This window comes from Carettochelys insculpta, chromosome 2 (genome assembly GCF_033958435.1).
Source record: "Carettochelys insculpta isolate YL-2023 chromosome 2, ASM3395843v1, whole genome shotgun sequence".
Classification (NCBI taxonomy): domain Eukaryota; kingdom Metazoa; phylum Chordata; order Testudines; family Carettochelyidae; genus Carettochelys; species Carettochelys insculpta.
The window spans coordinates 278,679,679-278,751,767 of record NC_134138.1 but is presented as its reverse complement, the minus strand read 5'-3'; the positions used below and the strand labels follow the sequence as shown (position 1 = coordinate 278,751,767).

The following is a 72,089-nucleotide window of genomic DNA, read 5'->3' as shown; positions in this document are numbered from 1 at the left end:
TTTCAGGCTTGTATTTGCCACATTTACAGCATGGTGCAATACGTACTGTGACAAAAGTAATGAAAACAGCTTCCGGCACTCAATACCACAAAGTAGCACAATTTGCCACATTAGAGTAAAGCGAAGGGTGAAGAGGAGGAAATAAAAGGGAAGGGTGGAAAAAGAGGGAAGTTTTATGGTTTCATTTCTGGTTTCGGAGCTGATTGGACAACCAGTCCAGTCCTTCATAGAGCCCATCCCCACTAGTGGCGCAGGTTGCCTGGATATACCAGTTCCTGTGACGAAGAGAATGGAGTCCAAGTTTGTCTGTAATTTCTGCTGCATTCATCGCATTAGGGAGGTCCTAATTGATGGGGAAAAAAGGAAGTCATTGGCTAGTTAGAAAAATCCTTTACATATTTCAGTTAAGATGCTCACATCTGACAAGATAAGAAAGCAGGGGTAATTACAGATTGAACCGGCCTAGCACACTACCCTCGGGCCATGAACAGTGCCAGATGAGAATTTGCCGGATCCCAGGTGGTCGATATTGTCTAGCACATAACCAACACTTCTACTGCTTACTGGGCTCTTAGACATTCGGGGTAAATTACAGCTAAACAGCACAGAACACAGAGCCAGGAATGGGGGGCTGGAAACAAGTTTATGGGACCATGAGAAACTTGGCCACACACATAAGTGGTCACCCGGCTAAGGTCATGCCAGATCAGGGATGTTGCCAGATGAGAGGAGTGGATTAGACAAGTTCAACCTGCACGTACTTAAAAGTAAATACCAGTAGTAATTGCATAACACCCTATGGTAGTTGTTATCTACTGCCTAATTTTTTTGGAAAAAATTTAACCTGACAGTGAAAAGCATTTATTTCATTTTATAAATGAAGTTGGTCCCCTGCCCCACTTAAAAAAAGGAAGCTAAAGATACAGGACTACAATGCAGAACTCATTTTATTAAATGGAAAAGCAAGGATTTCTGAAGTTTCACTTTTTTTGATACATTAGCAGTTAAATTTTAGTTTAGCCATTTTAAAGAATTTAAATTAAACCTTTAAAATCTCTGCTCAGAGTAAGATTCTACTCTCTCAGGTGCTGCGTCAAAGTAACAGATTTCTGTTTAATCTTTTAATTTTGGTAATATATAATTTTTTAAAAAGGGAATCTTACGTCCAGAGATCAAATTAGAAAAAGCAGTAGAACATTTCAAGCTGTCTACACTTCCATAGTTGCTGGATGCTTCTGCTAAGAGACAAGCCGCAGTTTCGTCAACCTGACCAAAGCATTTGACTCAGTCAGCTGTAGCATCCTGTGGACCCTCCTCTCAAAGGTTGGCTGCCTCAAAAGATTCATTAGCATCTTAAGGCCGCTTCATGACTGACAGTACTGAGCAACAATGGATCCAAAAGCCACCCTTTTGAGGTCAAACGGGAGTCAAGCAAGCTGTGTCATTGCCCCATCACTGTTCTGCATCTTCATTGCCATGACCCTTTACCTCATTGATGATTAACTTCCAGATGGCAAGAAGACTGAAAAGCTTCCCATTCATTCTGTAGACAATCTCGGGAGACTGAAGGCTAAAAGCAACACTTCCACCACCTTGATCACGGAATTCCAGTATGTGGATGCCAATATGGCTGTTGCTCTCTCTCCCACAGGCCTTCAGACCATCAAGTGGCTTTGCTGAAGTATACAAGAATTTCGGCCTCATACCGATCATCAATAAGATCAAGGTGTTCCACCAACAGGACAATCTCATGTACCTTCTACTGAAGTCAGAGAACTGATGGAAAACGTGGAGCACATTCCATACCTTGGAAGTCATCTTGCCACTAAAGTTGATGCTGATGCGGAAACCCAGCATTGTCTGAGCCGTGAAAGCTCTGATTTTGCCCACTTGAGACAAGAGTCTTTGAGAACTGGGACGTCTATCCCAAGACAAAGCTCCTCGTGTACCAAGCAGTGGTGGTTTCAATGCTACTGTGCGCGTGTGAAACCTGGACAACATACAAGTGTCATTTGAAGGCACCTGAACAATATCATGAACGCTGCCTCAGGAGAATCCTAAATAATATCCCTTGTGAGGATAGGTGCACAAAAACACTAGCGTCCTGGAAAAGTTGAACATGACCAGCATTGAAGTCATTCATCAAAAACTTTGTTGGACTGGTCACATGGTTCTGATGTTGGATCAGTGCTTCCCAAAACAGATTCAGTTTTCTGAATTGGAGGAAGGACAGGGGAGCACTGGGGGCCAGGGGAAGCGATAAAGGCATGCTGAAGGCACACATGAAAAAGTGCAACATCGGTGCTGACACTTGGAAGAATTTTGCCCAAGACCATCCCCAGTGGAGAACAGTAACCCATGAGGAGGTCCCACTGCAGTGCAGACGAGGAAAGGCAGAGAAGAGTGTCAAACACTGCCCTGGGCCCCACCAACAGTTACCAACACCTGCCCTTTCTGTCATAAGATCTGCAGCTCCAGAATTTGGCTGATCAGACACCAACAGACTCACTAACAGGAGGGTGACATGAAGATGCACTACTTGTCATTGAATGATGGCCAAAAATGAAGTTAATGTTGACGTTTAGACTCCTTACAATACAGAATGAAAAAAGCAATAAGACATTTCACACTTCAGATCTATTGTTTCAGACTAGTGGGGAGAGGACACAATGTCTGCTTCCATTTATTCAGGAGGGTCTCTTCACAGCTGAGGAAATGGGATTTTTCTGGAAAGCTTGAAATTCAGTTCTGAAGTGCAGGTACATAAATAGCACTACTAATAGCTCTGCTCCTTGCCCGCCTACCTTCAGTTTTGCCCGATTACTTTAACAATGACTTACTGCCTTTCACAGCTGTACTCAAAGTAGAGTCGGCTGAATTCTGTTCTTATACACAGAATAGTTAATTAGGTGCATAAGTTCAGATCTGCATTACATTTACATGTCTGTTAGTGAGCAGCTAAACTGGACCAAACTGGTGGTGATGCATGGTGCGGAAAATTAAGAGTCTCTGAACCTATGAGCAATCAGTCAAGCTTGCTATTCTTTTTAAAGGAATGCCAGAAAGACAAGCAACTGACCATTTTTGTACCTATTACTTGGGGACACCAACATTTACCATAATTGGATTAGACAAATTCTCTTCAGTTTACTGTATGAACTGGCAGGACTTTTTTCGTAATTTGTTTCCTGGCAATAGCAGAAATTATTTTTAAATTACCTTCAATTCAAGTTGGCAGCATTCTTTACTAGACAGCTGAGAATTTCTGACGGAAATTAGTGTGACAAAAATATGAAGATTTATAAGGCCACTTCTATGGATTCGCTTTTCATAAAAGCGGCACAAACTTTACATTTTGCCGACGCTAATGGATCTACAAAGCAATATGACATTCTACTAAGTACCTTTTCAGGCTCACTTACAAATCACATTAAACTTAAGAAATATTGAAAACTGCCATATCACTGGAAACAAAACATTTTTGCACAATGGTTTGGTTAAATCAAGGCCTTTAAGATCATTTTCTAATACATACCTGTTTGTTAGCAAACACTAGTAAGACTGCATCTCTAAGTTCATCTTCTGCCAGCATTCTCATGAGCTCTTCTCTGGCCTCATTTACTCGTTCTCTGTCATTACTGTCAACCACAAAAATCAAGCCTACAAACGAAAAAAAACCCCAGTCATTACAAAAAAGATACACACCAGAAATTCTCCCTTAAAAAAGCCTCTAATAGGTGGGATTGGGGGGGGGGGGGGGCGTGAGGGAGAGAAAAAGGACAAACTAAGTACTTCAAAGTTTTAATAGAAGACAAAGCAACAACTTAACATGCATCATTCCATGTGTGACTGACTACCGTAATATCTTTTGTTTGAGATAACAAATCACAAATGCTGACTATGCATGTACTTCCTCCCAATCTTGGGCCAAGAGGACATTTCAGCTTGCACATACACTAAGAACTAAAACTAAAAATGTTTTCAGGTACGTGCTCTTTAAAAAGAATCGTTACAGGGCATAAGAGTTGCTACAGGACTTACATTAAGTGTTTTAACATCAATTCCTCTACTTCATGTCCTTAACTCATGCTTCTAGGTTAGCTCCATTGGAGATAAGGAGTATATTTTCTTAAGTTCTCTCCAGCAGTTTTTGTCTGGAAGAGTTGAAAAATTCTCAACTCTAAATTTAACAGTTTAAGCAGCAAAAGCTGCTTTTAAGCATTTTTAAAGGAGCAGCTGTTCTTTTTTACATTTACATTAATTTAATTCAGGAACTCCAACAAAACCAAAAGTTTTGGATTGGTAGCAGCTAATCAAACCCACAATAGTTTGATGGTTTAGCTTAATACTTTCATGTAGTAAGCAATTCAGGAAAGTAGTTTAACATCACTCAAGCTTCTTTAATATCGTTAAGGACCCACCTTGCGTATTCTGGAAGTAGTGGCGCCAAAGAGGTCTGATTTTATCCTGACCGCCTACATCCCACACTGTGAAGCTAATGTTCTTGTATTCTACTGTTTCTACATTGAAACCTAAAATAGAAATGGTGACAAACATGTTGATCAAGCAGCAAAATACACACCATTGTCTCCAGTGCACACTCAGACATTAAATCAGGAAAAGAAAAGATGAATGAGTATGCGAAATCCCACTTCGATGCTGCAATTTCACATTTACTCAAGACCTCACTACAGTTAAGAGCAGACTCTTACCTTCTGAAGTCCCCTAAAAGAGAGAGCAATGAGTGCCCATGAATGGCTCCTGAACTGGGACTTCTGTAGCTGGAACCGACTATTCCTTAGTACCTTACACCTCAGATTTGCTTGATCTGATTAAGTATCCCATCACCCCAGAAAAGCCACTCTGCTTCCACTCCCCCCCCCCGCCACACTTCATATTCCTGGTGCTCTTCAGAGAGCAGTGAATAAATAATGAATATATATGGAGATCCAGCTCGGAGAGGTGTAATGCACCTTCAGAGGTCACTGAGTCCAGTGTCCTTGCCCTCCTGGCAGGACCAAGCACCATCTCTCTCTTTTTCCTGCAGATCCCGAAATGGCCCCCTCCAAGATAAACTCAGGGTTGCGAGTTCAAGCAGGCCAATGCTAAAACCACTGAGTTATCCCTCCTTTTAGCCTATCCTCCTCCAGTCTATCCAAAGTTGCTTGACACATGGGTCAGATGGAAAGAATGGAATTAAAAAAAAACAAAACAAACAGTCATGTTTTCTTTTTCTCCCAGGACTAAAGAACGAATTGTATTGGTTCCACCCCAACATATGAGACGCAAACTATCACTAGAGCAAAGTCAGGTTGCAGCACTGTAGCTAAGCCATGAGACCAGCAAAGCATGTGACTAAAGAATGCATCAGAGACCAGAATCTTTGGAAATTTATAAAGCAATATTTAAATAGCTTACCTATAGTAGGGATGGTAGTTACTATTTCACCAAGTTTAAGTTTGTACAAAATAGTAGTTTTTCCTGCAGCATCCAGACCAACCATAAGAATACGCATTTCTTTTTTGCCAAAAAGGCCTTTGAAGAGGTTAGCAAAAATATTTCCCATGCTTCAAATAGGAGGTTTCCTCACTGGCCAATGAAATCTAGAGTGAAGAAATTCAAGGCAATTAAAACAAGAACATAAGAATGGATACTGTGGGTCAGACAAATGGTCCATTTTGCTCAATATCTGGGCTTTGACAGTGGCAGGTGCCAGATACTTCAGGGGGAATAAACAGAACAGGGCAGTAATTTAGCAATCCATCTCCAGCTTCTGGCAGCCAGAAGCTGAGGGACACCCAGAGCGTGGACTTCTCTTTGACAATCTTAGCTAACCACCATCGATAGACCAATCCTCTGTGAGCTTAATCAATGCTTTCTGGAGCCCAGTCATACTTTTGGTCCTCACAACATCCCCTGGCAACAAGTTCCACAGGTCGACTTTGCACTGTGTTAAGAACTACTGCATTATGGTAGTTTTAAACCTGCTGCATACTAGTATCACTGGATGACACAATTGTGTTCTGTAATGGGATACACAGTATTTTCTAATTCACTTTCTCCACACCATTCATGACTGTATAAGCCTCTATCATAACCCCTTAGTTATCTCTAAGCTGAACAGCCCCAGTCTTAAAATCACTCCACACACAGAAGCCAGTTGTTTTTGTGGTCCTCTTCTGTACTTTTCACAATTTTGACTTTCTTCTAGAATGGTGTGATTGGAACTGCAATGTTCAAGGTGGGGGCATATCAGGTCCTTAGGTAGTGGCATAATATTTTCTGTCTTATCACTGGTCCTCCTAATGGTTCTGAACACTGTTAGCTTTTTTGACTCACTCTGCACATGGAGCAGATGTGTTCAGAGAACTAGCCAAGATCTTTCCGAGTACTCACAGTAATTTAAAAACACCATCATTTTACTATACAGAATATATACATGTGTAGTTGAGATTTTCCAAGTGTATTACTGGATTTATCAACAATTTCACCTGGCATTTTGTCGTCCGTACACCCAGTTTTGAAAGATCCTTCTGCAAATTCCCCATCAGCTTTTTACTAAACACAACTCATTTTGTACCATCTGATCTTTGCCACCTCACTATTTATACCTCTTTCCGTATCATTTCTATGTTAAGCAGCACTGGTTACTATACAGATCCTTGAACTCTGCTCTTCACCTCTATCCACTGTGAACACCAACCACGTATTCCTCCCTCTTTCCTATTTTCAGACAGTTACGGATCCATGACAGGACCTTCCCTCTCACCCTATGACAGTTTACCATTCTTAAGTCTTGGAGAGGGACTTTCCTATAAGTCCCTGTACATTATATTCACTGGCTCACTCCAGACCAGGGGTCAGCAACCCACAGCGTGCAACCTGACCTTCACTGGCACGCGAGGTGGGAGCTCAGCCTTACCCCTCCTCTCCTATGTGGCCAGGAGCTTGCTCAAAGCCACGCTGCCCATGAGTTAACAAAAAACAGCTAACGCTACCAACCACCACTTAACCTGTAAAGCTCTGCATCTTTATTTATGAATGAAGCTGTTGTAAGTAGGCCTATTAGGGACCTTAAAAAGCATCACCAGCACTCAGACCATACAAAGAGGTCAAAGGATGAAATTTTGGCACTGTGCTTCGCAGTTTGCTGATCTCTGCTCTAGACCACTGACATCCTCAAAGAATTCAAACAGATTGAGAAAGTTTCCTTTTATATAAGCCACACTGAGGGGAAGTGGGTCTATCTTGGTGTGGCTGATTATTTTGTTCTTTATATTTTACCCATATGCCTGGTACTGAAGTTAACATCACTGATTTGTAATTTCCAGGATTATCTCTGCAGCCTCTCAAAAATTGGCGTTATATTGGCTAACCTCCAGTCACCTGGTACAGAGGCTGACTTAAGCAACAGATTACATACATACAACTAGTTGCTCTCCTGTTGCATGTTTGAGTTCCTACAGAACTCTTGGGGTAACCAGAATATGATCTTACCAACAAGTTATGGCCTGTGGAATGACCAGCAACATTTTGCACAGTAACACCAGCTCCCTAAGAACAGCTATTGACTACTAGCAGAACACAAATTCTAACAAAAGCTGTGAAGAACTCTTAAATCCACTATACATAGATTAGTGGGTTTTTAAAAAAAAAGTTTTGCTTCACTATGGAAAATTCAAGGACTGACACATGGGATAACAGTCCTAATTACAAGTACCATAAGTACTTCTGACTCTTTTGTTAGCATGCTTATGCAATGTCTTTCAGTTACTGACATTCTCAGCCTCACCATCCTTTTCCACCACTGAAAAAATTTTACTCAGTGAACAAAAACACTAAATTGCACATAATTTGTCAATATAAATTATACACTTTACTTTGAGCATCTTGTGCTAACCCTTATAGCACACTATTACCTCAAAATGTTATTATTCCCTCTAAGTTGATTAGAAATCTTTTTAGAAAACTAACATTAAACAAAAATCCAAGAAAGGAGAATACCCAGGACAGCTCTTTAATGCTTGTTTCCATCCTTGCTAATGGAGATTTATCTACAGGAGGAAAATAATTTAAGTTGGCTAAGTCTCTGCTGAGCACCAAACCAGCATCTTTGAAGCAATTGTCTCAAAACTCCATCAATTGGTTTTATTGAAACTTTCTATGAGATATCGCTGAATGTTTAACAGTGGTGATACAAAAGTACCAGACAAGAAAAATATGATGGTAGTGGTAAGTCATTCTCCTCTGATTCTCTATCTAGGACCGACACTGGGATGTCACAGGAAAGCCAGAAAAGACCCAGAATAAGATTTTTCAGGATTTAAGGAAACCAGTGCACTGAAACTTAAAATAAGATTTTTTAAAAAAATATACACACTTTTCTACTTCTAAGTCTGGCTCAGGAAGTTACATTTTCAGCAAGACCTTTGCAGTTCACCTTTGTCACAGACACACCTCTCTATTTCCAAAAAAGGTACATTATGTTGCTATCAGCAAATTCAGCATTACATTCATGTTGTTGTGTGGCTCCCAGAATATAAGCGAGACAAAGCTGGCCCAATAAGAGGTATTACTTGACCCATCCCATTTATTTTGCCAGACAGACAATGGTCCAATAAAATAAACTACCTTGTCATTCAAGGGATACAAATTATTGAAGTTTACTGCAATAACAAATTCTTCTTTTCTAAATAATTATCACTATGTTCACATTCAATTGAAAGCTCACTCAAGACAAATTTTACTAGAGAAAAGGGATAAGAACTTGAAGGTATTCAAAAAAAGCTTAACTAGGTTTCTTAACTAAGTAGATGGTGACACTGCATTACAGTTAACTCAAAACAATTCTTTGCTGCAATTTGCCTGAAAACAGACATCTCAAATGTACGCTGACATGCAGAGATGAGCATCCCTAACAGAAAAGTTCAAAAAGGCATAAATTTTAAAAACAAAGAGATGGAAGGAATATGCACTCAAAGGATTTTTGTTTACTTACTATATACTCATCTTACCATGAACCAATCTGAAAAAGTTTATTGCACATGTGCAGCAGGCAGGCAAGACCTAAAACTGCCCCCACAATTTAAGAATCTTTAGTCCATGCCACAGAACTCGCTTTTGATGACCAAAATTACTACATTCCCACACCCCAGAATACTTAGTAACAGAGAGGAAGCCGTGCTAGTCTACACACTATCAAAACAAAAAGCAGTCAAGTAGCACTTTAAGGACGAGCAAGATAGTTTATTAGGTGAGCTTTCGTGGGACAGGCCCACTTCTTCAGACCATAGCCAGAACAGACTCAATATTTAAGGCACAGAGAACCAAAAACAGTAAGCAAGGAGGACAAATCAGAAAAAGATAATCAAGGTGAGCAAATCAGAGTGGAGGGGTGGGGGGAGATCAAGAATTAGACTGAGCCAAGTATGCAGACGAGCCCCTATTTCATATATATATATATATATATATATAGTCACTATAGGGGCTCGTCTGCATACTTGGCTCAGTCTAATTCTTGATCTCCCCCCACCCCTCCACTCTGATTATTATATATATATATATATAGTCACTATAGGGGCTCGTCTGCATACTTGGCTCAGTCTAATTCTTGATCTCCCCCCACCCCTCCACTCTGATTATTATATATATATATATATAGTCACTATAGGGGCTCGTCTGCATACTTGGCTCAGTCTAATTCTTGATCTCCCCCCACCCCTCCACTCTGATTTGCTCACCTTATCTTTTTCTGATTTGTCCTCCTTGCTTACTGTTTTTGGTTCTCTGTGCCTTAAATATTGAGTCTGTTCTGGCTATGGTCTGAAGAAGTGGGCCTGTCCCACGAAAGCTCACCTAATAAACTATCTTGCTCGTCTTTAAAGTGCTACTTGACTGCTTTTTCCCAGAATACTTAGCATAAGTAATGCAGAGATCAGAATCCACTTTGAGTTGTTTAGCAATGTGTTAAGAGTATAGTTTCACTGCAAAACTCACTGAAGGTTCTCAGCCATTTTGTTTCTTAAGAATGGTTAAAAATGTATAGACCAAAACAAAGTGTTATATTGTGGAAATAATGGCTTATTTAAAAAAAAAAAAAATCAATCAACACAAACCTACCTAAAGTTAGACTAAATAAAACTATGTAGGGCCCACAGACTCCACATCCCAATGCCCTCTGTCAATGAGATCCTGTCTCTCACACAGGTATAGGCAAGAGTTGGGATTGACACAGTGGGTGGATAATGAATGATTCTGTTGCACTGCAGCCCACGTTTTGATTATTCCATGAACAGATTTCAGCTGAGTGCTAAAATTCTGGAATCTTTCACCAACATTTAATTCCCTTAAGTTTAATAAGGGGTAGTGTGGAAACTGTGCCTGTAGAGCTGGGTTTACTTCCAGTTAAAATGTGCTTTACTGTCATGATTAAAAAGATTCCCTCTTAAGAGCACTTAAAACTGCTTTCATATTTTTAGAGAGCCAAAATATTGAGCTACTGGAGAGAACTGCACTTCAACTTATGAATACTGCATCTAAGATTGCAGCATGACTCATTTGCAAAGGAATGCATTTCCTTCTTTCTAGAGCTCCTATTTCCTCAAAATTCTGAAACTAGTCTTACAGACAAAAAACAGTAGATGTCTCATTTTGCAGCAGTCAATGCCTCTCCTTATTTGGCGAGAGGGGAGTGAGCGACAGGAAGTGTTCCAATGGGCATGCTGCCTCCACAGCCGCTTGCTACAGTGAATTAAAAAGTGAGATTTGGACTTTGCAATACAGGCATTCTGTACAAGCTCTGTTAAAAGTTCAGAGTAAAGGTATTTTGCATGTTTAAAGGTGTGTAATTCAATTTATGTTTGGACATATCTTGACCGCAGACATTTAAGAAACTGATAATCTCAATCACACATTAACTGAGTTTAACATCTTCCCATGCTTCAAAAGAAAGATAAAATCTATGCTTGTCTTACAGTAAGAAGTTCTTATATTTACAGGGAAATTCTGTTGCTATTTCCCCTTCACAAACTATGAGACAGGAGGATTTTCCTTGAATCTGCTTGATGCCAGATAGTTTTAGACTTAAATGGGGAGTATAAACTTACCACCTCTCTCAACAGTTATAGCATCAATCTTTTCTCCACTTGCCATTACGACTCCACTTTCGATCTCATTCTAGCAATACTAACCTAGCTCTCTGCCCATTAGGTACAATGCATCCTTTACTACATCCACTTCTGCACCTTGTCTACAATATTTGAGGAGATAGCCTTAGCTCTTTTAATGACAAAAGTACCTACCAATCCAGTTTCCATTCTTATGAGAGAGAGAACTTGAAACATTTAGTAGGTACTTGCCAGGCAGTGACATGGACTTGCCAGTAGCGAGCTCAAAGAGCAATGACCTGATGAGAAAGCCAGTTGCAAACTTGAATCATGCAATTCCTGGTGCTGTTCCTGGACCCTGCTTGGGAACACTTCTGTATTTGTCACTAGTTAGAAAGTGTCAGATAAACTTACCTCCTACCACAGCTGCTGGAAGGAGAGAAACCTCTACTCAACCCTCTGCCAGTCTCCAATCCCCCCTTGTCTCCTTCCACTAATTCACTTTTGCTTAAATCAATAAGGGTAACTTGTATTCTCATTACTCCACAAATCACTCCATTTTCAAAGGAAGGCTTTAGTGCTGTTCTTACACATTATTATTGTTAATGCAAGATTCAATCACTCCTTCCATATCTCCATGTGTCTGTAGAGAGCACAGTATATTAGGGACCTTAAGGTGACTTTGGTACCTTTGCTCTACATGCTGAAAATCCAAGATTCTTTCATCCAGCAAAATCTGTGGTCTGGCAGGACTCATGGATCTTCCAGGACCAGAGCGCACCAGGGCAGCCACAGCCAGCTGGAAGAAAGTGGGGGCCAGCAGCAGCTAGGGAGCCTGGCACAGGAGCAATAGCCAGGGCTGGGAAGCCAGCAGCCCCTGTCAGGGAGGTTCATGGCTGGGCCGAAAGCCATGACCCAGGAGCCAGGAATGGCAGCTGAGCTGCAGCTGGGGAGCCCAGGAGCAAGGCTGGAGGCAAATGGTGTGGGGGGGCATGGACCCTCCCCCACTCTAACAAAATCCCTGCTCTGGGACTGCTCAGGTCCTGAGGGTGCCAAAACAGGAAGGTTCAACCTATATTGTGATAAAAGTATCTCCTTCTTTCTAATAGCTTAGCACATCTGTTTGTGAAGCTCACCAGCTTAACTCAAACACCGAGCTTCTGAATAGTTAGTTATTCTCCACCCCATACTGCAAAACCCTTATTTTTCATGGTCTTTTTGAGCAGGTTTACATCAGAATTAAATACTCATGGCTGGCCCCCGTTAGCTGACAAGGGCTCATGTAGCTATTTCACTGCAGTGTAGATGACTGGGCTGGAGCCTGGATGTATGTGCTTTAAACAAACTGCCCTGCCATCAGAACTCCAGCCACGCATACGTAATCAGGGCAGATGTACCCTTTGTATCCATAGTGAGAGTTTTAACTACTCAATATACGGTCTATTCCTAATCAAATAGTCTTCCTCCATGCCTGTCTGCTTTTTCTCTAACTCAAGTTAGCTGAGACCCCAAATATTACCACTGTTAATTATTCAACAGTCAATGTGAAGCAAGCCTGCTGATCTCAGTCTGGTTCCTGGTGCAGAGGTATAACCAGTTTGAGCTTGTCTACACTTTGCTCTAACATGTTTTATCTTTGCTTCCTTATGCAACCAAACTGTGTTCAGTTACCCTTTTCTATACAGGCAAGTCCACAGGTGACATCCTCAGAAAAGATAACAGAACAAACAAACGAACAGATTCTGTTGGCCTATCATATGTAGGACGGGGCTCTCCAGGTGCAGGTTGATTGGGCAGACTAGTGCTGCTGGTAAGTGGGCCAACAGTGTTCTGCAAACACGATTTCAGCCTTCATGGATGTCAATCCAGCACCCTTCACCAACTCTGAATATTCCAAAACAATCTGCTGCTCTTATCCCTGTTTTTGTTGCCCCTCCTTAGGTTAAGCTACACTAGGCTTACACTACACCAGTGGTTCCCAAACTTTTTCTGTTCATGGAACACTGGGGCATCACTGTGTTCTCTATAAAATACTTTTACATCATACTAACCGTGAGGAACATTAATTGGTTTACTTTTCCTGTTTTAAACATTTAAATTAGTTTTATTTTTTAAAAAACAAATTGTTTCATAAGCATTTTCACGTTGCTGCAGCCCGCGAGGACTTCCAGATAGTAAAGATAGTTTAAATTGGTCCTGTAGCAAAAAAGTTATTCACCACTGAACTAAGGCTTCTAAGCTATTAACAGACACAAAAGAGGACTTAAAGTGCTTGTTGCCTGTTAACAAGTAGCAATGTTAAGAAAAATTGGTTACTATACATAGTCATTTCAAGTGTTTTTAAAAAAATGAAAATTCCATTTCAAAATTGATTTTTTCTTCCTGAGAATGGGGAAGAAATCACCATTACTCAGATGCAATGGTCAAACACTTTGCCATAGCATGCAGAACACAGGTTAATGGCATAATCCAGTGGTTCCCAAAGTATGTCGGCATAAGTACCTCTCTCGGGGGAGTGGAAAATCCACAACCCTGAGTGACAGTCACCTGGCATAGATAGCATTGTATCAATGACAGGGCTTCTCCAATCAGCATAGCTGCTGCTTCTCTGGGAGGAGACCAAACTTGCTCTTCTGTCGGCACAGGCAGAGTCGACAAATGCTCCATTGTATTGCTGTAACTGGACAAAAGGCCGGCCACCACAGAGCAGGCTGCAACATCAGGGTAAGGCTTTCTACAGCACCTTTCACAATGTTTGCACAGTGTTACAAACCTGAACAACAGGTTTCTGTCATTGTTCCTTTTGCTGCTTACCAAACACTCATTTGTAGCTAAGACTCTGCAAATTTATAGCATGAAGTACGATGTAGGGCAAATGACAAGTAAATTTTAGCATTTGATGTATCTTAGGTAAAATCATAGTAAAATTAAAATTGAGTGAATAAATTGAATAGTAATGCTTTTCCTATGCAGGGTTTAAGACATTTGCTCAAGTGCTATAGCAGCACAAACAGTTTAACCTTTAAGTGTTACATAATCTAAGATAAAAAATGACTAAAATTTACATATTTAGTAGTGTTCTATACTTTAGTATCCAAACCAGTTTTAATAGCATTGTCACTTGCATGCTTTTAGAAATCCTGGGTAATCCTTTTGCTGCTCACAGGCTGTCCAACTGGGTTACATCTAGACTGCATTTCTGTCTCAATAATTTACACAATTTGTGCAATGCAAATTGTGTCAACTATTTTGAGATACCTTAGTTTGAGCTTGGTGCCATCCGAACAGCACTCAAGTTCAGAATAAGGGCCTATTTCGAAGGTTCAATTTCCACTCATGACATGGAACCAGAAGATAGTGCTTGAAATAGCAGCATTATTTTGATCTCAGAAAAAAAAAAAAAAGACTGCAGCATTGCTATTTTGGGATATGTTTGTACCCTGAAATAACACATTCTAAACACAGCCTTGGTGAATAGAGTCAGTATACTAGTGTTAATTCAAGTTTTAAATCTGGCAAGGTGCACATCTGTGCTGCTGGTTTAGCTATGAAAACATCTGGAAACCGGAATGTGATCTGTTTTCCACAGCACAGTTCCCTTTGGCCACATACAACCGATTTAACTCTACTGACCAGATAAAAAGCAATTGATGTATGCCACCATTCTGTAAAGATATTGTAGAATGCTTTAAAGTAGTAGAATGGTGAAAAACCCATTCATCCCATATTTTTCTGCTACTTTCATGTGAGTAGAACACTGGATAGATTTAAAAAATATTTACATTTGTGCTCCTCTATTAGAGCACATATGGTGCATCAGTAGCAATTAAACTGTGAACCAGAGAACATGTGAAACCACTGCAAGGAAAAGGTACTGGGCATAAGCATGTTTCTCACAAACCATCTTCCACTACTGATAACATTCAACACAAGATGGAAAGATACTGCCAGAAAATAAGCGACTGCAAAAAAAGCTTACTTTCCCTATGTCAGAGTAGGAGCATGCCATGTCTGTTAAGAAAAAGTATTCTGAACACTTGCTAAACCCGTAGTCAGAACTAGCAGTTTCAGCTGTTTTTCCTTTCAATAGCTAACTGCTAAAGAGCTTACATTAAGTGCATATATATTCTTGTATACTACAACATATTTACAATAAAACTAGTAAAAATGCCCTTTATAAAAAGTTGACCATATTGAAACCATAGCTTTACCAGCTTGAAATGTAATACTAAACTTGTGATTTCAGATATGCATTTAAAATATTTTACTATGGCAATCCTGTCTTTCGTCTCCAATTGCTGTTAACTTATCAACATAACCAAAATGTAATTACAGAAAGTGCTTCTACATCCAATTATTTTGCAAAATAATTAAAGGCTTAATTAGTATGAACAACATGTTTATGAACCAGTCTTCCCTAAACATTTCAATGGCACAGTTTTTCACTGAAGACAAAGCAAAATTCATATTGACATGGACTTATACAAAGTGCTAACAAAATGCAAAAGGAGAAAAAAACAAATCAGAGAAAAATAGTTTTATGCAACTTCTTTAGATAGTTTTTCCTTGGTGTGGCTGATAAGTTTTAGTGCCAACATAATCTAGTAATATAGTATTTCACACAAATGGATATAGCCCGTTACACACTTGCATGCTTTTGTACTTGAAGAATGTTTTCCTGCATCTTAAAGTGTTCTACTGCAGGTAGCTTTTCCTGTAATCTGAGCACCTGAGATTCAGATGCCGACCAGCTGTTTAGCAGAGTGCCCACACTGGACATGTGTTTCTATTGGTGGTGCACATAAATTTTATTCCACCCATGTATGGAAAATTAGAAGGAACCCTGATTGCAGCCAATTTTAAAAATAGCTTGATCAGAGTACTGTCAAGTATGTAATTAGACTGCCTCAGTAGATGACTCTTCAAGAACAGTTATACCCACCTACTTGCAGAAGTTACTGATTTGTTTTTCCACCCATGAGGCAAAAAATGAAATATGTCTAAAGTAGAAAGCAGTTGTAGCCAACGCAAAAGACTTCTGGAATTCTAGTGCTGCAGTTATAATTTTTTCCCTACTGAAATAAAAAAAGACTATTTTCAAGACACTAATTTATGAAACTAAAGGTATGCCTAAGTTTTAGATGCAGAACTTGTCAGTTTTCAGAATTTTTAGTCTAAGCATTATCAGACATCTATCTTTTTTATGAAATCACTGAATTAAAGATGAATCATATACTGAGTACTTGAAGTCAAGCTGGTGCATTAAGACTAATTCTACACTCCTCCTCTGCCATTCTATCAGAGAGTTGTTACATATATTAAGCCCCAGATCTCTTTCTTGGAAGTATTTGGCAAGATATGATCTGCATCTTAAATAGTTGATACTACAATCAGAGCTGCAACTTTCCCTATCTCCAGATGATGGAAGTTGGAATAGATGGTGAGTTTGAAAAAGTAAGGAAAAACACAAAGAAGTTACAGTACAGTAGTCCCTTGAGTAACGCAAGGGTTGCGCTCCCATGCACCATCGCAAAACTCCAATTTTGCGTAAGTTGAGGGTGGCTTTTTTCCCTGGCGGAATGCACATTTGTAGCTGGGGAAGCAGCAGGAGCACCTGGAGCTCCTTTGGAAAGGAGTCCTGTGGTGAGGAGTTAACCCTCAATGGGTTGGGGGCCATGGGACGGACAGACAGAGTGCGTGTGAGAGAGAGAGAGAGAGCCTGGAGCAGGTTAGGGCTGCAGGGGATGAGCTGGGACTGCGCAGTAGCAGGATTTTTGAGTTACGCTTAACTGGCGTTAATGAGAGTTAAGCACGACTTGAAATCGCACATTCAGGGATTACTGTACATTAGTTATTTACAACGCAAGTACTTCAGAGACCACTATAAGGAAAGCAGGGAACTGACATTCCTGATATTTCTAATGTAAAAAACACATTTATTCTGAAAAGAGCCAGTTGAAAGCTGGCTATAACGATATAGTGCAGTCTTTGCTTCACAGCTCATTTAAGAGCTTTCTTCTGTGCCCATTTCAAGTGATTATTCTTCATGGTACCACAAAAGTCATCAAAAAGTATTCTTTTCTTGCTGAGCCTAACTGAAGACTAAATATGACGTTCATGTTCTCTAAGACCCGATGAACAGGAAACTATGAATGAAACAAGCTGAAAAGTCATCCAGAGCAGATAATGGCTATTCCCAGAGGGCTAGATAAAAAACCCTCAGGTATAAAACAAGTTGTTTTCATCCTAGAATCACATTTAAGCTTTTAGAAAAGAATGCTGAGGGCCACAGCTGTTCTCAAAATGATTCTCCAAATGAACTACACTTTTCTGCCAAAGTATCACACAGGAATGGCTAAATATCAGGACAAAATAAATACAACTGCTTCAGGTGGTGAAGGCAGCTTGGAACCTCTACAAATCAAGATATTCTTCATTGGCAGTAGATGTTACTTGCAATTTTAGCCACAGCTTCTCAATTGCTTCTGAACAAGAATGAAACACTACTCCTAAAGAAAGCGAGTTCACAAATGTCATTGCATGTCTTCCGTCAGTTTGTTACAGTTTAACTATGCATAGGTGAACATTCATACGGTGTTTGTAAAGTACTTTGTATAAGGGGGCCCTTGGGCACTACAGTAACAAAAACAGGTGGAACAAACGCATGAACAGTTTTCCCTAATGCACTCCAGATTTAGTCATTCCTGCAGTAATGGGAACAAAAGTAGATTGCACAACATTCTAGAACCCACAGAGACAAAAACCAAATTATTTAACATTTTAGTGAAAAGCCAGTCTAAGTTCTTGTTTTCAAGCTCACACTGATGCACTAGACAATGATGCACTTTCAAGTTTCAAAAATAAAACCCTTAACAGCTGGTGCACCCCAAGGCAAAGAGCAGGGGTAACCCAATACTGCTTATCTAAAAACCAGGTGAATGATTTAACACACTGCAAAATAATGCAGTGGGTTATGAATTATTTTGTCCTTTGCCTCTGAATTTATGCAGCTCACAGTTTTGCAATGACAAATTAAGTTCAGAGAGACTCATTTGAATTATAACTTGTGTTCCTTTAAGAAGAGGCTGGCAAAACTTTAAAGGAATTTGCCCTTCTACAATGAGATTTCTGGACAGAAAGGCTGTTTCTACACATGTGGTATGCTAATGAGGCACATGTAAATTTCCATCACCTCATTAGCATAAGGTCACATGGTCTGGAATCCAGAAGACCATCTTCTGGCCTCTAAGTCACATGACATCATGCTAATGAGGTGATGTGAATTTACATTACCTCATTAGCATATTTCAAGCTGTTTATTAGCATGCCACTTTCAGAGAAAGTGGCATGTGTAGAAACAGCCAAACAGAAGGCTATTCTATTTCCCCGCATTTCTGGCTGCCCCAATTACTACTACTACACCACCCTTGCCTCCGCATGGAGCATGTGTCACCTCCAAGTCTCCTCCACTTCACTCTGTCTTGCCCCAATTACCTGAGAAAACTGTCAGAGTTATGTAGACTACCACCCAGTAAAGGCACATTTAAAATGGATTTTATTACTGCTTCATCTGCTATTAAAGATGGTGAAACCTAGGAACAGTGGTTCTGCCTTACAAGCAGAAAGTGTTAACTTCCACTTAAACAGAATGTGGCTCAGGCATACAAGAGCAAAATACTTAAGGGGCTTTAAAACTGGTCAAGTTTTAAAATATGTCTGACACACTACTAACTCCTCATTCACTATATAAATTCAACACTAAAGACTAGATTCACCCTAGATAATGTGAATAAATTCAAGTTAAAAAGGACTGGTTGGTTGGCAACTGACCAAATCAGAGAGAAAGTGCAACTGACTGTACAGCTCAAAATCAACACCAACTAGGAATATTATAATTGTGACATCAGTAAAAATACCATACATGCCCTCACAATGTTTTCATGTATTCGAAACAAACAAAATTAGATCTTTAAAAGCAGCAAGAAAAGATCGCCAAATACAGAAACACAGCAAGAAGCAGACTCAAAACTTTTGTCCAGCAGTAAAAGGACAGCTGAGGATAGTGGTAGCTGTAGTATGAGCTTTACAGCTTCTACACCAACAAACCCTTCCACCGACTTAAAAAAAAACCAAACAAACTTGTTTTTCATGGAATCAGTTTTATACAACTACAGCTCCACTAAAAAGCTTACAGTAGTGCAACAGCACCATTGTGAACTCTCAAATGTCACCACAGTAGACCCCTGACTTACATGGAGGCTTTGGATAACTTCGGGGAGCCAGGAAACTGATCAGAGCAGCAGCTTCCTGTCTCCTGGGAGTGGCTGGCAGACCAGATCCTGCTCAGTCAGTTTCCCAGCTCCTGTCAGCAGAGGCAGCCAAGAGTCAGGCAGCTGCCTTTGACAGGAGTGGTTTTCCCAGTCAGTGACTGCAGCCAGCGGAATCACACTTCCCCTGCTCCTGTCAGCAGCAGCAGCTGCTGAAACTGCCCAGCACAGCAGTGCTGGTCAGTTTTCCCCATTCCTGTGAGTGGCAGGGAGCTAGGGCCTGGCTGTCTGTCAGTCCCCCCCCCCACCCCCTCCCAGAGCCAAGAAACTGACCAGTGCAGCATGACATGGGAGCCAGGTGCCAGCTCCCCACCACTCAGAGGTGCGTTAACCTGAGATTTGTGCAACCTGAGCATGCATATCTCAGGATTCTACTGTACTCTAAACAGAGGAAAAAAGAACTCTCCAGTCATTTAACTGATCTGCTTCCAATGAGTAGCAGTGACTAAGTTATCAGGAGTGCTCCTGGTGCCATAGCTTATGTCAATTTAAGCACTGATGTGGACAGTACTAAGTCACTCAGGGGGGTGGCTAATTCAAGCCACCGAATGACATAGCTTATGTTAACTTAAGTTGTAGTATAGCCAGAGCCCTATGTTGACTAGATTTATCCAAAGAATCCAGACTGAAATACTAATCAGAATGACCTACACTTGATAAAATATTTCACAACAAAAGTATGGTTTTACTTTAGAAAGTACTTGAGGTAACAATACGTACAATCTAACTGAGCATGAGTGATAGAAAAAGTAATTTACTTAACTGTCATCCTTCCTAACCCAACCAATCTTATTAAGATGGCTTCTTCTTTCACCAGTGTAGGTAATGAGTTCTTTATGGTAATTATGCTCTTATTCAGAGCCATCCTATCCACACTATGGTTGGAGGTGGGGGTCATTTCAGGCCCCATGCTTTGGGCAGGTACCAGGGCAGCAGCAGGGGTTGCCTACCCACCGCTTATCAAGGGGGCGTAAGCCAGAGTGATTTGGCAGCCTGCTGCACAATGTCATGCTCTGCTTCACTACAGCAACAGGAGCAGCAGCACAGCAGGCCGCCAAGTTTCTCTAGCTCCTGCTACCATACTGAGCCCTGGGTGTTGGGGAGGGACAACCGCCGCTGCGCCCCATAGCAGGGTCCTGGTAATCCCTTGGCTTGTGTTGCCCAGGGTGGGGGCTTCAGGCAAGGGGGCAGCGTAGGGGTGTGGCATTGCCCTGGGTCCTTCACACCCACAGGGATGGCCCTGCCCTTGGTTGTACCCATGCCACCCTAGTAATGACAAATTTACATGGGGGTTAACAATTCTGATGAGTCACAAAAAGGAGCAGACTCTAGTCTACGCTTAACTGGTAGCTCTGAAGCCATAAGTAGAGCCAGCAAATATGACTCATCTACACAAAGACCTATTGAGTAACAAATCACCATTTTTATAGTCCCTTTTCAGATTAGGCTGCAAAAAACCTTCAGATAAGGTTTATACAAAGGGATTTGCTGATATAAAATGTTGAGATTAGTTAAAAAGAAGACACCATATCCAAATTCAAGTTTATTGAATTAAGAACCTGTTGCAAGTGGATGGAAACCATGCTCTGTTAAGCCACCTATTTATGGCTGCAACCTATCCTGTACCTGATTTTATAGGAGTTTTTCAACCAGTGTCCACTGCTGTCACATCCAAAGCTGTTGAGTGGATAGAAGAAATATTTATTTAAAATCTCTTGATTTTGCTGTTCTGCCTGACAAGAGGTATCAGTGAGCATAGCAAGTGAACACAGACATCAAGCTTGCCAACTTAAGAGCTTCAAATCAGGTAAGTTTCCTCATCTTTTCATCCAGGACTACAACAACATTACAATAAGTGCCCAAGGAAGTACAGTACAAACTAATTTACATGATTTCAACTTGTGATTTACTTGGATTAACTGAGTCAAAATCATGAGTGGCAAAGAGCTGGGAATGGAGCAGCTTCCAGCTTCTCTCCACAAGGAGTGAAGTTGGGAGCCAGGCTGCCTCCTGGTTTGCAGCTCCCTGCCAGGCCAGAAAGCCAGGAAACTGATCAGCACTGGTCAGTTTCCCAGCTCCACCCCCCACTTGCATGAAGTTCAACTTACAGGTGACAAGTATCAGAGAGGTAGCCATGTTAATCTGTAGCTTCGAGAACAACAAGAAGTCTTGTGGCATCTAATAGACTAACAGATATACAGACTTACAGGTGGTTGCCCAGGAACACAACCTATGCCTAAGTCAGGGGTTTACTGTATTCAGTTCTCAAGCTTTGCAACAACTATGGGCATGCAAAATAGGGGAAATAATGGCATCAAATCAACCCCCTAAGTATATTTTCAGAAAATTCTTTTCCTTCCATACCTCCAATCTTAGGTGTATATAATGCCACTATTTTGAGAAAGCATATTTTGAGGAAAATTCTAACTCTCAAAGGAAGAATAGAACAGAGAATACCCACATTCACATGAAGACAGGTGATTACAGCTTTAAAATTCTGTGGCAAAAGTAGTCAGAGTTGTCTTGCTATATGACCTTGGATAAATCACTCAGCTTTCAGCTCTGAATTTCTCATCAGTACAACCAGGGTGATAACTTTCTTCAAAAAGGTGCTGAGAGACTCGGGCTGCATAACAAAGTTCACAGTATTATTGGAACAGTTATTACAGATAAAGGTGGAGAGGAGGGCCACAAAATTAAACATCAGAACATGCTTAAATCTACCTGCAGAATTTGTTTTGTGAGATACTAAGTGCCAGAGCATCAAAGTCAAATACTGTGACTGGATGATTTTATGGCAAAACAGTTCTGATTATACTAAAATGGGATAAAAATCCAGTGCTTTTTTTTTTCTTCCCCCCTCTAGAAGGAAAAAGGGTGCTGGAACTCAAGTCTGATGATTCCTTATAGGGGTAAAGGTGTTCAATTTTAGTGCCCTGGACCCCATGCTACTGTGGAACCAGTAGGACCTCCTGCCCAGGTTCCCACACTGCTGTGGGACTGGTGGTGAAAATTTTTCTGGGATTCTAACAGAAAAAAGGTGCCGGAACTCCATTCCTGTGCATTCTGCCAGAAAAAAGCCCTGTCTCAGAGTAAATGAGTTCTGCCAACAGAGTACTATAATACTGGCAACGTGTACCGTGAGAGGGGGTTACCTTCCTGGAAGACCAAAATTGTGCCACAGATGAAAGCTCATGAGATTTGATAGGCCAACAGCTCTTACAAACAAGCCTGGCAGACAGAGGAGGGTGGAAGGGTGACCGCCTGAGTCACCCACCTCAGAAGTTGAGACAGGAAAGAAATTCTGTTCCAGTGTACAGACAGCAACTCTACTCACCATTTGAGCCCATCACCCAACTCAACCCAAGCAGGACATGAATTAAGCAGTTATACCCTCAAAGCTTGAATGAAAACACCTACACATTCCTGATCACACTCTGAGGACTGGACAGGCGTTAAACAGCTAACGCCAGCCAGGAGCCTGACGAAGAGAATCCATATGCCCCAGGGCAGCGAGAGGGGGAGATCTGACCTGACAACTACCTGCATCCAAATCCCTCCCTAGGGGCAAACCGATGCCAGCTCTGGGGACCCAGCAGAGCTAAGACAGAGAAGTTTGGGCAGCCAGGTTCACAGGGCGGAGGAGGCCAAGGCTGGGGGCTGAAGGCTAAGGGAGTGGATGACAGACGGGGCTGGGTGAAGTGTGCGTCCCTGGGCTCGGCCAAGCCAGCCCAGGGGGATATCGGGGAGGCGGCCTACGGATCGGGCCCCAAGGCCGGGGCCAGGCTGGGGAACTGAGGGCGGGAGGCGGTCCCGGCGTCGGGCCACTAGGTTGGAGAGTCGGGGGCGGGGTCCCACACCCCGAGGCCGCACGCAGGCTGGAAGGGGACAGAGGCGGAGCGAGGCCAGACCCCTAGGCCGGGCGGATGGCGGACCAGGCCCAGGCCGGGCGGATGCGGGAACAGGCCCAGGCCGAGGCCTAGGCCGGACCGAGGCGGCGGCAGGCCCGGAACACCCCCGGGCCCGCGCCCGTTCGAACCGCTCCCCGCACACCTGACCGCCTCACCACCCCCGCCCTCGCGGCCTACTCCAGGGCAACGCCGGCCCTCGCCAGGGACACGCCAACCCGCCTCCGCTGCTCCCGCACACCCCGCGGGCCGGGCCACCCAGCGGCCTCCGGGCCTCAGCCCAGCTTCGTGCGCCAAGCGGACCCCGGCCGGGGAGGAGACGGGAGGGGAGCGCGGCCGCTTACCGGGCGCTAAGTCTCCTGCGGGCTCTCGCTCGCGGCCGGCTCCTCCTGCGCTTCTCTGCCGCTCCCCGCCCAGGCTCAGAAGATGGCGGCTCCGGGCGGCCACGTCAGTGTGCCAGGGCCGCGCGGAGCACGACGGGTAACCGAGGAAGGCAACGGTGGGCGGGGCCGGCAACTCCCGGCACAGCGGGCGGAGATGGGAGGGGCCGGGAGCGGCGCGTGAAATGGGAGGCGGGGGGGGGGCGGGGTCGCGCTGACAGGGCGAAGCCAGGCGCGCCGGGGGGCGGAGCCTGGAGCCGTTGGTGCTGGTGCGCCGGTGACTGACAGGTCTGTGTGGGGGTGGGGGGAGTGATCTGCCCGGGCCGGGTGCGGGTGGGGGTCACGCGGCCCTTGTGGTGACTCTCACACCCCTCGTGTGGATGACACACCCCTCGTGGTGACTTACCTGGCTGGTGGTGCGAGTACACGCTGTGTGGTGTCATGGGCGTGCTGCACACCTCATAATGACACACATGTGGTGCTACCACACTGGGTGACACACGCGCTTCCTAGTGACATGCACCCGCCTGGTGTACACACAAGCGCACTTTGCACCGTGGTGATGGAATACGCCTTGTGACGCAGACCTGCTTCCCGCCTTGCAGTGGTATACAAACGCCATGTGGGGATGGCGATAGCATACACCGACACAGGTAAAGTGCAAGCCTGGTGGTGACGCGCACATGTTGTGATGCCATGGGCATGCTTCCTGCTTTGTGGAACATGCACATCTCTTGTGCTGCATGTTTGTGAAACGCATATCTTGTGGTGAGAGCCTATATATTGTGTTGACACGGGAACATGCTCTGTGGTGACACTGGCACTTAATGGTTTAGAGTGACACACGTGCCCTGTGGTAGCACTGGCACACACCATGCCTTCTGGTGAAGTGTAGACATCTTGTGATGAGGGGCCTGCTTCATGGTGACACAAATGTGGTGGAAGCACACACCACACCTGATGACCTGCACATGCCTCATGAAGGCGCAGATGGACTGCATGCCTCATGGCATGGGTGGCAGGTATGGTAGGCAGGGGAAGGCAATGCCTTCGCACATGGCCTCACTTGGTGCCACCCATGCAGTGGCAGAGGCTGAGGCAGGCAAGATGAGGACCGTTGACTCTCTGAAGCTCCTGCCACTCCACCTGCCAGCTCCCCAGAGCTTCGGGGCCACAGTATCCTGGGCAGGGAGCCAGTGACCATATTGTGTGTGGGTAGGAAGGTGGCCACAGTGGGGTGGGGCTGGGGGTGCTTGTCACCCATCTGTACCTCATAGTGATGCATGAAGGCCTGATGCTGCTGCACTGCCCCGTTCATGCTTCTCACTGTCCCATGAACAACTTCGTGCTGTGTGGCAATCTTTCCATGCTTGAGCCACCATATAAACATTCACACCTCATTCATGCTTCACACCTGCCATGTAATATGGTCGCAGTTCAGGGAGACCTTCCTTCCTTGACTGAAGACAGACCATGCTTTGTGGTTCACAGAGGCCAACCTGTGCTAGAGCCAGTCTCTTGGGAACCTAATGAGTGCATTCCGAAACTGATGTACCTAACTGACAGCGGGAGTCAGCAGCCCGATTCTTTGGGCCTTTTTAAATTCTGCCTAGGGCCTGCCTTTAGCTTCTTTTCTAGCTAGTGGCTGTTCTTGCTGCACCACACAGCTCTGTGCTGGTCTCTGACTTCTTATACCACTTTGTACCACTCTGACTGTACCACTGACTCTGACTCTGACTCTGACTCTGACTGTACCACTCTGTGCTGGTCTCTGACTTCTTGTACCACTTCTTGTACCACTCTGACTTCTTGTAGCCACTTTGGTACCAAATGACTGGAAGACAGCCAATATAACACCAATATTTAAAAAAGGCTCTAGAGGAGATCCTGGCAATTATAGACCGATAAGTTTAACATCAGTACCAGGCAAATTAGTAGAAACACTAATAAAGAGTAAAATTGCAAGGCACATAGAAGAGCATGAATTGTTGGGCAAAAGTCAGCATGGTTTCTGCAGAGGGAAGTCGTGTCTAACTAATCTGTTAGAATTCTTTGAAGGGGTTAATAAACATGCGGACAAGGGGCACCCAGTGGACATAATATACCTAGATTTCCAGAAAGCCTTTGACACGGTCCCACACCAAAGGCTTTTATGTAAATTAGGTGGTCATGGGATAGGAGGAAAGGTCCTTTCATGGATCGGGAATTGGTTAAAAGACAGAAAACAAAGGGTGGGAATAAATGGTAAATTTTCACAATGGAGGAGGGTAACTAGTGGTGTTCCCCAGGGGTCAGTCCTGGGACCGATCCTGTTCAACTTGTTCATCAATGATCTAGAAAATGAGGTAAGCAGTGAGGTGGCAAAGTTTGCAGATGACACCAAGTTGTTCAGGACAGTCAAAAGCAAAAGGGATTGTGAAGAACTACAAAAAGATCTCAGCAAACTGAGTGATTGGGCAGCAAAATGGCAAATGAAATTTAATGTGGGTAAGTGTAAGGTAATGCATGTTGGAAAAAATAACCCAAATTACACGTACTACATGATGGGGTCAAATTTAGCTACGACAGATCAGGAAAGGGATCTTGGAGTTATAGTGGATAGTTCTCTGAAGACATCCACGCAGTGTGCAGCGGCAGTTAGTAAGGCAAATAGGATGTTAGGAATTATTAAAAAAGGGATCGATAATAAGACAAAAGATATCATACTTCCCCTATATAAAACTATGGTACGCCCACATCTTGAGTACTGCGTGCAGATGTGGTCTCCTCACCTCAGAAAAGATATATTGGCATTAGAAAAGGTTCAGAAAAGGGCGACTAAGATGATTAGGGGCTTGGGAAGGGTCCCATATGGGGAGAGGCTAGAGAGACTGGGACTTTTCAGTTTGGAAAAGAGGCGATTGAGGGGCGATATGATAGAGGTATATAAAATCATGAATGGTGTGGAGAAGGTGAATATAGAAAAATTATTTACCTTTTCCCATAATACAAGAACTAGGGGACACCAAATGAAATTGATGGGTAGTAGGTTCAAAACTAATAAAAGGAAATTTTTCTTCACACAGCGCACAGTCAACCTGTGGAACTCCTTGCCCGAGGAGGCTGTGAAGGCCAGGACTCTATTAGGGTTTAAAAAAGAGCTTGATAAATTTTTGCAGGTTAGGTCCATAAATGGCTATTAGCCAGGGATAAAGTATGGTGCCCTAGCCTTCATAACAAGGGCAGGAGATGGATGGCAGGAGATAAATCACTTGATCATTGTCTTCTGTTCTCCTTCTCTGGGGCACCTGGCATTGGCCACCGTCGGCAGATGGGATGCTGGGCTCGATGGACCTTTGGTCTGACCCAGTATGGCCATTCTTATGTTCTTATGTTCTTATGTTCCAACCTTTGGCTGGGTCTCCTGGTGGTGATTCTGTCTAGCTGTTGTTCTTTGGCTGTTGGTTCCTGGCTCAAAGGCTTGACTCGGCCTTCTACTGAAGCTGAACCAGGAGATTTTAGGCTGCTAAAAGTCAGCCCTGCTTTAGTGCTACTCCCAGACACAGCAGGCAGTCCCTCTATCCCAGGGCGTGTCTCAGTAGCTCTCACTGCCTGTTGTGTATTAGGAGTATGCCTGGGGCTATGCTGTTATTCAGACCTAGAGGAGAGCCCCAATTAATCAATTTGTCACATGATGCTACTGTGGTATCTAATATTTAGGAGCTGTAACCAAGGACCAGGGCACCATTATTAGGTGCTGTACACAAAGACCTGCCCTACCCCAAAGAGTTTAATGTTCCTGATCTTCCTTGAATACTTGATCTCTTGCATTGAATGAGGAAAGGGTCACCATGTTTCTACTGTCACACCAATTTATCAAAGCTGTCCATGCAAAGTATACCCCTCTTTCCTGTGTAGGATATTAGGAGGCAGCTGATGAAAAGCCTCAAAGTTGTTAGGAGGTGACTGTGCATCCACAAACTATAATTTTTGAACTTTCCCAGTATGGTGAAATCAAAATGAACTTTCATCAGGACAATGAAGGACATTTCTTCTTCCTCAGGGTTATTGCCCTGCCACATTTTAACTTCTTACCCTCACCCTTTTCAACAAAACAGGAAGGGGGAGGGATAGCTTAGTGGTTTGAGTATTGGCCTGCTAAATCCAGGATTGCAAGCTCAGTCCTTAAGGAGGCTATTTAGGGGTCAAATAGTTTAAAAAAAAAAACAAACATCAGGGATGGTGCTTGGTCCTGCCAAAAGGGTAGGGGGCTTTCCAGCTCTCCGAGATGTGTATCTCCATATATTTATTTTTTATTTAGTTCTAAAAATACTGCAGTTTTTTAAAAATGGAAGTAGTATACTTTATTCATTGAACTGGTTTTACTCACACTTAAAAACCTCTAAAAACATTTTCAGGTACGGACCAGATCAGAAAAAAGTCAGACTGAAAGGTGAAACTTTTAGAAATGTATTAGCAATGGGTAATTAAAATAGAAATATTTAGGCCAGTGATCCACAGAGCATTGATTGTTGGTATGTTTTGGGGCACATGATGGCTCTCCTTGTTTCCAGCTGTTGCCACAAGATCCAGGCTTGCCAACTGCAAAAACAGCCTGCAAAAGCAGATAAAATCAATGAGGAGTCAGCCGAGATGCCTCTACTCTAAGCTGCATCTTCAGAAGAGGAAAAAGAATAAGACCAGCATCAGGAACAGGATCCACTAGCGGGACTGGAGCTACTACTTACCAAAATGCAACATCCTGAGGAGCAGAGGAGACTGAGGTAAGGGAGGACATAGATGTAGAGGAAACAAAAGGAATATACTTTCCTAATATTATTCATTTAAGTACTGCAAATATTTTGTTTAGTTGCTGTAGGAATGTTACGTGGTTGTGAATGGGGGTGGAGATATGGGATGGAAGGGGAGGTGGTTCTCTGTTAAAATATGGCCCATCGGTTCTATGTTAAACGTTTGAGAAGGCCTGGGTAGGGCAGCCTTAACAATGTGTGCACAACCGTGCCAGTTATAAAGACTAAGCTTATGGATGAAGGCAGAAGACTAGAAGTCATGAGATTAGATTGTGTTGTTACATTTGCCGTACAGTTTGTGTATGAACATGGGAGCAAAGTTGCTTCAACTTCTCGTGCCTCAGTTTCTCTATCTGGCTGATAACAGTCCAGTGCTGTTGGCCCAACTGTTATGCCAACCCTATATGTTACAAAATTAGCCCTCTTTGCCTCCCCAAGATTGGCTTAAAAATCCTAAAATGAATAAAATAAATCTTTGGGTTTATTTTTATTAGTTTTATGATTTGGGTTTTTTGACATACGTGGGTGTCATTTTTTAACTTTCTCTCGAGAACTGTGAGGCCTAGAAACTTATTTCTTGACAAATAAAACCCAAGATTCTGATATACTTACAGAACTCGAGTAATTGGGGCTCATAATTATGAGAGCTTCCGTAAAAATTGGCGACATTGGCAAAGTGTTACTAGACAGAAAGAGAAACAGATCAATCTATAGTTTCCCTGTCTGTGATAGATGAAGTGCAAACAAGTTTGCAAATTGCACCACTAGAGGAACACAAAATTTGACTTTTAAAACTCTCTTTGGGGCTGCAACTCTCTTTACTAAAAGTATTATTAAATAATCCAGGAAAGATATTTTAAATAGGAGTTTTATCTTGTTTTATATTACATTGAAATCAATTATTAGCTTAATAATTTACCAGCTGGGACCATAAACATGGGAGTAGATTTGGGGGCATGGGAAGACTTAAGGCAGAGGATACGAATGGGGAGGTGATATGTATCATCTCTGATTCACTACTCCTCATACTGCTCATATGGTTTTGCTGCTTCACTAAAGTGGTGGCTGGCTTTTTGAAAGCCACACACCTTCAGGAGCATTATTTAGGAGATTGGGGGTGGGGGGCTGTAGTCCTCTTGAGTTTTCTGCCAGAGGTCTACTCAGAATCACAGAATCACAGGGGTGGAAGGGACCTCAGGAGGTCATCGAGTCCAGCCCCCTGCTTCAAGCAGGATCAACCCCAACTAAGTCATCCCAGCCAGGACCTTGTCCAGCCGGGACTTAAAAACCTCAAGGGATGGAGAATCCACCACCTCTCTAGGCAATGCATTCCAATGCTTCACTACCCGCTTGGTGAAGTAGTTTTTCCTAATATCTAACCTACACCTCTGCCTCTTCAACCTCACCTCAGCTGCAACACATCCTGAGAGTGATAACTGATGAATTTGGAAGCTGGGAGCAGCACAGTCTTTGGGACAGGGAGTTTGTGTATAAACAGATGCAGGTGATTGAGATAACAAAAGGCTTTTAATTAAAGTAAAGACAGGAACAGTAGGTGAATCAGACTGCATTAACTCTAGTCCAAAGATAGGAAACAAAGGGAATAAATGATGAGAATGGAGAGAAGTAAATAGTAGTGTTCCCAGGAGTCTGTACTGAGACCAGTGCTGTTCAACATATTCATAAATGATGGGTGATGGAGGATGGGGGATGGGGGCAGAGAGCTGGCAAAATCTGCAGCTGATACAAAATTAATTCATAGTTAAAGCCAAAGCAGACTTCAAAGAGTTGCAAAGGAATTTCACAAAACTGGGTGACTGGGCACCACAATGGAAGTCTGAAATTTAGTGTGGATAAATGCACAGTAATGCATGTGGGAAAACGTATTCTCAAATAAGCACACAAAATTTCGGGGTCTCGATTAGCTGAACCCATCAATAAAGAGATTTTGGCATCATTGTGGATAGTAATCTGAAAATATCTGCTCCATGGATAGTGACAATCAAAAGAGAAAAACCTAACAGAATACTGGGACTGATTACAAAAGAGATGTATATTAAAATAGAAAATATCATATTGTCTCCATTTAAATCCATGGCATGCTCACATATCGCATACAGTATGTAGATTTGATAACTTCATCTCAAAAAAGATATACTGTATTGACTTTGGAATAGATACAGAGAAGGGCAACAGAAATGGTTGGGAGTACTGAACAGATTCCATAAAGGAGAGGTTGAAAAGACTGGGACTTTTCAGTTTGGAAAAGAGATGATGAAGGGGGAGATATGACAGAGGTCTACAAAATCAGTGCAGAAAACATTGTATAAGGAAGTGTTATTTACTCCTTCAAATAACAGAGGAACTGGGAGTCACTCAATTAAATTAACAGGCAACAGATTTAAAATAAACAAGTGTATTTCTTCACAGTCAACCTGTGGCACTCTTTGCCAGAGGATGTTGCAAAGGCCAAGATTTTATATCACAGGGTGTAGCCAGACAAAGTCTCCCCCTTACAAGCCAGCTTGCTCGCTGCCCCCCCCACCACTGAGGAGCACACAGGGCACGGAAACGGCTGCTGACAGCACAGTCTTTGATGCCCTCATTGAGGCCCAGATGTGCAAGCTTATCGTGACCCTGAGAAACAGAAAGTACAGATAGAAGGCTAACAGGCCAAACTGTCAACAAGAGGAGGGGGGACCCTCAGGAAATCACCTCAGCTGGCATTGATGAATTTGATGCACACACACAACCACCCCAGAAGGGGAAGTTCCCCGCCCACACAAAAAGAGAGACCAGTACGATCTGGCACCTTAGATAAGAAAGAGAATACGTAACCCAAAAAGGGGTATAAAAGATGGGCCCAGCAGAACTCTAACTTTGAGTGCATTCCACCAACTACCTGCTGGTCGGGTTAGGTGATTGCCTCCCGAGGTCCGCAACTGGGGACGCCCAATCTCGTTTTCGTCTTTCCGCGGAATTGAGTGACCGATCCGGCTTGGCTACGCTGGTGTCGAGAGACGCAGAGATGGTAAGATATACCCATGCTAGATCTCCGTTTTTTTTGTGCACAGCTAAAGAATTAGAGCTCTGTAACTAGACGTCGTTGTATCAAGATATCATTGTGTTAGATGGTAACAGATATCCTTGTATTGGATTGTAACGTAACTTGTTAACACCTGTACTTTGCTAGCATATAAGAAGTAGACAATAGCCTTTTGTAACCACACGCTTATAACTGTAGCTTAACAAACTTGTAACTAATTAAGATCTAAGCCTGACCCTGTTAACCCTTTTGTCACTGCAACACAGCCGGCATAACAAAAGAACTTTAACTGTTTGGTTACTACAGCCTGGCCATATGTGAGAGTGCTAGCAGGTCCCTGCTCTAACAGTAAAAAGAACTGGGTTGTTTAGGACCCAGGGGAGTACCTCACCGCACATTACCCGGCCACGGGCTAACACAGGGTTAAAGAAAGAACTAGAGAAGTTCATAGGGAATAGGTCCCTCAATCACTAGTGTGGGCAGAGATCCAACGCCATGTTCTGCATGTCCCTTGCCTCTTAAAATGGAAAAGCAGCCATATAGCGCTTAACGACTAACAAAATAATTTATTAGGTGATGAGCTTTTGTGGGACAGACCCAGTTCTTTAGATCTATCAATTCCTTTAGTGTTTTTTTGTTTTGATAGACTACAGATTAACACCTCTGTCTCTCTGTTGCTATCCCTCACCTCTGTTTGCCAGAAGCTGGGAGTAGGTGAGGGGATGAATTGCTCAGTGATTACCTTTTGTGCGCCTGGCATTTGCTGCTGTCAGGAGACAGGATCCTGAGCTAGATGGACCTTTGGTCTGGCCCAGCCTAGCCATTCTTCTGTTCTTACATAGAACCCAGTTTTACCTGCCCCCTGCAGTAACCCACTAGATCCCACATCTCTCCCAGAGCTGAGCAAGAACTCTGGAGTGCTGTGTGAGTTTGCGCATCTCCCTCACTACGGAGTCACATAACAAGACTATATATTAAAATGTTTAATCTAACAGTGTCCCCTCAGTGACTTGCCATAAGAAGTCAGAATGTGTTATGATTAGAGTTGGATAGATTTGTCTTTCTTTTATATAGGAATTAGATATAGGGTTGCTGTCAGCTAACTGCTAAATTATCTGCCAGAAAACTAGAGTTTTCAAGTGCCTAAATAGCCCCTGGAATCATGGTGAAGCACCCCTAACCACAGTCTGAAATGGCACCTGTCATAGACCAGATTTTTATATGGGGTCTGGAAGCAATTTTTTAATGCCCAGTGTGAATATTGGTCCCAAGTATTGCGCTGGGGGGCGGGGGGCGGGGGGCGGGGGGCATGTGAAGTGTCTAAAGAAAGCTAATGATGCCCTGAATCTATGTACACTGCTTACATGTCTGTGTCATGCTTGTATTTAAAGTTATAGATTTTAGGTCTGCAACCATGTTAGAAATGTTTCAGGGCTGAGGTTCAGAATGGGAGGTGGGTCTCCACCCCAGCCAGGACAATAGACTGAGCAAAGGCCAAGACGACCAACACCCATTTTGTCAAGGTAGGGTTCTCCCTCTGGGATTGCAGCGAATGGAAACACAGCACAGAGACCCGCTGGGTCAGGTGGTAAGCCAAGACCTATGGCAGAAGAATGGAATTTTCCCTCAGCATATGCAAAAGTATAAGATGGGCCCTGGCAGGGACTTTCTTTGTTCTTCAGTCCTCGTGAGTTAAGTATATGGGGTCTATGGACTAACCGTGTGTTAAGCCTATGGACTGAGGGTCCATCCCTCAAAGGGATGATGTGGACTTAGCAGTGTCCATCTTGGATCTTTTGTCTTGTGGTCTCCAAACATCCATGTGCCAGCATGTGGACCCCAGTGGGCCAGATCTACAATGCTCCAATGACTGAATCTATGCAACCTGAAATGAACTTTCAGAGACTCTCAAGAATCAGCAAATAACACCACTGGCCTGCATCAGTAGTTATGACTGATTCATGTAAAGTATTGCTTTAACAATTCCTTGCTCAAACCCTGTTCTTGCTCTAACCCTGTTCTTTCTTTTTTATTAATAAATCCTTAAATATTAGACCTGAGGATCTGGTTTTGCATGGTGATTTGGGTAAGAGCCAAGTATATATTGACCGGGGTCTGGGACTGGTTCCTTTGGGGTCTGGAAGAATCTGTGTGGTGTTGAGTGAAACAGGTTTAATAACTGCTCACCTTAATTGGGAGGTCACTGATCTGGGCTGGTATAGCAGCTGAGAAGATTGTGGGTTTGCTTCTGTGGCTTCTGGCTGACCAGGGGGCTGGTAAAGGTGCTATGGTGGCTGGTTGGATTTGCCTTAGTAAGAAGGAAATCCCAGCCTGGGGCTGTAAGTAGCCCAGATTTTAAGCAAAGGTACCCTGGATTGATTTCTCTAGTTGTGCCCAGACACCCCATCTTATCATAGCACCCCTGCCCACCTTCCTTTGTTGGTATTTCACTAGTGTCCTTCAGCATAACTGGTGGTGGGAGCAACTCAGCTATTCTGAGGCTGACCTGCCTCCTGGCTCAACTTCTTCTTTCTAGGTCTAGTGCCTAGGCATTCAAAGCCACAGGACTTTGAGCAACCAACACTTCAACAGAAAGGTAAAAAAGAACAAACAAAAAACAAAGCATCCCCCATAAAAACACTGGATTAAAACAAAGAGAAGGACAAGAAATAGAAAAAAATTGATAATGAAAAGGAAAAGGGTTGTGCTGAGACGTGGTTAGAGGGGACCTTGGAGGAAAAGGGACCCATCCACCAATCTCTCAGAGAAAAGAAAGGTCAGAAACCACTGCTGCAGCTGACCATCTAGTAATTATTCTTTTATATATAAATAGCACCTACCTAGTATAACTCCACTCTTCCACAAAAGATTTTTACTACAAGGTAACAGAAGGAGACATCTGAACTGGAATTCCTTTACAAATTTAACACCTTTAACACGGCCTGAATAGAGATCTTGAGAGGCTTACGCCTTACAGGGGCAATTTCCCCACATTTGATATTCGCAGGAAGACACATGACTTAATGTGCTTCAACTTGTTCTATTGGTGACAGGTTACTTTCTTTCCCCCGCAGCTCCTTGCTACATAGTCCCTGGAGTCTGTTTTTCCACTCCATTTCTGTGTGATGAAATAGGTTTTACCCATGAAAGCTCATGACCTAATACATTGTTTAGTCTCTAAGGTATGCCTGTACTGCAGCCCTATTTCGAAATAAGATATTTCAAAACAGCAGTTTCAAAATATCTTATTTTGAAGTAACACAGCCACACACAAAGGCTACATCTACACTACCTCTCCCTTTTGGAAGAGGTGTGTAAATGCAGCAGTTTGAAAATATGAGGCGCTGATATGAATATTCAGCATACTATTTGCATAATGGCAGCCACCTGGAGTGTTGAAAGTGCTGCTTTCAAAATGTAAAATAGCCATGTAGATGGGGTTCCTTCAAAAGGAAATCCTGATTTTGAAAGCACCTTTCTTCCCAAAAAACTTGGGTGCTTTTGAAATCGTGGTATCCTTTTGAAGGAACCCGGTCTACACGCCTATTTTACATTTCGAAAGCAGCACTTTTGACACTCCAGGTGGCCGCCATTATGCAAAGTAGGTGCTGAATATTCATATGAGCACCTCATTAGCATTTTCAAACTGCTGCATTTACCTATCCCTTCCTTTTGGTAGTGTAGACGCAGCCACAACGAATTTCAAAGTAGCACCCAGCTATTTTGAAATAGCATTTCTGGGTCCATAGTGCTATTTCAAAATAGTGCCATTGGAGCCCCTTATGGCCTATTTTGAAAAAGCACTATTCCATGTCTCAATAGTGCCTACTTCGAAATAGCTGTTTTGAAATAGGCATCATTCCTCTCACTTTGGTAGTGGTGTGTGTGTGTGGGGGGGGGGGTCATTCAAAAACAAACCCCATTTTTGAAAGACTCCTTCCTCAAAAATGAGGAAGAAGTGTGCTTTTGACAGCTGGGTAGATCAGCACCTCATTTGCATTTCTGATTGGTCGTATTTGCATTCCCCTTCTGAAAGGGGAATGAAGTATAGACGCGGCCTTTGAGGGTTCCCAATTTCAGAATAATACACCCCCATTTCGAAATTATTTCAAAATAGCATGAGTACTCTAGACCACAGCTTCCAACCAGGGTTAGGTGTACCCTTGGGGGTACACCGAGGTCTTCGGGGGTACATCAACGCATCTAGATATTTGCCTAGTATTACAACAGGCTACATAAAAAACACTAGTAAAGTCAGTACAACTTAAAAGTTAATGCACACAATGACTTGTTTCTACTGCTTCTTATGGCTTACGCTGAAACGTTTTAAGTTCAATATTTCCATTCCACTTCATTTATTTGATAATAAGATGGTAGAAAGTCAGCAAGTTTTCAGTCATAGTCTTCTGTGATATTTTGTATGTTTTTGTAAGCAAGTAGTTTTTAATAGATGTAACTAGGTGCTATGCAAAACAAATCTGACTCCTGCAAAGGGCACAGTAATCTGGAAGGACTGAATGGCGCTTGTTTCCAAACCTCAGATTACTTTAGGACCGCATTTCGCAACCGGTGGCATATGTGCCCTTAGGTATATGCAAAGAAGTCTGGGAGTACTTGTAATTTTTCTTAAAATGGGTATTTTATTAAAAGAAAAAAGATTAAGAAACACTGGTCTAGACAACAGCTCAGTCATTATGCAATAACTGCTGTTATTTTGGAATAATTAGGTAGTGTAGCCATAGCCGGAGGTGCCACAGGACTGCTTGTTATTTGTGTAGCAGTTTCAGTAATTTAAGGAGGAACAGTTTCCTGCCCTAGGGAGTTGACACTGTAAATACACATAGACATATAGACAGAGATTAGGGAAAGGGGAACAACCAATATGCCTTCTTTACAAGAAATACAGGTCTGCTAAAGAAAGCAGGGCAGAAAAGGATCTTTTACAATGACTTAAAGAACAGAATAGCAAATCAGCTTTTGCCAGGAACAGATTGTTTGTTTCACAATTCACATATCCATGGATGAGAGAGGGAGTATGAAAGTGACTGGGTTTGCGGCTGTCTGTGTCGGTGTGTTACAGAGTGCTTATATAAATATTGAACTCAGAATTATTCTTTAAGGGGAGAACTAGCTGTCATCTCTTGGCTTTGTGTTTGGAGGAGCTGTTGAAGAGCCATGTCTTTTGCCCATTACCAGTGAGGTGGAAAATGTAAATGTTATTTCAGTTGAAAAAAATACAACTCTGTTAGACTAACAGCCCGTTCTGGAATCAGAATGAAGGTTAAAAATTAGAGAGTCAAATTCAGGTTTGGCATAAGTGAGATTAATTCCTTTAGAGGTCAGCTTTCAGTTTTGACTTTCCCAAGTGCCATGCTGATTTGAACCTCAAATGCACAGTGAAACTTACAAGCTCAGCCAACTCTATGAGAACCAGACCTGAAGATTTGTACAGCCTTTGTGTTCTATCCCCACCTATCTCCTCTTGATGTTACAAAGTACTTTTGCTTGAGACCCAAATTTGCTCACTCACAGTTTGTAGTGCTCAATTCAACTTAAACGGTTTAGAGGAGCACTTTATTACAGTAGGCAGAGACTGTCATCAGAGACCTTTTATGTATAATGGAGGGTGATGAGATACCACATTCAGACAGGGCTATTTATTTATGTTCTGCAGAGATTCTCCTTTATTTTCTGATTGTAGTGGCATAAACTCATGCAGGTGATGGCTGCTGGGGGCAGCAGGAACAGAGATGTTACGTGCACTTCTGCTGTCAGGTTTGAAATGCTTCATGGCAGACAGCAAATTAGGAAGGTGATGGAAATTACTTCCTATTGACTTTGACACATAATACCTGTAGTCCAAATATAGCATTGTCCTTATTTGTAGCAGTATTATGGTGGTGCCTTGTGATCAGGGTGCCTCTGTGCTAAGCTTTGGACAAACAGCAAAAGACGATCCCTGTCCTTATCACAGTCTAAATAGATAACCTAAACAAAAGAAGGAAGAGGAAATCGGGGCATGGAATGACTCACGAAAGGTGACGTGACTTGCCCAAGGTCACAAAGCAGGTCAGGTGCAGAGCTGGAAATAGTACCCAGCTCTCCAGATTTCCATCCAGTGCCCAATCCATTAGACCTCACTGGGTCCATTAATGCAGACTTCCCTATCAACCTCAGCAATGACACTAAGGGTGCATCTTTTGAAAGAGGCATGCAAATGAGGCAAATAATAATGCAATTGAGGTATAAATTTGCATTTTCAGTATTTAATTTGAATATTTGAATATTCATTTGAATATTTAATTTCAAAAGCACTTCTTTCGAAAGAAGAAAGCCAGTGTAGACGTCGCTTTTTCGAAAGTAAACCCCATCTTCAAAAGAATCCTTCTTCCCACTAAATAAAGGGAAGAAGGATTCTTTCGAAGATGGGTTTACTTTCGAAAGAGCAACGTCTATACTGGCTTTCTTCTTTTGAAAGAAGCGCTTTTGAAATTAGAATATGCAAATGAGGTGCCAAATATGCAATTTTATATCTCATTTGCATTTTCTTGTTTTACCTGATTTGCATGCCTCTTTCGAAAGAGGAATGCAAGTGTAGATGCACCCTAAGCTTTTTTCTAGAGGCTCTGTTTGGATTACTGAGAAAGTCTTCTGTATTGTTATTGCTAACAAGGGGCCTGATGACTGATAACTGGGGTAGGTTTTGTGAAGGGGATATTCTTCCTCTGGAAACTGGATTGTGATCCACAAATTTACTTCACACAGGTGTGGTCTAATCTAAAATGCATTAACAGTTTGAAAACAAGCACAATTTGGTCTCTAGAATTTGCGGGCATCATGAAATGATGTTTCAGAGGTTGAATTCTCCACTCATACTATGACAGTGTTAACTCTGAAATCTAAAGACTGTCATGTACATAAAAAGGCTGTGTCTACACTAGCCCCAGAACTTCAAAAGCGGCATGATAATGAACCTAATCAAAAGATGCTAATGAGGTGCTGCCATGAATAATGGTGGCTACGGCACTTTGAAAGTGCCGCTTTTGATTGTGCACGGCTTATCTACAATGGGTCCTTTCGAAAAGGACCCCATGTAGACGAGCCATGTGCAATTGAGAGCGGTGCTTTTGAAGTGCTGCGGCCGCCGTTATGCTAATGAGGCACTGCATATTCATAGCAGTGCCTCATTAGCATCTTTCAATTAGGTTCATTATCATGCTCCTTCAGAAGTTCTGAGGCTAGTGTAGACATAGCCAAAAACTATTTAACTCTTACATGTTTTAACAAAACCATCCAGCTAACGTGTTAATGAATTAATTATCCCTCATTTTAATTTAAGTGAAGCCATTGCAGAGCTTCCAAACTTGACTCCAGGGTGTGTCAAATTTTAGGTCCAGCTCACTTCAAAGCACACAGAGCATTGTTTATCAGCATAAACCTAATAGTGCATAGCCATTAACTAATGAATCCTCCTCATGATCTTGTAAATGTATAGGTAAGCAGTAGTATTTCCATTTACCAGAAGGGAAATGGAGCAGAGCAAGTCAGAATTAGACCTGTGGTTACAGATCAAGGCTTCCTAATTCCTAGCCTTGTGCTCAGTCCATTGGACTACGCTGCTTTTCAGTACCCCAAAGGAGAACAACATCAGAGAAGCCATCAGGTTTTGCACACGGATCCTTATACTGGTTTCATCTCCCTGGTCTGGCATGGTCGGGACCTGACTGGTCCTGAGCAAGAGAATTTGCTGCAGCAGGGGAAGTTTCCTATCACTGATCCCCAGCTCACCAACCCCTCCATCTCCACCCCACGGGGCTGCTCATCCATCGAGTGGTATGTGGGTGTCCTGGCCTAGGCTGCTGCTGGGGCGCCTACTGATGCTGCTAGGGCTGTTGGGGGACACAAGCTCCAGCTCTGGCCTGGCAGGGCTGCCAGGGATGTAGCTCCAGTGCCACATGGCTGCCCGTGGGGGATGCCAGAAGAAGCTGGCTTCAGCCCAGACCTGTGTGGTTGCTCCCAGGCTCACCCTGGGCTCCAGCCCTACAGAACTGCTGGAGGAAGCTGGCTTCAGTTGTGGCCCTGCAGGGCTGCCCAGGACACAGCTGTGGCCCATGGGCTGCCCGGGATAGGGCTCCAGGTATGTGCAGCTCCCCAGTCTTGCAGGGCTGCCAGGAGAATCTGGCACTGGCTCTGGCCTCAGCCGTGCCCCATGGGTCTGCCTGGGACTCAGCTGCAGCCCTGAGCGGCTGCCCTTTGCCCAAGCCCCATCCCTGTGAGGCTTCCTGGGGTGCAGCTGCCCCCCATGGGGTTGCTGGGGGACACGGGCTGCTTGCCTGCACAGCTGCCAGTGGCTGTGGAATGCTAGGGCTGCTGGCTCCAGCTCTCCAGGGCTGCCGGAGGACATGGGCTGCAGCTTACCTTCCTGCCCGGCTCTCTGGTCCAGGAACATCCCTGGTGCTGCTGGTGGAGGGAAGTTGCCAGATCAGTGAATGCTGGTTTTAGGTGGCACAACCTGTACAGATTTGGCCTCTTGTCATTGTGAGTCACTGGTGGTGTGATGTAAATTGAAAGAGTTTCTGGGTGACTCACGAAATATATGCAAAGAGACAGCCTGTCTTTCTGCAGGTATAGAGACAGAGTGAGATGTGCAGTTTCTTTTCTGTTCAGTTTTAGCATTTGAGTCACATGAAATTGAAGTAAATTCCTCCAGGGGCAGTGTTGTGTGGGCCTTCAGCACATACGTAATGCCAGTGCAACAGGATCTGTGATGATTTCTGCAAACCTTTCCATAGGACATGTCCTTGGGTATCGCTTCCCATGGGGAGAGTCATGTGGCAAGTCTTTGTGCTGAATAGAATTCTTTTGTATTTGACTTATGAAAAAAAAAAGCCACTCGCACCAGTGACTATTTTCTGAGGTTTCAAAAATTCTTGCAGGGTAGCAGCGCTTGCTTGAGGAACTTCTCTCATGTTAATAACATGGGGAAAAATCTCAGTCTGGATTCTCTATGGCTCCTGGATTTCTAAAGGGACTCCGGTGATGGAGATAGGTTGGGAAATGTCTGGGTCTTCCTACCAGGGAATTGCTTTGGCTCGGGGAATCTGCAGCCATTGTAAAACAGCTGTAGCCTGCTCTTACGTCTTCCCTGCAGCCCTGGGGTAGGAGATATTTCAGGGTATAGTCACACCACTATCCACTTAGTTGGGCTATTCTCTGCTGGCAGACAACTTCTTGACGGCCAGTGGGGATGCTTTCTGGCAGGGGTTCCTAACCTCTGGGCATCTGTGAGGGTATTGCAGGGGATCTGTGGAAAAAATAAAAGATAAATGAAAATGATCATAGAAAATAAGTTTTAAATAAATTGCAAAGTTACAATCAATTAGTATTTTTAAATTAAACATCTTCCAATAATATTAACTGCTGTCTGAAAATCTGTGCTGTGGGTTCCTTTTTCATTTAAAGAAGTGTACGTAGTGGCTAGAATTAGTATTGGGGGTCCATGAAGGTTTGGGGAGATGATTAGTAGTCCTCAACCCCCACTCCACCAGTTCTTCTGTGTATAGAAGAAACTGCAGCAAGGAATCTGGATTTTTGTTTTTTATAATGTTATTTAGCGCCAGGGAAAATGCTGGCTTGGCAGATCTGGAGAGCGAAGTCTTTTTTTCTGCACAATGGGCATTAGAAGGTGACCAGAAGTGGAAGTCACTCCACACTCCCCCACTGATGATACTGGATGGGACACCTCTTAGGACTGAAAAGATAGCTTGTTGGGTTTTACATCTTTTCAGTTCCTGGCCTTGTGCTGAGCTTGAGGGTAGAGATGCCAATTAATAACTGTTCGTTAGGAACTGTAGCCATCCCATTCCCTTCAGAGGTCAATGAACATCCATCACATGAGAACCAACTTTGCTGATTTAGTCACTAGCAACCTGGCTTGCATTTCAACCAGCATTCTGGACTTGAAAGGCACATCTATGTTACTACCATTCACCAGAATCAGCCAGTACTTTACTACGTGTTTAGCATTATGTGGTTAATTCTATCAATGCGCTATAGTGTCAGCCTATGCATGTATGTTATCAGGAGTCAGTTATGAGTTTTCCTGGAGAAGGAATCACTCCATTTTATTTCAAAATGCAGTCCCTGGGGAATTTGCATATATGGGTTTGGCAACTGAGTACATAATTTTATCTTCATAATTCTGAGTTGATAAGTAATACATTCTAATAAGATACTTGTCTATCAACTCTTAATCCTGTCTATTGTTAACAATGGAGATTCCTTTATCCAATGGTTCATGTTCTCTGACAGTGCTCCTCATCTGGGTTTTCTTTGACATTTTGTTCCATATCACTTCTAAAAACAATTTTCAATGCAAACACCTGTATTTCAGTGCTAGCAAACTTAATTCCACAGAGCTATCAGAAAAGGGCATGACATCAGCTTGTGTGACACTGTCAGATGGCACTGGATTATTATTATTTGTATTTCCATAGCACCTAGCAACTTTGTCATGGGCCAAGTCCCCGTTGTGCATACACTATACAAACGCAGAACAAAATGACAGTCTCTACCCTAGGAATGTACAGGCTAATTAAGTATGCAACATTACACTGTCACCTGCAGGAAGTTACAGACCTGGCTCTAGTAGGCCTGCGCCTCACACCAGTGTCTCCCATACATTCTCATTCTGAGGGGTCTATATTCTGCCCATGCAGGTAGATGGATTCTGTGATTAATGGGCCTTTTCCAAGGACACATTTGCTTCAAATTCTGCATCAGACATCTGAAAGGTTGTGTGGCTTTCTGCTTGTGGGGATTGTTGATTGAGATACCAAAATAATGAATTTAATTACTTCCTGAATGTGGACATTCAGGCCCAATTCATCAAGCTCCCATGTGGGGCTGCTCATCTGCTTAAAGTTAGGCACATGCTTAATGAGTTTGCTGAGGGAGGGACTGGAGGAAGACAGTAAAGGGCCCTCACTGGTTTTGAATCCTGAGTTTCCTCTTCCTGTTAATGAAAGGAAAGGAAGACGTTACCCAGCAATGCTAGACAAGAGCAGGGTTAGTGAGTAAAACACTAGGGATGACTTAGATATTAACCTTACAGGAGAAAAAGCCTCGGCTCAATGACACTAGTGCAAATCATGAAAAACTCCACTGACTTGAAAGACCCACTCAACTTGAAAGGCTCGACTCTATCTGTGCCTTGATCAGTTGTGTGTGTGAGTATTATGGGTACCTGTCTGAGTTACAAGTTGCCTTTTCTATGATTTAAGGCTGCCCTAACTTATATCAGCTGGCGATGGTCCTTACTGATGAGTTTGTGAGCATTAGAGGATGTATGCCATGGATACGATGTCACCAGCATTTTAATTTCTTGTGGGCAATGTGCTTAACAATGGATATGATGGGATTTTGATGATTTTTGGCTGTGGCTAACACAGTGTTAAAAGAATCTCCAATTACTCCTGTTGCGTACGTGCTTTTGCATTGGACTTGAACAGTGATAGTCAGACCTGAGAGGCTCTGGCATCAAATTACCAATCGGTATTACCCAATGAGCCACAGTAGTGTGAATTCATTGTTTCATTTACTATTTATCTGCATATATTTATTCTCACAGCAAAATGACAGACCAGGAATTGTACAATGGGTTAGTAATGTAGTAAAAGCCTACTGACTGGTTAATACCTTAAATTGGGTAATTGACTCAGACAGTGTTTTCATATTATTTGCTCCAAAGAGCTGCAGGAGACGCATTAAAGAGCTAGGTGAAACTCAGCCTGTGTACTATGGGAGTAGAATCAGCCATCCTCCTGTTGTTTAGTACCTTGCTCCACAAGCTGTGTGATAGCACGGACCTAATGTGGCAATTCCTGTTCTATTTACTATTTGAGATGACCTGATTCACTCATCTTTAACGTTTTTGTAGCAGTCTTCAGGTCGTGCTGTGTCACGTCATCTCTTCCCCCGCCCCTGCTTTTTTTCGGTGGAAGCAGGGTATGGTATTTGAAGAAATTTCTGCCTGTTTTTAAGTTTTTCATGTATGCTTTTCAGGGAGGAACTGTTGCAAACGCCCCTTGAGCTTGCTTTAATCTGTCCAGCTAGAGTCTGCTTTTGAGGTGGACTGGCTTCCTGGAAACCAGGCACGAGTTCTCAGTGTTCTCTGCAAGCTGAACACTTGAACATCCACCCAGCAGAGATTCAGATGCCTCCCTGTAGATTAGAAGAACGCCCACAGCCAGCAGCACGTGTTTCTACTGACAGTGCACATCTGCACATGCCTTGGTTCACACTACAAAATTTATTCCACCACAGGTGAAAAAAATAGAGGGCACTTTGCTGGTATCTGTGCTGCGGGTTCAGAAGGAGGGGTGTGAGCGCCTGTCATTTATCAAGTATCGGAGGGGTAGCCCTGTTAGTCTGGATCTGTAACAGCAACGAAGGGTCCTGTGGCACCTTATAGACTAACAGACAGGACCCTTCGTTGCTCTCATTTATCAGGATCTCTTTGCCAGAGCCAATGCATATATTAAGAATGAAATAAGTTACACCTAGAAAAATACCTAGACTCCATGTCGCAGATTTCTGTTCCACGGGGAGAATGACCACTTGCAACACCCCTCAGTGGATCCCTCAGCTGCAGCAGTATCAGAAAGATGTCCCCAGTATAGGCTGAACCTCTCTTGTCTGGCACCCTCAGGACCTGACTGGTGCTGGACAAGAGAATTTGCTGGGAGGTCAATATTGTCTAACACATTAGCAACACTTCGACTGCCGACTGAGCTCTGAGAAGACATTTAGGGGTAAATTACAGCTAAATAACAGCACAGAACAGTGAGAGCCCGGACTGGGGGCTGTAAATAAACTTTATGGGACCACGAGCAACTTGGCCACACCCATGATAAGTGGTCATCTGGCTAAATAAAATCATGCCAGATTATGGGTATTGCCAGATGAGAGAGTTCCACATTAGAGAGGTTCAACCTGTAGTACCCTTGCAGATCCTTCAAGTGCCCATCTGTATATGTAGAAAATATCTAAGGCCCAAACTGGGTTTTATCTGCCCTTAGACAAACCGCCAATGATATCAGGGAGAATTTTCCTTGGCAACTGAAATCAAGAGAAACCCTGTTATCCATTAGTCTATAAGGTGCCACAGGATTTCTCATTGTTTGTGCGGCTGCAGACTAACGCGGCTACCCCTCTGATACTTGACATCAATAGCTATTTCCTTGAGTAAAAACTGACTAAGGGTCTTAGTATTTGGCCTTAGCATTATCTTCAGTGATGTGCTTCAGCTGTAAAAAAACTCATCATACACCTGAGTTTCAGATTTTATTGGCTAGCATTGCTCACAGCCCTGCTAGCTGAGACTGCTGTTCAGTGCAATTTAAATATAGAGGTGTTAATACAGGCTTCAATTAACACTGATAGGATTAAAGAATTAACACTGATCGCAGAAACAAGTTTCTGTGAAACATCTGTGGTATATGTACAAATAGCCATATTTTTTCAAAAAGACTGAATTTCTCACCTAAATATGTGCAGTTTTAAACATTATGAGCCAAACTCATCTGCCTGTAGCTGCACTGAAGACAGTGGTGGATAAATGACTATTACAAAGAAGCACAATTTACAGCAACCCTGAGACTGCTCTGAGTTGTGCTGTGGGTTAAGTAGGCCTCTCGTACAGCCCAAATTTGTGAAAGTGCAAAGCTGTCTTAAAGGCACCTTTGTATTCACACCCCGTCTGATCCTTGCTGTGTCAAAGGCGGGAACGGAGCAGTACAGAATATGGGCCTGAGCATCTTTGGGATCAGTTCTGTAAGTAGTCTCTGCAAACACTTACTTCTAGAGTGACCATATCTCCCCCACCCAAATGCAATACAAGGTGAATGATGCCGTCCTGGCCAAAACGGGACGGATGGTCACTTTTTCTGGGAGGTGGCTGCCCTATGGGGGCTGTCACCCTCCCAGTGAAGCTCCTGGCTTCCACCAGCTGGGGGGCCACCGTGCTGCCACTTTGGCTCCCAGCTCACCCAGCTGAGGGAGGCTGGGGGGAGGGAAGCCACGGTGCGGGTCCAGCTCCCAGCTCCCCCTGCAGGGGGAAGTTTGGGGACAGCCACGCTGCCATACTGTCCAGCTCCCAGCTCCCCCAGCTGAGGGAAGCTGTGGGGGGTACAGCCACAGCTGGGTCCAGCTCCCAGCTCCCCCAGCTAGGGGAAGAAGGTGGCAGCCACCTGCAAATATGGGTCAGTTAGCCCCTTTGACAAAATAAATCAGGATGCCATCCTGGCATCCCAAATATGGGACTGTCCCACCGAAACCAGGACGGATGATCACCCGAACCTTAAAGACTAACACTTTTATTTAGTAGGTAATCAGCTTTCGTGGGTAAGACCCACTGCATTAGATTCCATACTGGGATCCTTAACAACCCCCTTGTGAGTTTTTCAAGAATAGCGACGAACTTCTGTGTCTTAGCTACTTTCTAACTTGGGTAATTGCATGCTGCCTACCTGAAAATAAACTGGATTGTCCACTTAGCTGAGGTTCATTCTGAATTTCAAGTGAAGATTCAGTGGTAATTCTTATTTCACCCAACCTTGTTCATTCAGTATGCACAAAGAAAAACTTTGTCAGCAGTTTTCCACCAGTAAAATTATATTTTACAGTCTTTTATATGAGGATTTTAAATTACATTGTAGATACTAGTAAATTAGGCGATGGTTGTAATACAGATATTACAGATGCGCAAACTGAGGCACAGGGATGTGAAGTAACTTGACCAAAGTCACACAGAAAGTCAGTGGCAAATTCTGGACTGGAGCCCAAGACTTTCCGCTGACAGTTAAGACATTCATTCATTGAATCACATAAGAAGGGCCACACTGGGCCAGACCAAAGGTCCATCTAGCCCAGTATCATGTCTTCCAAAAGTGGCCAATGCCAGATGTCCCAGAGGGAGGGAACAGAACAGGTAGTCATCAAAGCAATCCCTCCCCTGTCATCCATTTCCAGCCTCTGACAAACATCCTGGCCAACAGCCAATGATGGACCTAACCTCCATGAATTTATCTAGTTCTTTTTGAACCCTGTTAAAGGCCTGGTCTTCATAATATCCTCTGGCAAGGAGTTCCACAGATTGACAATGTGCTGTATGAAGAAATACTTCCTTTTGCTTGTTTTAAACCTGCTACCTATTAATTTAATTGGTGACCCCTAATCCTTACGTTATGGGAAAAAGTAAATAACCTCGCCTTATTCACTTTTGCCACATCTGTCATGATTTTGTAGATTTCTATCATATTTCCCCTTAGTCTCCTCTTTTCTAAGATGAAAAGTCCCAGTCTTTTTAATCTCTCTTAACATGGCAGCCATTCCATCCCCTAATCATTTTTGCTGTCTTTTTCTGAATTTTTTCTGATGCCAATGCATCTTTTTTGAGATTAGGCAACTACATCTGTACACAGTATTTGAGATGTGGGCATATCATGGATTTATACAGAGGCAATACGATACTCTGTCTTGTTCTCTATCCCTTTTAAAATGATTCCTAACATTCAGTTTGCTTTTTTGACTGCTACTGCACGTTGAGTGGATGTTTTCATAGAACTATCCACAATGACACAAAGATCTCTCTCTTGAGTGGTAACACCTAAGTTAGTCTCCAAAATTTTCTATGTATAGATGGAATTATTTTTCCAGTATGTATTATTTTGCATTTATCAACATTAAAATTCATTTTCCATTTTGTTGCCCAGTCACCTAATTTTGTGAGATCCTTTTGAAGCTCTTCACAGTCACCTTTGGTCTTAACTAAGTATCTTGAACAGTTTAGTATCATCTGCAGATTTTGCCGCCTCACTGTTTATCCCTTTCTCCAGATCATTTATAAACATGTTGAATAGGTCTGCCCCACGAAAGCTCATCACCTGATAAATTATTTTGTTAGTCTTTGAAGTGATACAGGACTGCTTTTTTGTTTTATGTTGAATAGGACCCCTGGGAACACCACTAGTTACCCCTCTCCTCTGTGAAAACTGAGAATCCCACGTTGACTTGCCTGTGAAGTATATTTTGCAGCTGTGCAGTGAAGAAGCACGAAGATGCAGATCCTTGCTACATTATACTTGCCATCCTCCACACCTGTAGGATAGTGACAGGGCTATCTTGATCTGTCTCTGTGGAAGTGATGTACTGGAAGTGTAATGGGGGCACCTTATGTTTTGTAGGGTTTGTCTTTAATTCCTTGAGTTCCTGCATCCTCAGGGAGTGGAGGGGAAAAAATCAAGAATGGGACAAAGAATAGCGTCCTTAAGAAGCAGCTGGGGATATTGCCAAGGTAGGAATCACATCTGAGTTACAAAATATCTTTATCAATTGTACCTTTGGTTATATAAAACTGAAATCATGTGAAAGCAGATGATGGCATTCAACAGGAGCTCATGGAAGCTTCCCCAGCTATAACTCTTCTGATAGTGATCTTGCATATTGTGATGTGGTTCGCTCATCACTCTGGCAATGTTCCCTGTAAGCTGAGCCCTTGGGAGAGATTCAGGCACCTCCCAGCTAATTAGTAGAATACTCTCAGCACACACAGCCAGCAGCCTGTGTTTCTATTGGTGGTACAATTCGGCACATGCCTCAGTGCATTTGCAGAATAAATTTTGTTATATGGATGGAAAAAAATTAGAGGGGACACTGCACTCTGGCACCTCTGGGAATTAGCCTATTTGCCAATGCATTCTTCTATGGCAGTGTCTCGCTGATGTCACATCTGCTCCAGGAAGCACGCTGCCCCACTGAGCGCCTCATCAGGACACAATCTTCTGGCTGTGTCATGTCCTGTCCTGTGTCATGTCCTGTCCTCCCCACTTCTGGGGGAACTGTAATCCACTGTCTAGCTGCTTCCTTGGTGGCAGGTGTGGGCGGACGAGGGGAGAACCCAGGCTTGCCCACACTCTAGGTCCCAACCCAGGGACCCTGTATATGGCAGCCATGTGTTGTATCCCTTCCAACTCTGCAGTCTTGTTCCCTGGGCTGCTTGCCTGAAGTCCCAGCACCTTCTTTGCCTCTATCTCAGGGCCACAGCATGCCAGTAATCAGTTGGGAGCTCACCCTACCTCTCCTGCTCCTGCCTAGCAGGGCTCTGCCCCTATTGGCTTGCTGTCTTACCCTTGTCAGGCAGCCAGTGCTCCTCAGGCTCCAGAGAGTGACTGGTCTGCTGTGCCCAGGGCTCTTTTTATATGGCCCTGCTTGGCTTCTCCTCATATCTCTCTCCTGTGCAGCTTCCCTAGGGTTCTCTCCAGTTGCCTACCTATTTTGCAGGCCCCATGAGTTGCTTTAGCCCCTTTCGGGCCAGTGTGGGTCATATGCCACATCACACATGTATTTAGTAGTTTTCAACCATCCTAAAAGATCCTAAAGTAAATTATAAGCAGCACGTGAAGCGCTCTACTCATCAGAGTAAGGCAGCCATAGGCAGGAAGGCAGTGAAGTGAAGAACATTGGATTCAGCTGAAAACATGTGAGGCTATAGACTGGCAATTTGGTAGTTTGACAAAGATATCTGAGCTATCACCTGTACAGAATCTCTCTCTCATTCTCTATCATTGCCCATCATTATGGTATCTTAAGGCAAAGTAAGTAGCTGTGTGCAAAGTGCCACAGGATCTTTAATAACTACATGTATCTACAGTCAGACTCATGGGCCTGGAAGGGACCTCAGGAGGTCTTCTAGTCCAGTCATCTTCACTCAAGGCTGGCCTAAGTATTATCTAGACAAGGGGTGCACAAAGCGGGGGGCAGACTCCCTTGGGGGAGCATGAAATTTCATAAGGGGCAGGCACAGCACGACTGACTGCTGGCTGTCAGGTTCCTCCATCTCATTAAAAATGTTGAACTATGTGACTGTTTTTATGTCTGTGTATTCACATTTATATACTGATTAATCACGTTTTTAATGTTCTCCAGGCTTATTACCTTACACATGCCGAAAGTCAGGTTTTTTTTCACATGAACATAATTGAAATTTCCATTGGTTTCAATTACATTACACAGGTTGGGGGAAAGGGAGGAGGCTGCTAAATGTATGGATGAAAAGTGGGGGCCCGACATAAAAAGTTTGCTCACCCCTGGTTTAGACCAGCCTTGACAGGTGTTTGTCTCATTTGCTCTTAAAAATCTTCAGTAATGGAGATTTCATAAAGTCCCTCTGCAGTTTATTCCAGGGCTTAACTGCTCTGGTGGTCAAGAAGTTTTTCTTTATGACCATCCTAAACTGCCCTTGCTGCAACTTAAGCCCACTGCTTCTTTTCCTATCCTCAGCGGCAAATGAAAACAATATGTCTCCATCTTCCTGGTAACAAACATATATGTGTTATGAAAACTGTTATCGTGGTCCCTCCCAGTCTCTTCTCCATGCTAAACAAACCACATTTTTTCATATTCCCTCAGAGGTCCTGTTTTCTAGATCTTTAATACTTTCCTGTAGTCTTCTCTGGATTTCCTTTAATTTGTCCACGTTGTTCCTGAAATGTAGCACCCAGCACTGGATACAGTACTCCAGTTCAGGCCTAATCAGTGCGGAGTAGAGCAGAAGAATTACTTCTTGTTTCTTGCTTAAAATGCTCCTGCTGATTCCTTCCAGAATGACGTTTCCTTTTTCTGTAACAGTGTCACACTGCTTACTCGTGTTTAGCTTGTGACCCCCTAGATCTCTAGATCCCTTTCTGCAGTACTCTCTTCTAGGCAGTCATTTTCTGTTTTGTATGTGTGCGTGATTGTTCCTTCCTAAGTGGAGTACTCTGCATTTGTCCTTGCTGAATTTCATCTTATTTTCCTCAAACCATTTCTCTAGTTTATACAGATCATTTGGAATTTTAATTCTGTCTTGCAAAGCACTTGCAACCCCTCCAGCTTTGTATCGTCCACAAAATTTATATGCGTACTTTCTTTACCATTATGTAAATCATTGATAAAGTTATTGAACAGAATTGGACCTCGAAAATGGAACCTCACTTGATATGTCCTTTCAGCTTGACTGTTTTCCACAGTTGTGCACCTCATTTAGATTGTATTCCCTAGTTTGTGGAGTTTAAAGTCTCATCTGAGAGGTATCACCTCCAGTAGTAGAGTGCTGCATAAGTCTCTAGAGAAGAGTGCCACCTACTGAACCATCAATGTCCCTTCCCGTAGCACCAGAGAGCTCTGTGGACTGCTGTTTGAGGTGGCATGGCTGCTGACATAGAAATGGTTGTAAAGCCAGGGAAAGCAGGGTTATTATCACAGCTAGATGGGAATGAAATTCCGGCTATTTTCCATCATCAGAACCTCATTAGGCTCTGCAACCTACTAATTTATAAACACAGACCTGACAACCTGTGTGAGAGGGGAAGACAGAAGTCAACCGGTACCTGCCAATCAACGTCACAGCTGTCAATGGCAAGAAGTAAACTTTGACCTCTCGCAAGAATGATGCTGATTGTTTCAGATGCAAAGAGAAAAATGGAACTTTGCTTAATTATACCATCAATGTCAAGTTGCATACCCTAATGGGACGCCTGTGTGATGGAAAAAAAAAGGACTGCAGTTCAGCTGCTAGACTTGCTACTTTGCTGACTATACAATCTCTTAGAACAGGGGTGGCCAACCCGCAGTGCTTGAGCCGCACGTGGCTCTTTGAGCCATTAAATGTGGCTCCTCTTTGGAGCTGCATGCCCAGAGTGCATGCACACCACTTCTTGGTGGGAGTGGCCGTAGTGGTGGCTCTGGGGTGGCAGCAGCAGTGGCTGTGGCTCTGATGGGTGGCCAGCATTGAGTTAGAGCGAGGTGGATGGGTGGGTGGGTTGGGGGCTGGGGATGCCTGGTTCTGGAGGAGGGGGAGGGCTTTGAGCCACACATTATATATTTATTTTGATCTATCTATCAATTGATCGATAAAAAATAATTATATAATACATGGATCTTTGCACTCTATCCACATGGCTCTTCATCCCTACCTGGTTGGCGACCCCCCATTTTATCAGCTCTTCATAGGCCACTATGATATGGTTTTGTACTGACTAGCTCCATACAAGTAAACTAACTGCTTCAAGGAGCTACGTGAGAATATACAGTGTCTAAAGTAAAACTTAACTTCTCTCTCTGTCTACTGTTGTTTAAGATGCGTGGGGAAATGGAACTAAGGGCAGTTCTACACTAGGCAGGTAAGTTGATTGTAGATACGCAGTTCTAACTATGGCAATTGCGTAGCTAGAATTGACTTATCTGCCATCTACTTAGCCGGCTGTCTTCGCAGAGGGAGGTCAATGGGAGAAAGTCTCCTGTCAAACTCCCTTACTCCTTGCAATATGAAGGAGTACAGGGGTCAACTGCCGACTTCAGATAGTTCGATTTCACTCATGAAATTGAACCCCGGAAGATTGACCCTGACCTGAAAATACTCCTGATAATACTTCCCAGAATGATGTTTGCTTTTTCTCCAACAGTGTCACACAGCTGACTCATGATTAGCTTGTGTCCCACCAAGATCTCTAGCACCTTTTCTGGAGTCCTATTTTCCAGGCAATCACATCCCATTTTGTATGTGTGTATGATTGTGCCTTCCGAAGTGCAAGATTGACCCTGATCGAGTTGATCTTCTGTGTAGTGAAGACCTACCTAAGATACATGCTTAGCTGAGATGTCAAAGGAGAAAGAAAGGTTGAAAAAGCAGGAGAAATACAGGGGTGGCTGTTAGGGAAGCAGATTCAGGGGTCATATCCCTTCTGGCTTGATCAACTCTGTGACAAGGTCAGACTGCTCTGAGTTCTGGAAGAAATCTTGGCTGTGTAGATGCGTAAAGCAAGCTGGGTTCAGGACAAGATCCGGGGGCTTGGCTGGTTGGCTCAACAAGTCTTTTGAACAGAAGGAGAGCATTTTGATGTGAGTCTGGGAAGATCAGTCAGGCTTGTGCTTTCCTTCTTCCCACTTATTTTAACAGGGACTGTTTTTATAATGCAGAGCAAACCTGGACCAGGAGGAAAACCCCTCAGGCACTGAACGTAAACACATGCTGAGACGAGGAAAGAAAAACCTATCTATAACAAATGTATGAAGAATACAAAGCTTCATGCGGCCACAAAACTGGCTTCAGGCTGCAGCAGTCAAACTGAAGGCGTTCCGCACAGAATGGTCATGGGACTGTATGGTTGGCCCAATGCAAATCCACTGAAGTCAAAGGGAGATTTTCCAATGATCTCATGGCAGTGAGATCAGGCTCAGGGATTGCTAAGGAGAGACTGCAAAATAAATACATACAAAATGAGCATTTGCTTGAATTGGCAATCTCTCTTAGTCCATTCCTGGCCTCTCTCACGGTTGTATCCAAGCACCTCACAATCTTTAAGGTGTTTCCCCTCGCTACAGCTCATGAAGGGCTGTTATCCCACTTGTGCTGGCAGAGAACTGAGGCACAGAGAGTCTAAGGCCACGTCTATACTAGACATAGCAGTTGACCGCTGATACACAATTTTAGCTATGCCAATTGTGTAGCTAAAATTGACTTATCAGTGGTCGACTGCTATGGCTCTCCTCACAGAAGAAGGTTAATGGGAGTGTTTCTCCCATTGACCTTCCTGAATCCTCACTTCTCATCAGGAGTTCTGGAGTTGACATTGACCCAGGAAAGCACCGTTTCACACATTCATGTAACATAACCACGGAAGATGGATGTTGAGCGGGTCAGTCTTCCATGGTAGTGTTGAAACAGGCTAAGTGCCTTTCCAGAGGTCACACGTGAAGACATCATCAGAGCAGGGTCCTGCACTCAGATCTCCCTCAGCCTATGCAAGTGTCCTAACCATGGGACCATAGTGCTCATACCCCTTTGAACAGAAGAATGCATAGGAAGCATGAATTGTCCTGCTCCCTACCCATGGAGGGGTATGATCATATTCTTGGATTTTATTTAGTTCTCACTCAGGCAAACTCCCACTTCTTTCAGTTATTCATTTACCTTTCTAGCCAATGCATGATGTTTTCATCTCCAGGGAAACAGATCTGTGGCTGGGGATTGATTTACCCTAGAAAAATATATTTCAGTTCACATTTTACCCTGGATCTGTGATGTGGTCACAACGGAAATATAATGAATCACCCTTTGACTCAGCTGTGCAACATTTTAAAACTTACCAGCCAGGGAGTTAGGCACACACGTTCCCATGGATAATATACATGCAGATGCACTCACTCAGTTTATGTGGGCTAGAAATTATTACATCCTATCCTGTTCCTTTGCCACTTTTCTCCAGACCAGGCAGCATCACTGCTCACTTACAAAATCACTACTGCAGATTCCAGTTATGTGGTGAAGATAAACACAAGAAAAACGAAATCTGCTACCTGTTGAATCTCCCTAGTCTGGCATCTTCAGGACCTGACTGGTGCCGAACAAGAGAATTTGCTGGACCACAGTAGATCAATATCGTCTAGCAGCATTACCAACACTTCCAGTGCTTACTTGGCTCTTAGAAGACATTTAGAGGTAAATTACAGCTAAATAACAGCACAGAATGCTGAGAGCCAGGACTGGTGGCTGGAAACAAACTATGGGACCACTGGCAACTTGGCCGCCTCCATGATAAGTGGCCATCTGGCTAACTAAAATCATGCTGGACTATGGACGTTGCCAGATAAGAGAGTGCTGGACTAGAAAGGTTAAATCTGTAGCAGATGGATTCAGCCTTGATCTGTCCTCCTGCATGAATACTGTAATAACCTTAGTGATGGGGAGGCTGGGTTATGCCTCACTGGATCTGCCTGTCTCATTTTTTATGCTGTGCCCATCACCAAGGCACCTCACTTATTGCAGATAAGCAGTGACCTTAAACTTCTTACGAGCCAAAGTCAGCACAGGAAGGAACTGTTCTGTGCTGGAAAGCTTTGCAGGCTGCCCTTGGTGCACAGTTGAATTTAGTATCCAGGAGCTGAAGTCCCAGGAGGTGTGAACAGTGTAATTCTAAACCAGCTAATGAAGTTGCACTACTCTGGAGCACTTGTCAGACCAAGTTATATATAGCTGCAGGCAAGGAGGTGCTTACTGATGCCTTCCCCGTGCTGGAAGCCTACAGGGTATGACTCTTAGAGACAAAACTTCCCAGGGGGTGGGACTGTGCTAGACACCAGCCAAGCCGCCAGCTATGAAGGGACACCAAAGCCCTGTGAAGACCACACTGGATACTAACTTCCAGGCAATCTAGCGCTGGGAGTGGGGGACAGCACACCCAATAGCAAGATTCAGTACAACCAGGATAATCCAAACTTCACTTACCTGATCCCTGCCCCCTCCCCTCAGGGTAAAGATTATGTTCTCAGACCTTAGCTGGGCACCTGACCTGTTGGCCCATAAATGTGAACAGGAGGGGCCTGAGCTCAGGTGTGAAATCCTGCTTCACTGATGAAAGTGCGAGCTTTGCCATTCATGCCAGTGGGGCAGGATTTCATCCCAGTTGACTTCACCTGCCCCTGAGCCAGTGGAGCCCGGACTTTACAAGGTGGACCAGAAAGTTAATCCTGGGCTTTGTCCAAGGGCAGACCCAGACCAGCGCGACCTGGATTATGGGCATGGCCCACGGTGGCACACTGAGAGTGGGACCCAGCTGGTGGATCATAGAATCATAGACTCCTAGAACTGGAAGGGACCTTGAGAGGTCATCAGGTCCAGTCCCCTGCACTCATGGCAGGACCAGGTACCATCTAATTATCCCTGACAGGTGTTTCATAGAATCATAGAAGAGTAGGACTGGAAGGGACCTCGAGAGGCCATCGAGTCCAGCCCCCTGCCCTCATGGCAGGACCAAGTACTTTCTAGACCATCCCTGAAAGCCATCCATCTAACCTCTTCTTAAATATCTCCAGTGATGGAGATTCTACCACCTCCCTTGGCAATTCATTCCAGACTAGGTGTTTATCTAGTCTGCTCTTAAACATCTCCAGTGATGGAGATTCCACACCCTCCCTAGGCAATTTACTCCAGTGTTTAACTACCCTGACAACTAGGAAGCTTTTCCTAATGTACACCCTAAACCTCCCTTGTTGCAGTGTAAGCCCTTTGCTTCTTGTCTTACTATCAGAGGTCAAAGAGAACAATTTATTTTCTCTTCCTTGTAACTGTCTTTGAGATACTTGACAATTGTTATCATGCCCCTTCTCAGACTTCTCTTTCCCATACTAAACAAACCCAGTTCTTTCAGTCTTCTCTCACAGATCAAGCTTTCTAGACCTTTAATCATTTCTGTTTGTTCTTCACTGGATCCCCTCCATATTCTCCACATCTTTCCTGAAAAGTGGTGCTGAGAACAACTGGATACAGCACTCCAGTTGAGGCCAAATCAGCGCAGAGCAGAGTGGAAGAATTGTGTCTCGTGTCTTGCTCATAACAGTCCTGTTAATACATCCCAGAATGATGTTTGCTTTTTCGCAACAGTGTCACACTGTTGACTCATATTTAACTTGTGGTCCACTATGATCCCTTGATCCCTTTCCACAGTACTCCTTCCTATGCAGTCATTTTCCATCGTGTATGCATGAAACTGATTGCTCCTTCCTACAGCTACTTGAATGTATTTCCACCTGTAAACCTGAACCTGGAGAGTGACAGCACACAGTCCACCAAGATCGGCAGTGTAATAAATACAATGCTATTCAATCTAAAATCTCACATTTCCGAAAAGTTTTTTGGCTTCAGAGTTAACCAAGCACTGAAGACTCTGCTGTCAAGTAAACAAGAGGAATTCAATCAAAGTGCTATAGATATTTACCAAGAAAGCACAGAGTATTTGGAGTAGCCATTAAATCTGAGACCAGAGTCATACCTACAAAAATGATCATTCCCAGCTTGAAGTCTAAATATACATTCATGCTTGCCAGTCTCTGGGGGATTCCAAAGATTTTTGACAAACACATAGGAGGCAAATACTTATTCAGTGAATACTGTAAAAAATAAACATATATCTTCCCAAACAGAGCTGGTTTCAAATGAGTGATGGGAATTTCCATCACCTCCCTCTATCTTTGTCCCCAGGCTAGTTTTCTGATCCTCCTGTTCTGATACAGGGAGCTGGCTGCCCCTCCTGCTGGAATGAGTGTTCAAATGGGACTCGGCCTGGTAGGGGCATCACACAGCTCCCTGGTTCATATATATGGAGGTTTGGAAACATTTTAAAGTGCCCTTAAAATTCTGCTTTGTGATTTCTTTGATTATTCTGCCTGAGGGGGAAATTCTTCCAGCCTCCCTGCTGTAGGCCCTGAGATCTCTGGGCACAATGGAACCAGTGTTGTTCTCCAGCACAACCTGAGGAGCACCTGGAGAGACTGCAGATGTGCACTCCAGAGCTCTGCTTAATGGGGCTGGACAAGGGCAGGGTGAGGTCATTGGGGCCACTACTGGATGGATTCACTATAGATCAGAGCCGGGCAGGAGCTTCAGCCCTGATCAGGGGAGCAGTGGGTTTGCAAGTGTCTCCTCTGTCTGTGTGCAGATCATGAGTAACTTTGGACAGTGCCCTTAATACACAGCAGAGGCACGGTGCTCCATTCGCATGCAGCACAGCTTTCACTTCCTAAGAGAGGAAACACGGGAGCTTGTCATTTTGCACACTGTGGATTTCCCGCTTTTTCTCGCTCATTTGATCTATTACTGCAGCAGCTGGGAGTCACAAATAAGGTTGTGCTTGGTGCTGTACACATGGAGAACAAAGAGATGGTCCTGCCCCTCCTACAGTAGATGTTGTCCGAGGTTGTCAGGGGACTTTGCAAATCCTAATGAATCGAGACTCAGAACTCTCCCATCCCTGATGGAGACAGCAAGTGAGTAATGGTTTGAACAAATGTGTGGTGCCCTAGGGCAGGTACATCATGGCTGTCACTGGTCTGCACTCCTAGGTCACTTAGGACATCATGGGGACAGCTCTACTCTGTGCTGATCAGGCCACAGCTGCAGCACTGTGTCCATTTCTGGGCACCACATTTCAGGAGAAATGTGGACAAAATGCAGAAGGTCCAGAGACGAGCAAAAAAATAATAATAATAATAATTACTGAAGATCTAGAGAACATGCGCAATGAGGGACAATTGAAAGAATCAGGTTGTTTAGTTTGGAAAAGAGAAGACAGATAGCAGTTTTCAAGTAAAAGATTGTTGCAAAGATTATTCTCCTTAATCTCTGAGGATAGGACAAGGAGCAATGGGCTTAAACTGCAGCAAGGGAGGTTTAGGTTGGACATTTGGAAAAAGTTCCTAACTGTCAGGGTGGTTAAGCACTGGTATAAATTGCCTAGGGAGGTTGTAGAATCTCTATCTTTGGAAATATTTAAAGGCAGGTTAGAGAAACACCTGCCAGGGATGCCCTAGATGGTGCTTGGTCCTGCTGTGAGGGCAGGGGACTGTACTCCAAGACCTCTTGAGGTCCCTTCCAGTTCTCGTGTTCTTTGATTCTGTGAACTTACATCTACTTGTGCCAAACTGAAGGCCCTGCTATGTGAGCTAAGGGAGTCCCTCACCTACTAAACTGGGCCTGTGACACGCATCTAAGCAAGAATGAGCCTGTCTGGTAAAAGTGGTGTTCTAGAAGAGTGGACCACACGCCTGTGGGCAGGGCTGAAGGACTAACCCTAATGGGACATGCACAGGCCTCTCCACTCTTAGTGTTCGTTTACAAAAAAGTCTACCTCTTAGGGTTGCCAAGAGAACCTTCTAAATACGCCCTGAGTGTAACAAAGCAGTGACATCTCTTTCCTCTTCCTGAATTATGTTTGGCCTTTACTGTCACAGCCCCAGTAGGAATTGATAGAAGGGAGGAGCTTTGCTTTAGAAGTGAGAAGATCAAGAATATAACGGTGTTGCTTTCAGAGGCCCACTGTACTGCTCAGCAGCCCTGGAAATGATACGTGAAGCACAGAACCGCCACCTTGAGCCCTATCTTTCCCCGGGAACTGTCTCGAGTGCTGTATGAAGTTTATGCACACGCTCTGATTTAAAACATGGAAATGAATTTTTAGGGGCCACAGCAAACCCAAATCTTTTGTTCTCTGGAAAATGCCACTGGCCCAGTGACTTTCCTTGAGATTACACCTCTGTCCGGCAGGGGGCAGCAATGAGTTTTCCTTGCTGAAAATGCAGCTCTTGTGGGTATTTCAGATGTCAGCACAGCTGTGTAAGGAGACAGGCCAGTCTGAAGGAAGTAAATTGCAACAGCGATGCCACAGACACAGGTACAGTAACATAATCGTCCCGTGTCACTAAGAGGGCAAATGACAGCCGGTCCATCAGTGAACCTGAAGCACCTGCTGACAATGGCTGTAATGAAACACGGCCCAGCTTTTACGCTGCTTAAAATTCAGAAGGCATGAAGGGTTTAAGACAAGATGGTGGAGAATACATGATACTGAACTGACAGCCCTGAGAACAGGACTATTCTTCTGACCTTCAGCACAGAAACAGTTCAACCTCGCTCAGGCTCCAAGCCCCACAGGGCACTTTAACTCTGGTCACCTTTGGAGGAGTGAAGCTACTTTACTCTCTGCACCTGGTCAAGCTGTGGCAAGCTGAAAGCTCCATCAGGGCTGCCAGTTGTGAGGAGTGATCTTGTGTCACCAAAACAGCTGGAGGAAGTTCTTGGACTGAGACCAGCTGTAATAACGCTCAGTCACCACAGAGCCCTTGTTAAATTTGAACCAATCCTGTGCATCAGCCACAAACCTGCGGTAGGGCGGGGATGTGTTTTCTTAAGGGCTTGTCTACACTGCTTTTTTTCCCCCAGAAAAACTCCTTCTTTTCTGGAAAAAACCTCTTGCCTCTGCACTGCAAAGCTTGTTATTTTGGAATAACAGGGCAATTAAGTTGAAATAGTAACTCCACCCAAACAAATGACCTTTGCCAACCCCCTCTTTCAGTTTCGAAATTAACTCAACGTGTACAAAGCAGAGCTAATTACAACTGAATTAGCGTCCAGGAAGGCATCCCATCATTGCTCTTATTTCAAAATTGGGCGAGTGTGAATGCTGAGGTTTGAAATGCTCTTGCAGCGTGAACGCTCTTTTCAGAAATAACTTATTTCAACATTAGAACATCACAGAATCATAGAACACTAGGACTGGAAGGGACGTTGAGAGGCCATCAAGTCCAGCCCCCTGCCCCAATGGTGTTATTTCTGAAAATCCCTGTACTGCAGACACAGCCTTAGACTCTCAGCTTCTGCCATGGAAGGGTCGGTGGGCGGTCACATCCGTATGGGAGAGTGGCGTGGCGCCTGTCTCCTGTATTCAGCAGATTTTTGAATGCAGCCCTGCCTGGAGCAAATAAGAACTACATGAGGTTTGACTCTGAGTAGTGTAATTTCAAGTGCAGTGCAATGTCTAGCATTGATCAAGGTCCAGTCTATCTATCTTGGTGCTGCCTAGAGCCGTCCTGCTCCATGTCTCTTCCCTTAGTCAGCTGACTGCACAAATATGGACTTAGCCTGAGCAAAGGCACAGTTAGACGCCCAGCTGCTGCAACATGATGTTGCTCCATTAACTTCAGTGGAGTAAGGCTAATTGACACCAGCTGACGTTGAGTCCCACAATTCCGAAGGCGACCTGTGTGTAGATCGGGACAATGTGGGGTACCTGAATCAAACCACCGGGGAACCGTGTGCTGGTCTCCGAAGGGTGGAAATGACTGACAAGCCTCAGGGTTGAACGTCACCAATTTCCGATTGTTTTAGGTATTCTTCTCCGCAGATCTCAGGCATTTTCACTGCTGTGTAGATGACTGGGCTTGGCCTGGAGCCCAGCTTCTAAAACCTGTGAGGAGAGAGAGTCCCAGAACCCAGGCTCCAACCTAAGTCAGGAAGTCTGTGTAGCGATGAAACAGCCCTGCAGCCTGAGCCCTGTGAGCCTGAGTGAGCTGGCATGGGCCAGCCACAGGTTTTCCCACGCTGTGCAGACCACCAGTAGAAACACATGCTGCCAGCTGTTGGTGGCTGTAGACTCTCTGACAGTCAACTGGGCAGTACCTGAATCTCTTCTGGGCAGCTGCCCAAGTACTCAGCTTACAGGGAACGCTGGTCACAAGTCAGTTCCTTAATCCCAACTAGCTCCAACTACCATGTGGAACCTCTGCTTGGCACAGTACCTAAGGAAGGTTTGATTTCACCAAGCAACAGTTGAATGTAGGCACTCATGAAAAAGTACAGCATCAGTGTTGACACTTGGGAGAACTTGGCTCAGGACCGTCCCCAGAGGAGAGCAGTAATCCAAGAGAGGGTGGCACAATCTGAGAGGTCCCACTGCAGTGCAGACGAGGAGGGGCAGAGAAGGAGAAAAGAGCTTCAAAAACTACCCCAAACCCCTCCAACAGCTACCAACACTTGCCTCTTGTGTGATAAGATCTGTGGCTCCCAAATCAGGCTGATCAGCCATCAGCAGACTGACAAATAGGAGGGTGACATGAAGGTTGAGTGCCAGGAAGGAGATTTTTATATAATGATGAATTACTTATTTGCACTCCGCCTAGAATTTGTCTACACAAAAAACAAGACTTGCCCCTCCCCCCATTATGAGAAAATATTACCTGTTGGCATCTCTTCTGCCATGTTTTTTGCAGGCTGACCCTCAGTCTGCAGGTGTCTCCTGGGCTGTGTGCTCCTGTACATCGTCCTGGCTGGCAGATAAGACCATGCTTACACAATGCAGCCATTCAGCTGCAGCAGTGAGAGCCATGCAGCCGTCCAAATTGAAGGCATTTGAGTTCCCCTCCCAGGCAGTTTTGCTTCTGATAAAGTTAATTTAAGTTTCTAGACAGTTGCTGTTATCGTCAGGCAGGGAACTGATGTCAGAGCCTGACCTGAGATGAAAATGTCCTCGGCAAAGCAGAAACAATGGCCTCCAGTGTTCATGCAGCGTTTCTCTTCAGGAAATGTTTATATTAGTGAGCCGTTTGACATATTGGATATGATGGGATCAGAAAATCTCCAAGAACAAGAAGAAGTCTTGTGGCACCTTATAGACTAACAGATATTTTGGAGCATAAGCTTTTGTGGTCAAAGACCCGCTTCATCAGATGCATGAGTGTTGGGGGGAGGTGGTTTCAGAGGGGTATTTAAAGAGTGGGGTCCCAGTAAGAGGGAGGGCCAGAGCTGACAAGGTCTATTCAGCAAAGTGGAAATGGCCCAATATCAACAGTACTTATCAAAAGAGGAAAAAAACAAGTCAGATCAGACAGGGGGATGTGAACCTTTATTAGAGTCTAATGGGGAGATATTAGAATCTCCAGACATTCATATAGTTTTTATTTACTAGCTGCAGTCCTCGATACAAGTCGCTCCAATATACATTGTTTTGCACTTCCACCATTGAAAGTTTGGGGAGCACGATGTAAAAATTCCTCCCAATTAAGTCATTATGTCCCTTACAAAACAGAAAATGAGTGTTACTCTCCCAGCATCCTCTGCCAGTCTCTTTTGCCTCATACTGCAAATAAGATAAAAATGGTTAAAAAAGTATTTTGGGTTAGGACAAGTTCTTTAAATGTTGGTTAAAGTGCCTTTAAATGTATGGTATGGTCACTGAGTGGTACATTGGGGGTTGAATGGCCCCATGGCAAAATTTATGCTCTTACAGTCCCTTTCTCCCTCTATTCACATTATTTCTTATGGGGGAAAATTCCTCATTATACACCATTTTGCTTGAAGTCACAACTTTATGGCCCCTATTGCTGACCTATATTGAGGACCCCCTGTATTCTCCCCTCTTTCCCACCCCCGCTTTGTGGCTTGAAAGCACCTAGGAAACTATTTCTCAAGCAAGGCACGAAGGTGAAAGTGAGCAGGTGCACCTTGGTGCAGGGCTCCTGCAAGAGCCAGCTGAGCTGTTGCAAAAGCCATCAGGTAGCTATTTAAAGAGCTGGCAGGGACCTGGGTTGCAATAGCACAGTGCCTGCAAGAAACTCTGTTAACTTCACCCTGGCAAGGCCTGAATATATGTGCCAGTGTAAAATGGTGAGTAGCTACAGGTCTGGCTTCCCTCCTGCTCTGCAGTGAGGTGAGGTGGGTGGAGCATGGAGGTATGGCATATAGGCCTGGAGCCCAGCTGACTTTGCCAGGATTCCATGGGACTGAAGACCCATAAGTCATTGATGTCCATGAATGACCGGTGTGCTTCAGTGCTTTGCTGGAGCAGTGGACAGGGTCAGCCTGTGTGGATCCAGTTATGGGATCTGGACTTACAAAGTTACTATAACTTAAACAGAGGATATAAGATAGACCCACCAGTGGTCTTGGGTAAACTACCTGTTCGAGATCTCATTTAGATTTCACTGTAATGTCTCTATATCTCTGTCAAACTGGGGCCTAAATTTGCATAGTCACCTGTCCGTTCAATTAAAAGGATGGATTAAAGCATTCAAGAGTCCTTCTTCATGCCTGGCTTATGGACTCCTTCCTCAAAGTGAAACAGCTGAACTTCCATGAAGATGGTGCCCTGGACTAAATGCCAGGCATGAAGGCATTACCTTAAGCTTGGTGCATGTTCTGTGACTGATCTTGTTATCTGACCCTGATTCAATGGGACGGTAATAGCAAGATGTAGTGCAGTGGGCCACCTGTGTCTGTCTCATGTACCTAGATGCCTCCCATCACCATAGCCTCTGAGCACCTTGCTGCCTGACATGTATTTGTCTTGACAACACTCCTGTGAGGTGGGGAAGTGCTATAATCCCCATTTTACAGGTGGCTCAGAGACGTTTCAGACTAGAGCCCTTGGAAGCAATGGCCTTCCAAGGGCTCTAATCCAAAATAGGCTTTATTGTGTGTGGACACACTATTTTGGAATAAGTTTTGCTTACTTGGAGGCTTCTCTATAGTGTAGATACATTATTCCAGAATAGCTTATTTTGGAACAATAACTTCGGAGTAAACTATTCTGGAATAACTCTGTAGCATAGACATTCCCTTGATGGCCATGTAGACCAGCCCTGACTAGACACAACGGGCGAAAGGTGGGAGAAATGGGGTATTAGTTCCCTTTGACAGATAGGGAGCCAAGACTCAGAAAGGTTCTATGATACTCTGAGGTCACACAGTGAGTTTGTGGGAGAGCTGGGCAACTCCTAGACTCCTGCTTCAACCACACGGCCCTTGCACCCAGGCGTGCTTTTGAGTTCTCACACACCAGCATAATGCTGCACCTCACTGGGGGAATGTTAAGTCATTCCCACCAAGCTAATAAACTCCAAGGAAACCTCACTGTGCCACCGGTAAGAAAGTGGTCCCAGGGCCTCTAGAGCTGACATGGAGACAATGGTTGGAGTGTGAGTAAGATTTCTTGCACCCGTGTCTGAAGCAGCTGCAATTGGCCTATCGGAAGGAGGATATTGCACTAGAGGGACCATTGACCTGGCCTGATACTGCAGTTTCTGTGTTCCAATATGAGTGAGGGTTGCGGCGTTTGACCTGTACTGTAATGGACTAATGAGCTCTAGAAGTGACACTTGGTTCCCAGCTCTTTTAAGGTAAATTACATTTTGGCCAGAAAAACACAAATGCAGAATTAATGAGCTTTAAAAAGCCTGGCACTGTCAATATAATTAGCTTCTAAAAACTGTATGCTGCTGCATAGGCTACAGAGATGCATGTGGATTCCTGAAGCCTTCTAAAGGCATCAGCAGGAAGAAACCAAGGATGTGGTGGTCGTGGTAGGAAAGCCAAACTGTTTCTGTGTGGTCTGTCCTCTCCCATTAACCACCCACAGATACCAGCCTCTGACAGCAAGTTTCTGTGGCTATTACAGGAAAGCTATGGAGGTAAGCACTGCTAAGACCATCATATACAATAAAGAATCATTGAATAGTAGAACTGGAGGGGGTCTCGAGAGGCCATCAAGTCCAGTCCCCTGCCCCTCATCGCAGGACCAAGCACCATCTAGACTATCCCTGATAGATGTCTATATAACCTGCTCTTAAATATCTCCAGTGATGAAGATTTCACAACCTCCCTAGCCAATTTAGTCCAGTGTATAACCACCCTGACAGTTAGAAAGTTTTTCCTAATGTCCAACCTAAACCTGCCTTGATGCAATTTAAGTTCACTGTTTCTTGTCCTATCCTCAGAGGTTAAGGTGAATATTTTTCTGACCCCTTTGTAACAACCTTTTAGATACTTGAAAGTTGTTATCATGTCCCGTCGTAGTCTTCTCTTTTCCAGACTAAACAAACCCAATTCTTTCAGTCTTCCATCATAGGTCATATTTTCTAGACCTTTAATCATTATAGTTGCTCTTCTCCGGACCTCCTCCAATTTCTCCACATCTTTCTTAAATGGGGTGCCCAGAACTGGACACAGTACTCCAGTTGAGGCCTAATCAGTGCAGAGCAGAGCTGGAGAATTACTTCTCGTGTTTTGCTGACAGCACTCCTGTTGATGCATCTCAGAATGATGTTTGATTTTTTTGCAGTGGTGTCACACTAATGACTCATATTTAGACTGGAAGGGCCCACCAAATAAAAATGAAACTTAGTCTCGTTCCTGGTGACTACAGTCCCAATCCTGCAGATAAATGCTACTAGATATTATGCTGAGTTCAGCGGGAAGAGTTTCACACAATAGCAAGTGCCCACAGGACTGACTCCTATCCTTCGTTTAATTGGTTCAAGTAATTTTGTTTCCACTGCAGTGGTTAGGGTCAAAATTTTCAGGAATACCTCCTGACTGGGGATGACCAGCTTGGGACACCTTCAAAGGGCCCTGACTTTCCAATGCACAGAGCACCCACCCTCGAATTAGCAGGCCCCTCTAAGGGACTCTTATGTTGGGAACTCACAAACCAAGGTATCTCAAACCTTCTGGTGTTCTTGAAAATATTGAGCAAGATTTTTATTCTCTGTCCTGTCCCAATGAAAACGTGCCATTTGTTGGACACTGAATGATTTTGGGATCAGTAATAATTTAAAGAGCTTTTCTTCCTTCTAGAAGCTTTCTTCATTGGAGTTTTGACCAGATCAGTCCTATCAGCAAGTCCCTAGCACCTGGTGGCTCTTTACAACTTCTGTGAAATGTTCTGCTCTGTTGATAGGCCAGCCTGTTAGCTTAAACTGTGGCAACTGACATATTTAGCACTGAAGGTCCCTAATTCATTCCTACCAGCAGCATCACACATTTCTTCCCCAAAGGCCAGGTGGGGTTTATGTTCGGGGGTGGGACGGATGATGCAGCAGGGCCACCAGCTATTACCTTATTCTGATAATTATGTCCTTTCTCCTACCATAAGACTGGGTTCTGTCTCATAAACCCACAGGCTTCCTGCAACAGAGGTTGTCTCCTTGTGCATCTGATATGCTCAGTGCATTCTGAGTGGTCCTTCAATGACTCTCTGAAACGGAAGCAGGAAGTATGAAATATCTGATGGGAGTGTCTCTTCTCATCAGACTCCTAGCTTAGCCACAAGACTAGGAAGTTTGAAACATCACCGGTGGCTGAGGGCTCACTGCAGCCTTCTGAGTGTGGCCCACAACTGGTCTTGGTTTAATTCTGATGTGGTCCTTAGGAGCAGAGAGTGCTGGTTTTGCACCTCTTGCCATGGAAGGAGGAGGCAGGAGTCTATCCACTGGGCACCTTTAGATCTAAACTAAGCACTGCACCATGGTTCAGGTGTATAGCTAGGAGATTTTGCAGCAGGTTCCCATCCCCAGAAGTATGATTCAAGGCAGTAGGATGGTAGCTGGAGGTTTAGGGATGCAGAACGTGGGATTGAATCCCTGGCCATCTTGGCTAACATCTTGGCCTATCCTCCATGAACTTATTTCATTGTTTTTTGAACCCATTTTAATTTTGACCTTCACAGCCTCCCATGGCAATGAGTTCCACGGGTTGTCTGTGTGTTATATGAGAAAGTTCTCCGTCTGTTTGTTGTCAGCCTGTTGCCTATTGATACGTATGTACATGCACCCCAGTATGTTTACATTAGCGATGGGAAGGTTAAACAATGCACCTCCCACTTAAAACGGAAGGTGGCGAGGTTTGGGAGGATCTTTTACTTCTCAGGGACTTAGTTGCACATTCTAGGGCCATCCCCCAAGGAAGCTCTGTCTCCTGCACAAATGAGAAGGGCTGAGTGGAGTTTTCCAGACAAATAGTTTATTGGCTGAAAAAATGCTGTTTTGGCTTAACCGAAGCGATTTGTGAATTTGACACAAGCTCATGGAACAATATCAGCCAAAAGGCATCTTTTGGGCTAGATTCAGAAGGGAACATAGGCACCGTTCACAAAACCACCAGAGCTGGAGGAAGTGAGGGTGCTGCCCTTGTAATTTCTAGCCCAGTGATGGGACACTCAAGTGGCATGTGGGCAGCCTGTGTCCAGTCCCTGTTCCAGAGACCAGTCAATGATTGAAATAACATTGGGAGAGCTTCAGGATCTGAGTCACCCTCAAACTTCCCACTGCCTCGTGGCTGAGTGAAGATCTGTGTTCACATCAGAATCTCCCAGGTGAGTTCTGTAGCCACTAGCCCACTGGGTACAAGTGGGGCATCTCCTCCCTGATTTTGTGACCAGCACCCAAGCCTCTTAGGCATGTAGCCTGAAAAAACATTAAGATGTTTTGATTGTCAAAATGAACTATTTTAACTGCACGGAAATGTTGCATTAGGGTTTTTTGACCAAAGCAAGTTACCAAAACCAATATGAGTTTGTGAAACCCTTCAGCCAACCCAAATATGCATTATCCATCTGAAAAGAGCTTTGGACAGAAAACAGCACCCAGCTCTAATACCAGGGGATACTTACATGGCTAAGAATATTCTACAGCCTCAGTCAGAGAAGGAAGATTTCCCTCATACTCAGCCTAAATTCCACGGCTCTTTGCATGGCTTTGTACCCACCTCCCATGAGCACCCCCCCAAAGTTGAGTGTGTGTTTGCTTGATAGCTTATAACATTTCTTAGCTCCCAGCATTGCCTGTCAAGTGCTGCACTTGCCAGGCAGGGCTTCTGTGACTCAGCCCTCTGGGCGAGTCAAGCACAGTCAGCATGCAAACAGTTCAAACTCTTTTGGGGGTATAAATCCAAAACATCCTGCAGCCTTCTCCAGGGTCATTCCTTTAACTGCCCCTTGCTACCCATGCTTGGTCCAGCTAGATTGCAAGGCTCCTCCTCTGGAACTGAGCAGCACCTTAAGGGGTTTCTTCCCTAGGCACTCTTTGAGTCTTCAGTGACCCAAGTCTTCCTGCAGAGCCACCCCCTTGGACTCAGTTCCCTGAGCATAGCTCCTTGCTGAATCTCTCCCAGTAACCGCCTGCTTAGGCCCTTGCAGTTCCTGCTAGTAGGTGCTCTGTCCAGCCTATGAGCTCCTGCAGACAGCTTACACATGGCTTGCTTCACCAGTCCCAGGCCCTGCAGCTCCTTTTGTGTGAGCCTTCTGGCCACTGATTGACTGTCCCACACAACCAGCACCTCCCGAGTGCCCTCTTCTGGTGCAGGGTGTGGCAGGGCTGAGCAGCCTCCCGCAGGGGCCTCTGGAGCAAGTCCATCCCATCACAGACATCTAAGTGCAAAGTCACGACCTTTTCTGATTCAGTGCCATCGCCGAAGCAACTGACGCAAGTGACTCAGGTGACAAGTCACAAATATATTCAGCGCCATATCGCAAATCAGCTAAAAAAATCTTTAACCCTGAGCATCACTGTTAGACTTGAATTTTAGCCTGCATTCCTCAGAACGTCCTCTGTTGTGCAGCAGAAAGAATGAGAGGCTTCATTCTGTTTTCTCTTACCAGTACAGTGAGCGCAGTTTCTGAGCTGACAGTAAGAGCAGGACAGGAATGACCTCAGATTGGCTACAGAGGTATTATTCCACACCCCAACTCTCCCACCAAAAAACTCCCTGTGTTTGCCTTTTTAGAAGGGGATAATCATCAGCTAGTCTGAGTTCTAATTGGTGACTGACAGGTGCTCTTGATATTATTTCATTAGCCTGCCCCAGACGCAGTAATATCTACAACAGCTTCAATGTAAGAAAAATTCCTCTGGCGTTTTCATGTGTCTTTCTTCTGTTGAGCTTTGACTTTATAGTTATGCCAACCTCTTTCTATGGGACACTGAATCTATTGGTCTCAAGGTGCTTTAGCCCCCGTGAGAATCACCACACCCATTTTACAGATGGGGAAACTGAAGCATGGCTATGTGACATGATTGGCTCACATGCCAGGTCAGTGGCAGAGCTACAAAGAGAACATAAGAACATAAGAACATAAGAATGGCCATACTGGATCAGACCAAAGGTCCATCCAGCCCAGCATCCCATCTGCCGACGGTGGCCAATGCCAGGTGCCCCAGAGAAGGAGAACAGAAGACAATGATCAAGTGATTTATCTCCTGCCATCCATCTCTTGCCCTTGTTCTGAAGGCTAGGGGCACCATACTTTATCCCTGGCTAATAGCCATTTATGGATCTAACCTGCAAAAATTTATCAAGCTCTTTTTTAAACCCTAATAGAGTCCTGGCCTTCACAGCCTCCTCGGGCAAGGAGTTCCACAGGTTGACTGTGCACTGTGTGAAGAAAAATTTCCTTTTATTAGTTTTGAACCTACTACCCATCAATTTCATTTGGTGTCCCCTAGTTCTTGTATTATGGGAAAAGGTAAATAATTTTTCTATATTCACTTTCTCCACACCATTCATGATTTTATATACCTCTATCATATCGCCCCTCAATCGCCTCTTTTCCAAACTGAAAAGTCCCAGTCTCTCTAGCCTCTCCCCATATGGGACCCGTTCCAAGCCCCTAATCATCTTAGTCGCCCTTTTCTGAACCTTTTCTAATGCCAATATATCTTTTTTGAGGTGAGGAGACCACATCTGCACGCAGTACTCAAGATGGGGGCGTACCATAGTTTTATATAGGGGAAGTATGATATCTTTTGTCTTATTATCGATCCCTTTTTTAATAATTCCTAACATCCTATTTGCCGTACTAACTGCCGCTGCACACTGCGTGGATGTCTTCAGAGAACTATCCACTATAACTCCAAGATCCCTTTCCTGATCTGTTGTAGCTAAATTTGACCCCATCATGTAGTACGTGTAATTTGGGTTATTTTTTCCAACATGCATTACCTTACACTTACCCACATTAAATTTCATTTGCCATTTTGCTGCCCAATCACTCAGTTTGCTGAGATCTTTTTGTAGTTCTTCACAATCCCTTTTGGTTTTGACTGTCCTGAACAACTTGGTGTCATCTGCAAACTTGGCCACCTTACTGCTTACCTCATTTTCTAGATCATTGATGAACAAGTTGAACAGGATCGGTCCCAGGACTGACCCCTGGGGAACACCACTAGTTACCCTCCTCCATTGTGAAAATTTACCATTTATTCCCACCCTTTGTTTTCTGTCTTTTAACCAATTCCCGATCCATGAAAGGATCTTTCCTCCTATCCCATGACCACCTAATTTACATAAAAGCCTTTGGTGTGTGACCGTGTCAAAGGCTTTCTGGAAATCTAGGTATATTATGTCCACTGGGTGCCCCTTGTCCGCATGTTTATTAACCCCTTCAAAGAATTCTAATAGATTAGTTAGACACGACTTCCCTCTGCAGAAACCATGCTGACTTTTGCCCAACAATTCGTGCTCTTCTACGTGCCTTGCAATTTTATTCTTTACTAGTGTTTCTACTAATTTGCCTGGTACTGATGTTAAACTTATCGGTCTACAATTGCCAGGGTCTCCTCTAGAGCCTTTTTTAAATATTGGTGTTATATTGGCCGTCTTCCAGTCATTTGGTACCAAAGTGGATTTAAAGGATAGGTTACAAACCACTGTTAATAACTCCGCAATTTCACATTTGAGTTCTTTCAGAACCCTTGGGTGAATGCCGTCTGGTCCTGGAGACTTGTTACTATTCAGCTTATCAATTAACTCCAAAACCTCCTCTAATGTCACTTCAATCTGAGTGGGTTCCTCAGATTTGTCACCTAAAAAGGCTGGCTCAAATTTAGGAACCTCTGTAACATCCTCAGCCGTGAATACTGAAGCAAAGAAATCATTTAATCGCTCCGCAATGGCACTGTCTTCCTTGATCGCGCCTTTTATATCTTTATCGTCCAAGGGCCCCACTGCTTTTTTAGCGGGCTTCCTGCTTCTAATGTATTTAAAAAACATTTTACTATTGTTTTTTGAATTTTTGGCTAGCTGTTCCTCAAAATCTTTTTTGGCTTTTCTTACTACATTATGACACTTAATTTGGGAGTGTTTATGTTCCTTTCTATTTTCCTCACTAGGATTTGACTTCCACTTTTTAAAAGCTGCCCTTTTCTCTCTCACTGCCTTTTTAACATGGCTGTTTAGCCATGGTGGTTCTTTGTTAGGTCTCTTACTGTGTTTTTTTATTTGGGATGCCCAGCTACCTGATTCTCGTTCCAGGGCTTTATCTATTGGGCCACTGTGCCTTTAGACTAGAAACAACATCTGTCACTATCCAAGCCAACCTCCCACCCTGTTGTTGAGCGCAGATTCTCCCCTGCACCAGCTTTGATGTGGGTTGGAGATGGAGGCAATTGGGAAATAGCTCTCTAGTCCTCAGGGATATCTTTCAGGGCCGCCTCTAGGCAGCTGTAAGTTGCCCCAGTGACATGTTGCTAGTGGAGACTGGTATAGGTCTCTCCACCGCACACACCCCACCTCCCATCACCCAACTTGAAACACGTAACCTACGCTGGTAGGGGAACTCTGTTCCAGCCCTTTGTCATCATCCAAATGGTGCTAAGGGGTGGAAGCGTAGCTAAAAACATGGCTTTCTATCTTTGAATGGCCAACCCAAGTGTGAAAAAGCCTGCTAGGGGATAGATTTCCTTGTGCAGCTGCTATGAGGGTGCAAGAATATATGGGAATATAAAAAACCTGCATCCACACGCATCTAGTCTTTTTTCAGGACAGTCCAATGCAGCACACGCAGCGCTCACATACTACGTGCATGGACATTCAGCATTTGGCTTCCTCCTATCCATGGCCCAGAGAGCCCTGTGGGAGCCCTTAGTTGGCTTGTTCCTGAAAGGAGAGTACATTTCCATTTCTGCACCACCAGGTTGAACTCAAACATTATTTCAAAACAAGTGGGGCATGGTGAGGTTATTGGTTTACAGATTAAAGTCTACTTCTGCCAATCTGTGGGATCCTTGAGGTCACCTGGTCAAACCCCCTGCATAACACGGGCATAGCTTAATGGACAAATTCTCAGTTGAGGCCAAAAGAATTACACCAGCAAAGTATCTGGCCATGGATTATTGCTGCTGAGCTAGGAGTGAGGTTCAGTGCCCTAAGAGACCAACTAATGCCATGAATTTCCCTACTTTCTCTACATGGTAATGGAGGTTCCCTGCCTACTTGGGGCTTGCATGCACTACCACTTGTGTCAGTACAATGTATGCCTCTCAGGGGTGTGCATAACCAACCCCCCAAACGACGTAAGTCACAGTGACCTAAAGGTCAGTGTGGACAGTGATTGGGCA

General features: G+C 44.0%; 1 protein-coding gene and 1 long non-coding RNA gene across 3 annotated transcripts in view; one reads left to right on the top strand and one right to left on the bottom strand.

Annotated features, from left to right (window-relative positions):
• Window positions 1-23,807, bottom strand: part of ARF1 (ARF GTPase 1) — a 24,908-nt gene extending 1,101 nt beyond the window's left edge. Inside the window, exons 1-6 of one of the 2 annotated variants that reach the window (XM_074985287.1) lie at window positions 23,685-23,807; window positions 21,894-22,058; window positions 5,419-5,603; window positions 4,422-4,532; window positions 3,536-3,660; window positions 1-343 (exon numbers count right to left, since the gene is read on the bottom strand). The exon at window positions 1-343 is cut by the window's left edge and continues 1,101 nt beyond it. In XM_074985287.1, the coding sequence (XP_074841388.1) occupies window positions 182-343; window positions 3,536-3,660; window positions 4,422-4,532; window positions 5,419-5,566 (546 nt within the window). In that variant the 5' untranslated portion in view covers window positions 5,567-5,603; window positions 21,894-22,058; window positions 23,685-23,807 and the 3' untranslated portion in view covers window positions 1-181. The remainder of the gene's footprint in view (window positions 344-3,535; window positions 3,661-4,421; window positions 4,533-5,418; window positions 5,604-21,893; window positions 22,059-23,684) is intronic. The other variant, XM_074985286.1, reaches the window with a different exon arrangement.
• A 7,719-nt stretch (window positions 23,808-31,526) lies between these two features.
• Window positions 31,527-52,596, top strand: LOC142008985 (uncharacterized). The gene is made up of 3 exons (XR_012644293.1): window positions 31,527-31,541; window positions 47,801-47,910; window positions 52,572-52,596. It is a non-coding gene; the product is annotated as an uncharacterized LOC142008985 (long non-coding RNA).
• The last annotated feature ends 19,493 nt before the right edge of the window (window positions 52,597-72,089 follow it).